Source organism: Zingiber officinale, chromosome 5B, assembly GCF_018446385.1.
Source record: "Zingiber officinale cultivar Zhangliang chromosome 5B, Zo_v1.1, whole genome shotgun sequence".
Taxonomy (NCBI): Eukaryota; Viridiplantae; Streptophyta; class Magnoliopsida; order Zingiberales; family Zingiberaceae; genus Zingiber; species Zingiber officinale.
The window spans coordinates 28097701-28161919 of record NC_055995.1 but is presented as its reverse complement, the minus strand read 5'-3'; the positions used below and the strand labels follow the sequence as shown (position 1 = coordinate 28161919).

Sequence of the window (64219 nt, the reverse complement as noted above, 5' to 3'; positions counted from 1 at the left end):
ATATTGATGCTGCAGCGGAATCTATTCTTGTAGAAATTCTACCCTCAATTGCCACTTCTCATGAATCATCATTCGCTCTACAAGATGCAAATGAAGTGGTTCGTGTCTCAACTTCAGGTAATGCTTCTTTTGTTCTCTGGTTGATGTCCAAAAATTTTGTGCTATAAGTTCTAATTCTTTTCTTGCTATACATCTGTTGCAGGAAAAAACACAGATTTCCAAATCATTTTATTGTTTTCATGTATTTATACTCTTTTTTTTTTTTAATTTTGCAGATGGAAAGGGTAAGCAGCCTATGTTTTATGAACATCAAGAAGAGGAACGAACATCAAATCATCTATCTGGGAATGAGCTTGTAGTTTGGGAAAATATAGTTTCTAGTCATGGTCCAACCTCTGCCTCTGCCAATACAGGCTCATCTTATTCGAAACGATATCTATTAGTGTTAATCGAATGAGCTTGTATTTGAGCTTGTAGTTTGTGCAACTTAATCGATGTTCTACCTTGATGTGTACAATATCTATTAGCTTTTGATGTAAAAAGAATATTTGTGTATTTTATGGATACTGTTGTAAGAAGAATATTTATGTAATTTATAAATATTTGTGTATTTTATGGATACTGTTGGAAGAAAAATATTTGTGTAATTTGTGAATATTTGTGTTTTCTTGGATACTGTCGGTTTTTCACTATTTCGGAAATCGAATTTGTGTTGTTAAACAATACTGATATTACATCGGTTTTCCATCGCTGTAAAACCGGTGTCATTAATTAATATTACATCGGTTGTATACCGCTGCCAAAACTGGTGTTATTAACATATAATATTACATCGGTTTTACACTCGATGTCGTTAAGTGATACTACACCGGTTTTAACCCGATGTCTAAAATGACAGACCTTTTACATCGGCTTCATAGACATCGGTCGAAAATGTAATAGACACCGGTGGAAAACCGATGTCTATGAGGGTTTTTGTTGTAGTGTAATGAACATCTTTCTTACCAGGTCACTAGGTGTTCTTCATCTTCTGAGTCTGGTCAGACACATTTTCTTGTTCTTGTTTAGGTCTGGATTTTTCTTTTGACAATCCTACAACAAGAGCAATACCTTTTCAGTTTTGGCCTTAGTCTGTTCATGCAACTCTAATTCATAAAAAAGTTCATCTAATTTTAATTTAGAATAATTCCTCGAGATTTTGTAGGCATCTACGATGGATGCCCACAGTGCATTTCGAGAAAATGCGTTTAGAGCATACCTTATTAGATTTCGGTTCTCCATCTAATGGTCGATTGTGTGGAGCCCATTGAGGAGTCCTTAATCCTAGTGTACAATTGACTCGTAGACTCTCCTTCCTACATTTTGATGTTAATAATCTATTTAAGAACAAGTCCCTTTTAGTTATCTTTGCATTGTTGATTCCCTCGTGTAGTTCTATGAGCTTGCCCCATAGTTCCTTTGTGTTTTTGTATGGGTCGACATTGTTTAGTTTCTCCTTCGTTAGTCCACATTGGATTGTATTGAGGGCCTTGAAGTTGATCTAGGCCTTCTTCTTCATCTCTGGATTCTAATTTTCGGTGTCCATTGGAATTCTGATGTTGTGGTCGACTGGTGCCTTGTATCCTTTGGTGACGCTGAACCACTAGTCGAAGTCGGTCTTCAGATATACTTCCATCCGCTTCTTCCAATATGGGAAACCATCCCCGTTGAATAGCAGCAAACGAACGGTGTTGTGTTGGTCCCTTGCGGTCGGCTAGAGGGAGTGAATAGCCTGAAATCAAAAACTAGAAATACCTTTCTCGATCTTTATCAGCTTTATTAACATAAACAAACACTTGTACAGAAACATAATTAAGAATCTAATTAAATGAAAGAGGCATAAATATTTTACTTGATTTACAATTAAAAGATTGCTAATCCAAGACGTTGAAAAATCCTACTAAAGTCTCCTTCAAGCAGAGAAGCCTCTAATAACAATTAATACACTCAATTACAAAGCTAAACTCAAATAGAATTATTTACAAGTGTTGTTTTAACTTCTGGAATCAGAGCTGTATTTATAGCCTTGATCGGGGCACCTGGAACCCTTCCAGGCGTTTGGACATGGATAAAATTTTATCCAGGTCGCAACAGATCGTGATACGTTGAGTTTCAATAAACTTTCTGGTCTGGGCACCTAGGTGTTGATATAGCCCCTGCTGGACGAGGCGCCCTGGAGACGCCCAAGTGATCTAGGCTCCCGGACTGAAGTCAACTTTCCTGTTGACTTTTCAGTCCGGGCTCTCGCTCCCGCTCCCGCTCCGCTCGCTTGGGTGATTTCGACCATCCAAAATAGGGCTCACCTGAACCCATTTTCTAGCCTTCTCGATCAGTCTTCCGCTCCATCTTCTCATCCCTCAGAACTGTCGAACGCTTCTTTCTCGTTCGCCAGTATACTCTTTCATAGCATCCCGTCCCTCGGATGCACCGAACCCATTGACTCTTTTCTGTGTCGTCCTTCTCGCTAGTTGCTTCTTTTGCTCGACTTCCTGTGCTCCTAAGTTCCTGTACACTTAGACACATGACATCAAAATATAATAGGATCTAACTTGACTAGGTTGATCACATCAAAACTTCCATGGGGTACTTACAATCTTCCCTTTTTGATGTGAGTAATCCCAAATTAAGTCAGGGTAAGCCAAAAACAAATAGTATTTTGCATTTAATAAAAAAATGTGTAAAAATTAAAAATTAATGTACCCTCCCCCTAGACATAACCTCTAGTTTTTTCTCTTTGATCACATTAAAAAAGAGGTATTCCATGAAAATAGTTTTAAAATAAATTTAAATCAGAGTGTAAGGGATAAAAATAAGGTAATTATTATCCAAAAAATCATAAACTTTTAAATTTTAAAAATCTAGATTTTTATAAACCATTTATAAAAAATAATTTTAAAATTATTTTTAATTATTCAAAAATTCTAAGAATTTTTATAACTATCAAATTTAAATATACAAAGCTGAAATAAAATTTCAAAAAAAAATTGAATTAAATTTAAACAGTAATGATTTTTTTTCTATTTAAAGATTCATTTTCACTAAAATTTTCTTACAAATAGTTTTTGAGCTAAAAAAATCATAAGAAATTTTTTGATAATGGAATAGAGGAAGTATTTTTTTTAAAAAAAAATGAACTTTCAAAAATTTAATTTTCAAAAATTTTTAATATTAAAAATTTACATTTGAATAAATAATTCATAGAAAATTCACTAACTATCAAAAAATTTATAAAAATATTTTATTAGATGGAGAAAATGATTAAGTTTCATATAAAAATAAATTTTATAAAAATATCACTATAAGATATTTTTAAATTTAAAAATATGAATTTTGTTAAAAAATTTATAGAAAAATAATACAACTGTCAAAAAATTCAAATTTTTTTCCATAGATGAGTAATAAAAGTTTCTTTCTCCAAAAATTAAATTATAATTAATTTCTAAAAGAAATCATACAAAGAAATTTATTTGATAATTCTAAGCAAATAAAAAGTACAATATATAAAAAAAATAACTTATGCATGATTTTGGAATCTAAAATAGGTTCCTTCCAACCGGGTTAATTAAAATTTTTTAGGATTATACTTTGGTGATAATTTTCTAATTTGACCATGATAATATCTAAATACCAATTTAATCTATTATAAATTCGAGCTTGTTGAATATGTGAGCATGAAAGATTTTTTATTTTTATTTTAAATTTTTTATTTTCCATTTTTTTCTTATCGAAATCCTCTAATCGACAAGACGTTGTTAAAGTTCCTTTTAACTTATTAATTTCTTTTAATAATTTTTTATTTTCTATTTCTAATTTGCAAGAACTTTTTGACAATATTTTTATAAATTTAAATAATTTATCCGGAGGTATAGATCGTACCTGACTTACCTTATCGATCTCAGATGCTATCCTAAAGAGCTACTTTCCTCTGACGTTGCTCCCCTTTCATTGATACTCTCGATGCTCATTTATGATAAGCTTGCTTCATCACCTTCTTCATGACTTGCCATCAGTGTAAGTTTGACATAGGCTTCGATTTATGATTCTGATGAAGTTTCATCCCTGCCACTTTTAGGTTCTTGTGCCTTTTCTAGGTCACCTTTTTGTCTTTTCCCTTGTCCTTGTTCTTCAGTTTTGGACAACTATCCTTGACGTGCCCTTATTCATTACAGTAGTAGTATCTTACCTTTCTTTTCCTTCTATTACCCTGCACTTGATTAAACTTATTAGTTTTAATAATTTTTTTGAATTTTCTTACCATAAAGACCGTTTCATAATCATCGAGAGTCATTTCGAATTCTGATTCGTCCATTTTTTTCCCTTAAGGCAATGTTGTGCTTGACTCCTTCTTTATATCTACACATCTAGTTTCATGCATTTCAAGTGTAGAAAATAATTTTTCTAATGTACTTACTTCTAGATCCTTAGAGATGTAATAAGCATCTACTAAGGTTGACCATTCAGGATTCTCAGAAATGCATTAACTGCATACCTTAGTGAATCTCGGTTGGTGTAGCACTCGAAAATTCTCAAAGTTATTTTAGAAATATTCTATGATTTTCTTGGAATTTTAGAATATTTTTATGGAATTTTTAGAGTAGCAGAAGTGGCAAAAACAAATAGAAGAGAAAATAGCCTACACGGGAATTAAACCCGAGACCTATGAGGCCCTATGTCTTATAGATAGCTTTAGAAACCAAGTGAACCCAGTAGGGCCGTGCTGAAAGAAGAGGGAACCAAGTATATTTATATTTAAGTTGGCCGAATTAAGCACTTAATATAAATAGGAGATTTAAGTGGGGATTGATAAAATTTAGTCGTTAAAATCTTTTTCCCTAAACCCTCACCCCCGCCCCTTCTCCTTTCTCTTCCTCTTCTCGGCGCCAACCACAAGCACACCTAGGGCTCCATCCCTAGGGTCCCAAGGGCTTCTCCCGGCGACATCTTGGATACGGGGACGCTCCCCTCCGCGAGAGGAACGCATAGACGCGAGAAGATTGTCGAAAGGATCATCTTCTCCGGAAATCTAGCGAGTAGAATCGTAAGAAAATTAGAGCAGAAGGTAAGAAACCCCTCACCTGCAGTATAAGTAGCTCTCGTGTGAATTTCTGTTTTGTTTAGTAGCATATGAATTTTTGACACATAGGTTGTGCAATAGTGCACACTAGGTGTTCGATAATAAGTGTAGCACAGGAAAAGAATGCAACTTAGGCATTTCAATAGCTTAGTAAATGCAATAGAGGCATTTATTCAGTATGCATAGTTTTACTATAATCGTATGGGACTACGGTCCAATGGGTGGGCTCCCATAGATGCCTCTAGGTTCAGATAACCTAGCTCTAGGTTCAGATAACCTAGAAATAGCAATATAAAAAAAGAACTCAGCTATAATCAGTATTTTATTTTAGCAGAGGCACTGTACTAGATTAGATATCCATTGGGTTGGACTCCCACAGTCGTCCCTAGGTTTAGATAATCTAGTAACCCTACTAAATTCGGGACTTGCAAACCCGAGTCTAGTTAGGGATGCGCACATAGCAAGTACAGTTGCCGGGCCCAAACAGCAGCATGATTATTATTTTAATCTATTTATGAAAATAGTTTTCAAAACTTCACAAGTAGTTATGTGGATTCAATACAGCTTTAGCATTAATTTAGAATCAGCTCAGCTTAGTTTTGTATCGGTTTAGTTTACTATTGATACATATGATAGCTTATGTTAGCACTTGTTGCCATGACTAGTTTGTTGGTATGTCATGCTATGCTTTTACATGTTCTGTATTCATACATTTCAAATAGCATGCTTTAAAAACATAAATTGCATCGTATGCATGTTTTAGTGAGGTAGATGGTTTCTTACTAAGCTCTCAAGCTTACAGATACTCTTTTCCTTATACTGCAGATAAGGGTAAAGGAAAGATGGACTAGTGGAGGCTGGAGGACAATGCGATGAAGATGTGTGTGTGAAAAGGAGTTTGGAATGAAGATCTTAGGGATTTAGCAAGTCTAACTATTTGAACCTTGTTACTTTTAGTTTTCGCATTTCAGTTTGCTTAAAAATCATGAACTAGTTAAATATGCACCATGTCATGTTTAGAATGCTAGTTAATTGTTGTTAGAATGCATTTCAGTTAGTTTAGAGTTAATATACGAGATTTCTGCTCGAACCAGGGTTGAAATCAGGTTCTGATATGAAATCAGAAACCTCGATCGATCAGCCGATCGATTGGAGGCTTCTCGATCGATCAGCTGATCGATTGGGCAGCTTATCCCGTGAACAGAATGCGTCTGGATCGATCAGTCGATCGATCCAGCCGAGTTTCATCGTGAACAGAAGGTTTGTGGATCGATCTGTCGATCGATTCGAGTTGAACCCGCGTACAGCGCGTCGTCGAATCGATCACTGGATCGATTGGACATACTGGATCGATCAGCCGATCGATCCAGACGCTAGTTCCCGCGTACAGTAGGGTCCTGAATCGATCACTGGATCGATTGCCTAACCTAGATCGATCAGCAGATCGATTCAAAGCAGTCTCCGTTCACAGTAACAGGCTGGATCGATCCATGGATCGATCAGAGGCCTAGTACTAGCTGAAACCACTTCAGTTCCACTCCAGATGACAACAAAGACCTAGAACACCCCTTCTAGCATAGCCCCAGCAATTCAAGGGGTATTTTAAACGTTAAGTTCAGATAGTATAGCGAGTAACAGAAGCATATTCATTAGTTCAGCAAAATTTTCATCAGATCAGTTTTCCGCACATGAATTAGTTAGCCTAATGTAACGATCCGGCCTTACAGCTTAGCCAGTAGAAGGCGGGTCGTTACAGTTGGTTACCTTTTCTTCAAGATTTGTGAGTCCCGTGATGAGTTCCTTGATCCTTGAGTGAAGGTGTGCGATAGTTTCACCTTCTTCTAGCTGAAGGTTACTGATCTGGTTCCGAAGCAAGTCTTGTCTCACGAGTTTGGCTTCGGACGTACCTTCATGTAGCTCCAGGAACTTCTCCCAAAGATCCTTTGCTAATTTGTAAGCGATGATTCTATTGACTTCTTGCGGAGGTAGCACACTTAGTAGATGGAATTCGGCTCGTCCATTTGCTACGAAATCTGCTTACTTCTTCTTAGTCCATTGACATTCTTCTTTATCTTTTGAAGCTACAAAGCCATATTTTAATATTAGTAATAAATCAAAATCCATTTTGAAGAATACCTCTATCTTTCCTTTCCAAATCGTGAACTCCCTCTTGAACTTCAGCGGATAGATACTTGGTTCGACCATCTCTTGTGGTTCGGTTGGCTATTAGTCCTTCTGAAACGTCCTCACTCTGATACTACTTATTAGTCCCTTACGGTCGGCTAGAGGCGAGTGAATAGCCTGAAATCAAAAACTAGAAATACTTTCTCGATCTTTATAAGCTTTATTAACATAAACAAACACTTGTACAGAAACATAATTAAGAATCTAATTAAAAGAAAGAGGCACAGAGATTTTACTTGGTTTGCAATCATAAGATTTCTAATCCAAGATGTTGAAAAAGTCCACTAAAGTCTCCTTCAGGCGAAGAAGCCTCTTACAATAGTTAATACACTCAATTACAAAGCTAAACTCAAATAGAATTATTTACAAGTGTTATTTTTAGCTTCTATGAAGGGCTATATTTATAGCCCTGATCGGGGTGTCTGGAAAGGTTCTAGGCGCCTAGACATGGATAAAATTTTATCCAAATCACAATGGATCGTGACACATTGAATTTCAATAAACTTTTTGGTCCAAGCGCCCAGAAGGATTCTAGGCGCCCAGATAGTGTCAATATGGCCCCCGTTGGGTGAGGCGCCCTGGGGGCGCTAAGGTGATTCAGGCACCCGGACCAGGTTTGAGCGTCCGGAGTGTTCGGGCACTTGGACCAAGTCTGGGCGTTCAGACTATTCAAGCACTTGGACTTGGTCCAGGCACCCAGACTGAAGTCAACTTCCCTGTTGACTTTTCAGTTCGGGCTCTCACTTCAACTCTGCTTGCTTGGGTGATTTCGGTCATCCTGAATAGGGCTCACCCGAACATATTTTTTGGTCTTCTCGAGTAGTCTTCCACTTCGGCTTCTCGTACCTCGGAATCGCCACGCGTTTCCTTCTTGTCCTCCATCATACTCTTCAACAATATCTCGTCCCTCGAATGCACCGAGCCCGTCAACTCTCTCCTATGCCATCCTTCTCATTAAATGCGTCTTTCGTTCGACTTCCTATGCTCCTAAGTTTCTGTACACTTAGACACAGGGCATCAAAATATAATAGGACCTAACTTAACTTGGTTGATCACATCAAAACTACCACAGGATACTTACATGTTGTATCCTTTGTTTTGGGCCATTTATAACTGAATAGAGAACTAAAAGGAGGTACCAAGACTTGGTCTTGAATTAGCAGAGTTTGAGGAGAAAAATAATATTGAAGAACTCAAGTAGTGTTGCACCAATTTGAGTTGAAATTGAACGATAAATAATTATCTAAAAAGATAATTTTTACCAATTCAGATAAGATACAAAAAGACCGAAAGAAAAAAAAATAATTCCCTTGCCTTGATTAGTGGTTGCACAAATCCAGAGCAGAACCTGCTTTAATACCATTTGTTGGATCGAGACTCATGTGAGAGGGGGGTGAATCATGTGGTTTTAAAAACTTTTATTTTCATTTTGAAAATCAAAGTATACGCAATGGAACAACACGAAAATTAAAAGCAAGTAAGAAGATAGATTTGATTTTACTTCGTTCGGAGCCTTCGGCGACTCCTACTCCAAGACCCAGGTCCCACAGACTTATCGATGGATAATCTACTAAAAATCTCCTCTAAGACCATCGGAAGAGAGAATCGAGTACACGAGAATTGGAAGAATGTAACAAGCTACACTTTCCATTTGCAGAATTAAGTACCGTAATTAAATTGTCGTTACCAAACACTCTTATAGATGGTTAGCTCAAGCTCAATATTTGGATGACTTCTCAATGGCAGTCAGGTGTAGCAGAGTCATAGCAGAGCAGTAGCAGCAAGTTGGAGCAGTCAAAAAGCTGGACAAATGTGTAGAAGCTCATATGAAAGTTATTCTTGGAGTTTTGCTCGACATGCCCTTATAAAGGGTGTGGAAGGCACCTTCCATGGCCTTGAAGGTGCCTCTAACATGAGAAATCTGATCCCGAATAGCCCAATTCTTATTTGCGACGAAGTCTAAATTTTATCTTATAAAAGGTGTCGCCTATAGCCTTGAAGGTGCCTTCTATGAATAGTGTGAAGACGCCTTCAAATACTTGAAAGTGCCTCGGGTACTGTTCACCCGAGACATTTTTTACTTCTTTTGCTCTGCAAGTTAGGTTAGTCCAACACGACAATATCTAACCTACAAAATAAGTTTTAGTACAATCATAATAAGGAGTATTAATTAATTCTTATCCTTCCGGGATTAAGAACTAGTCAAGGTCTCATTTTAGGGATCCAAAATAGACCTAGACTGTGTTAGTAACCCAGGGTAGTTTTGATGTGGTCAACCAAGTTTAGTTAGATCCTGTTGTGTTTGATCCTTGTGTCTAAGTGTGCAGGAGCTTAGTGTTGGGGTTTAATCAAAGTCCCACATTGGAAGATTTGGTGAAGATCATGAGTTTAAAAGGATGTAGGATATCTCCATTGGCATGAGACCTTTTGGGGAGAGCCCAAGAGCAAAGTCATGAGGGCCTAGGCCCAAAATAGACAATATCATGCCATTGTGGAGATATGTGAACATCCTTCGGTCCCAATAAGTGATATCAAAGCCTAACAACTTCAGGAGGACTAACCGTCGAACGAAGCATACAAGATGGCCGGACTGAGCATCTACCCACTAAAGTTTGAGGGGAAGTTCGCAAGTTGGAAAAAGAGAATGGAGGTATTTTTCAAAACAGACTTTGATTTATAATTGATAATGGAATTTGGTTTTGAAGCACCCAAGGGCAAGGAAAAGTTTCAATGGACGAAGAAGGAACAAGCCGACTTTGTGACAAATGGCAAAGCAGAGTTTCATCTACTAAGTGTTTTACGGCACAAGAAGTCAACCGGATCGGAGCCTACGAGTCTGCAAAAGAACTCTGGGAGAAATTCCTGGAACTACACGAAGGAACCTTGGAGGTGAAACTTGCGAGACGGGACTTACTTCGCAACCAGCTCACCAACCTTTGATTTGAAGAAGACGAAATCATTACACACCTTCACTCGAGGATTAAGGAGCTCATCACCGGACTTTCAAATCTCATAGAAAAGGTAAGCAACCGAGATTCGCTAAGGTACGCTCTTAATGCATTCCTTAGAAATACGAAATGGGCATTATTAGTAGATGTCTACTATATCTCTAAGGATTTAGAATCTGTTACCTTAGAAGAGTTATTTTCAACTTTTGAAGCCCATGAATCGAGATGTGCAGATACAAAGAAGGAGCTGAAGCACAACATTGCCCTTAAGGTAAAGATGGACGAACAAGATTCAGAATCTTCTCTCGACGACGATGAAACGGTAATGATGGTAAGACGATTTAAAAAATTCTTAAATCTAGAAAATTTAACCATCCGCAGGGTAGAAAGAAAAGAACAATCAGATACTACCACTGCAATGAAGAAGGGCACGTTAAAGACAACTGCCCTAAGTTAAAGATCAACGAGAAGAACAAAGGCAAGAACAAGAAGTCCATCCAAAAGAACAAATACAAGACCCTAAAGGCGACGTGGGACGAAACATCATCCGAATCAGAGGTCGAAGCTTTCTCCGGACTTGTGTTATTGGCAAGTCATCAAGAAGAAGAACACGAACCAAGCTCATTTGAAATGAGCCTCGAGAATATTGATGAAGGGGGAGCGTCAACAGAAGAAAGCAGCAGTTCAGGGGGAGCTACGGATAACGAGATCGACAAGGTAAGTCAGGTATGATCTTTTCCATCTGATAAGTTGTTTAAATTTGTTAAATTATTAACTAAAGACTGTTGTAAACTTGAAAAAGAAAACAAATAATTAAAAATAATTTTAGCCAAATTTTGTTTGTTAGAAGATTTTAAAAAATTAAAAATTAAAAATTGAGGATACAAGTAGAAAACTTAGAAAACCATACATGTTTAACTGTTCAAGCTCAAAATTTTAAAAGACTAAACTGGTATCTTAGATTTCACAGGGGTCAAATTAGAAAAAATTTCAAAAGTTATGTGCCTCAAAATTCTTGATTAATCCTATAGGAAGGAACCTATACTGGGTTCCAAACACTTGTATAAATTAAAGTAAAATTGGACTTAGGGCTTTCAGAGAGTAGATTAAATGTTTGATTCTTTAAGAGGTTTTGTCTAGAAGTGGTTGATGATCCAATAACTAAGAAGGCCTAGTGCCTCACCACAGCTTGGAAGCCAATTACTGAATTGAATATTTAATTGACAAACTGATAAGCTTGTGAAATTAAGATAATGCTTTCAATTTTTGTCAATTGTTTGAAAATTTCATTACTTAGAAAATTATTTTTGCAAAACTTAAAGTTTCTAAAAATATTGACGTTGCAAAATTTTTTTAACAAAATTATTTTCAAAGTTTGTCAAAAACTTCAAAATTATTTTCAAAATTTTGTCAAAAACTTGATAATTTTTTTTTGAATTTTCAAAATTGTTACCCTTAGATTTTTTTTGGTACCCCAATTTTTTATGTGATCAAAGGGGGAGAAGGGAAGATTAAGTCTAGGGGGAGGTAGTAGTTCAATTCAAATTTTAAATTAAATTTAAATTTGAAAATCTTTTTACACTTTATTGCATAATTGTAATTTTATTATCTTTACTTTATGGTTAGTTTACCTTAACTTAACTTGTGTTGCTCATATAAAAAAAAGGGAGATTGTTAGAACCCCAAGGTTATTTTTGGTGTGATCAACTAAGTTAGGTTAGGTCCTATCATGTTTTGATACCTGTGTCTAACTGTGTAGGAGCTTAGGAGCACAGGAACTCGAGCGGAAGACACAACTATCGAGAAGGACGATACAGGAGAGAACCGACAGGCTCGGTGTGTCTGAGGGACGAGGTGCTGCGGAAGAGTACACCGGTAGATGAGAAAGACGCGTGCGACGGTCCGAGGGACGAGAATCCGAGGAGGAAGGCTACTTGAGGAGGAGGCCAAAATTGGGTTTGGGTGAGCCTTATTGGTTGACCAAATCATCCAAGTGGAAGAGCGAGAGGAATAGAAAAAGATGCTAAAGCCTTTTGCTGGAAGGCGCCTTCACTGTGCATGGAAGGAGCCTTCAAGCCTTCATAGAAGGCGCCTTCCATGGCTATGGAAGACACCTTCGACCAGGTTGGTTCGAGCCGTTGCAATGGATAAAACTTTATCCACCGACGTCTCGTTGGAGGCGCCTTACAGCCCTATGGAAGGTGCCTTCAGCCTGTGGATAAGTTTTTCTAGGGGTTATAAAAAGACTCCTGGACCTAGAAAAATGTAACAACTTGAGTATTCATTTCCTAGCAATAGTATGAGCTATTAGTGTGTGTAAGAGGCTTCTCTTCTTTCACCAAAGGAGATTCTTAGTGAGCTTTCATTTGCCTTGGATTAACAACCACCCCGGTTGTAATCAAGTAAATTCTGAGTCTCTTTATTTTAGTTTCGTATTGTTTATTTTTATGCTATTATTGCTAATCTAAGTTGAAAGATGAGAAAGGTGTTTTGTTTTTCTACTTCAGGCAACTCAACCCTCTCCAGCCGACCTACGTGGTCCAACACTTAGGAACACAAAAAGTCATGTAAGAAGTAACTAGCGAGAAGAATGGCACGAGAAGGGCGTCAACGGGCTCAGTGTATCCGAAGACCAAGATACTGCAGAAGAGTACATCGGCGGACGAGAAGGACATGTATGACATTCAAGGGATGAGAAGCTGGGAAGGAAGCCTACTTGAGGAGAAGGTTGAAGTTGGGTTCGGGTGAGCTTAACTCCAGTTAGCCGGAGAATCACCTACGTGAAGATATCAGCATTGAGCTGAGTTGCCCTGTGGAAGGCGCCTTTCATGACTAGAAGGAGCCTTCGATGAATAGTATGAAGGTGACTTCCAGCCTTTGAAGACGCCTTCGCTAGCCGTTAGTTGAGGATAAAGTTTTATCCTTGGCGGATAAACTCTATCCGATGGAAGGGGCCTTGGACCTCTTTAGAGGTGCCTTCAAGCCGCGGATAACTTTTTCCACGGGGTATAAAAAGACCTCTAGACCTAGGAAATTAACATCAACTCTAGTATTCATTTCCTAGCAACTTTCTAAGCATTCAACAAGTGTAAGAGGCTTCTCCGCTTTCACCGAAGGGGACTTTTTTTAGTGCTTTTATTTGCCTTAGATTAACATCCACCTAGGTTGTAACTAAGTAACTCTTTTGTCTCTTTTCTTTTAAAGTTGTTCATTTATTTTTATTATAATTGTGCTACTGCTACTAATCCGAGTTGAAAGATTGGGAATGACTTGTTTGATTTTCACATAGGTAATTCACTCCCTCTTGTCGTCCCCGTTGCGCCAACAATTGGTATCAAAGCCAGGATGCCTCAGAAGGACTAACTGCCGACTGAAGCACTGAGACGATAGTCGGATCGAGCATCTACCTGCCAAAGTTTGAGGGAGAATTTGCGTTATAGAAAAAATACATGGAGGTATTTTATAAAGTGATTTTGAAGTTTTATTACTAATTAAATATAGTTTTGAAGCTCCAAAAAATCAAAAAGATGAAAAAAAAGAAGAGTACTTTTGGACATAGAAGAGCAAGCAGACTTTGTGGTGAATGGACGAGCCGAATTCTACCTACTAAGTGTACTGCCACCTCAAGAAATCAACAGGATCGACACCTACGCATCAGCAAAGGAACTTTGGGAAAAGTTCCTAGAACTACATGAAGGAACGTCTGAAGCAAAGCTCGCTAGACGAGATCTTTTCCGAAACCAACTGATGAACCTCTGGCTAAAATATAAAAATAAGGAGAATCAGTAGCACATCTGCACGCTAAATTGAAGGAGACGATCATCGGACTTATGAATCTCGGAGAAAATGTAACAAATCAAGATTCTCTAAGATACACATTAAATGCTTTTCCAAGGACACCCGAATGGTCCTCAATTGTCAACTCCTATTATATTTCTAAAGATCTAGAGGTAAGCACATTAGAAAGTTTATTTTCTACTTTAGAACTTCACGAATCTAGATGTGCATAATCAAAGGAGCCAAGTCAGACAATTGCCCTAAAAGCAAGAACAGATGATCCAGACTTCGAAGCATCAATCGACGAAGATGAAGTAGCATTGTTGATAAGAAAATTTAGTAAGTTTATTAAATCTAATAAATTTAATAAGTCATAGGCGAAAAAAATACTTTCAGATCAAAAGGAAGGTACAATGCTACAACTGCCAAGGAGAAGGGCACATCAAGGATAACTATCCCGAACTAAAGAAGAAGGAGAAGGACAAGGGCAAAAGACCAACAAGATTGAAGCACAAGAATCTGAAGGCAACATGGAATGAATCATCACCCTCTGAATACGAGGTCGAGGCCTATGCCAGACTAGTCCTGATGGCAGACCACTAGAGAGATGTTGAAAGTTCCTCAGAGATGAGCATTGACGAAAGGGGAGGATCCTCTGAAGAAAACAGCGATGAAGGGGGAGCATCACAACACGAGGTAAGTGAGGTACGTGCGCTATCTCCCAAGCAATCTTTTGAATTTATCAAAATGCTTTCTAAAAATATGTGCAAATTAGAAAAAGAAAATATTGATTTGAAAAGACAATTAGCCAATGCATGCCCACTAGAATTATTTGATAATTTAACATTAGAAAATGAAAAATTGAAAACACAAATAGAGAAATTGAAAGATTACCATGTATGTTCTGACTACATTCAATCAAAGTTTAAAAATTATGGTAGAATCAACTGATAATTAGAAATCACCATGGATAAATTAAGAAAATTCTTAAAAATTATGTACCTCCCAAATTTTTGGTAAATCCAATAGGTAAAAACTTATATTGGGTTCCAAAATTTTTTTAGATTAAACTCCAATTTTTTTAATTATTAGGTAGAAATTGTCTCAATTAGAAAAATATTTTTTTAATTTTTTTGTTTGTATTTCGAGTTAAATTTTTTTTCTATGCTATCTGATGATTTAATCTACAAACAGAAAGTTTTTCATATTTTGTTCACTGTTGAGCTATATTTTTATAAAATTAATAACAAAAATCATACTTTGAAATTTAAATTTATTTCTTTTCAAATACAAAGTATTTCATCATGTGAATTTTTATACTGATCTAACAATGTCTGGTCGAGGTTGATAAAACTTTTTAGGATTTTTTCAAAATCGATAAGTAATTTTTAACATTATTTTTGTCAAAATAGGAGATTAATTAGTAAAAATAAAATATTTTTTTAAAATTATTTCTGAAATATATTAGCTTACTGGTAATCGTTGTAATGTACCCCTCGAAAGGGTTTTCAAATTTTTCTAACAGTTTAATTTATTTTTCTAAATTCTTTTCCTGATTTTTTTATATGATAAAAGAAGGGGGGGGGGGATAAGTAAAAGTTAAGGGGAATTATGGGAGAGTTAGGATAATTCCCATAATTTTTATCCTTGTATTTATATTTACAATTAACTTGTTTAATTCATTACTTTACTATATTATTTCATTGCATTTTTAACTCTAACTTGAACTTGGGTTGATGCACATCAAAAAAGAGGAGATTGTTAATACCCCGGGTAGTTTTGATGTGGTCAACCAAGTTCAGTTAGGTCTTGTTGTGTTTGATCCTTGTGTCTAAGTGTGAAGGAGCTTAGGAACACAAGAAGTCGAGCGGAAGACATTGCTAGCGAAAAGGATGGCACGGGAAGGGAGTCAACGAGCTCGATGCATCCAAAGGCCAAGATACTGTGGAAGAGTACACCAGCAGACGAGAAAGATGTGCATAGCATTCGAGGGACGAGAAGCTAGGAAGGAAGCCTGTTCGAGGAGAAGGTCGGAGTTGGGTTCTGGTGAGCTCAACTTCGGTTAGCCGGAGAATCACCTACGTGAAGAACTACATGAAGAGATTAGCATTGAGCTAAGTTGCCCTATGGAAGGCACCTTCTATAACTAGAAGGCGCCTTCGATGAACAGTAGGACGACACCTTCCAGCCTTTAAAGGCACCTTCGCTAGCCGTTAGCTGAGGATAAAGTTTTATCCTTGGTAGATAATCTCTATCTAATGGAAGGCGCCTTGGACCTCTTAGGAGGTGTCTTCAAGCTACGGATAACTTTTTCTAGGGGTTATAAAAAGACCTCTGGACCTAGAAAATTAATATCAACTCTAGTATTCATTTCTTAGCAACTTTCTGAGCGTTCAACGAGTGTAAGAGGTTTCTCCGCCTTCACCGAAGGAGACTTTTTTTAGTGCTTTTATTTACCTTGGATTAACAACCACCTAAGTTATAACCAAATAACTCATTTACCTCTTTTCTTTTAAAGTTATTCATTTATTTTTATTATAATTATGCTACTGCTACTAATCTGAGTTAAAAGAATGGGAAAGGCTTGTTTGATTTTCACATAGGCAATTCACCCCCTTCTTGCCAGCCCCGCTGCGCCAACATACTGGACCGATGCCTACTGTCCTCAACCGGGACGCGTCCTCACCGAGTCATTCTCCTCCAGTGACTTACCTTCACTTACCAACTTGTAGTCGGTTGACTAGCCTCTCGACCCACCAGGTTTTCATGCCAATTATCAAGTCCGCACACCCAACTAAACTTTAGCTAGTTGTCAAGCCTTGCGGACTCATTTGGACTTTCTACCAAATATTAGGTCGACCCTTTGACTTATCTGGGTTTCTACCAACTATCGGGTCCTCAGACCTAGTTGGGTTTCATTCTGGTGTCAGGTCCTTTAGACCTGTTAACTCTTGCACACTTGGTAAAGTAATTAGACCATAATAATACTTAACTTAACTCACTGGTCATTCATCAAAACCTAAGATAGATCGTTGTGCAAATTGCACCAATATATACATGTTACAAACAACATTCAAAACTAAACCCATGGTCTGTCAATGGATATTTATGTACCTTTAATAAAAAAATGGACAACCACACTTCTTTGTTCTTGTTAGTCTCTCCTTGCTCACTTTTCGGATCACATTATTTTCATCTTTCATATTCTCACATCTTTCTTCAGACAATTTCTCTTTAGGCTAACGATATTAGCCAGTTCGTTCACATGACAAAAATAACTGATCTCGCCATCCACTATCTCCATTGTCTAACTCTTTCACTACTACAACCATCCTGTTCCTCTTTGTCACCTTATGTGGCCAAGCAATTAGTGCATCATGAGATTCAAAACATTCATTTGTAGTGAACATTATTGTATACTCCATCGCTATCTCATTATTTATAGGATCAATGATACTACCCTCTATAGAGCATGTAGTTGATTCCTAATAAAAATAAAAAAAATCATAACATTACAAATATACTTTACAAAATGGTTATGTAAAAATACACATTAAAATATATTGTAAACTCAGTGTTTGACCAGACATAGCTAAACATTGCCTTAATAGTTCAGATATAAGTGGACGAGCATGACTGCACACATTTGACACTAAGATGGCAAAAGTATTTAGCTATGCTCGGCAATAATCAGCCAAATTAGGGCAAACATTCAACATTTATACCCTAAACATATTTCGTTACGTTCAATTTCTAATAGTCGAATGTTGCTCAAAGTGTTCGGCATGGTATGGCCAAACACTGCACGTTTGAATCACTTTCATACTGCTATAGTTTAAATCGTGAGAATACAAATATACAATCGTACTGCTTGGAAAAAAAAACTTACATTGTTTGTGGGAATTGAATCTTCATGGCCAATTATTGATTTATCTTTATATTTTGGAAGATATTGTAGGTGCAGCGGAGGCCGGCAAGAGGAGGGTGAATTGCTTCTGAAAAAATTAAAACTGTACCCTCCTCGGATCTTTCAACTCAAAAGTAAAGCAACTATAATAAAATTAATAGCAGAAATAAAAGGAGACAGAAATTAACCTGGTTACAACCAAGAGGATTGTTAATCCAGGGCAGTAAGAAAAGCGCAGTAAGAAAACTCCTTTGCTGAAGGCGGAGAAGCCTTTACACACTTAAAATGCTCACTAGTTGCTAGGAAGTACTACAGAATTGATTGCTTGAGTTGTTGTGAATTCCTAGTTCCAGGGGCCTTTAAATAGTCTCTGGAAATCTGATCTCGAGGGTCCAGGGCACCTCCAACAGGGGTCCAAGGCGCCTCCATCGAGTGGGTGGATAAAACTTTATCCAAAAGTTTAACATTCAAATATGTCGGGTCCGAGGCGCCTTCAACAGGGGTTGAAGGCGCCCTCAAGATGGAGGCACCTCCAAGCCTGATGGTGGCGCCTCCAAGCTGGCTGGCAGCATTTCCAGCTTGGTTACTTCTTTGCTTCGTCTTCCGAAGTCTCGTTCTTTTGGGTGATTCCGGCCAACCGAAATAGGGCTCACCTGAACCCAATCTCCACCGAGCCTGTCGGCTCCCTTCCCGTGCCGTCCTTCTCGCTAGCTGCGTCTTCCGCTCGACTTCCTGCGCTCCTAAGCTCTTGCACACTCAGACACAGGGATCAAACAAAGCAGGACCTAACCAACTTGGTTGATCACATCAAAATACCTACAGGGACCAACAGATATTAGGTTGTAGAGATAAAATAGATAGAGAGAAAGAGAAAGAGAAAGAGAAAGAGAAGGTGGGAGGAGGGAGAAAGATGGAAGGGATATATTTTATAAATTTTATAAAAGGGCATTTTAGATTTTTCATCTAAGGGTATTTTTAGAAAAAAAAATTAGGATTTGTTTAGTAATGGGTGGAGTGTACATAGCCCCTCCCATAAATTATTTTTGGATGAAATGTAGGATGATTGGTGTTTTTATATATATTTTAAAAAAGGGCCTTCTTGGTTTTTGGCTAAAAATATCAAAATATAGCGCAAAATTCAAAAGAGATTTTCTCTTTTCAATTAGGATGATTGTAGTATTAATGTTGATGAAGAAGCAGTTTTATGTAATTTTAGATTAGTAAAATTAGTCTAAATTGTAATATTTTATATCTAAACTATTTCATATTATATAGTATTTTTAATTAATATAATTCTATATCAAAATAATTTTAACTAAAACTATCTAAAATGGTCACAACTTATAATATCAGATAAAAAAAGTATAATTTAAGAAGAAAATTTATATTGAAACACTTTTTGAAAAAATATTGTTTTATATAACATATATATATTAATTAGGTGGTAAGATGGGGATAATATAAAAAATATAATAATAAAAATCCAAAACCCTCGTACTCTCTCCCAAGTCCCAATTCCATCCGATCTCGCTTCTGTTCGTCTCATTTCCGCCCACCTTCTCACACAGAACGAAAGTCTCGCCGGCCGTTTCGTCCTCACACAGATCGGAAACCAATCTGGTCGCTGCGAGACTGCGATCGACTCAGTCGGGTGTCGAACCCTTCTTCTCCAACATACTCGATTGCCACCGCTCCTTTGCAGGCACCTCGAGCAAAGACATACCCTTCATCTTCTCGAAAAGCTGTCTTCTCCGATGACCGTGAAAGGGTGTTAATATCCTCGGTAAGGCCTTCGATTATGTCAATGCTCTGTATGGAGTTTACCTATAGGTTGAAATTCATTGTCAAATGTTCTTCCTAGTTCTCATCCTATTGCAACTTGAAGTTAGCTAAGTTCTAATACTTCTTGGTCTCTTTCATCCAACATCCCCAACAGAAGGTCATTCCTGTAGTATTACCGGGATTAATGTTTCGATTACCCCAAATCAAACTTCCAATGACCAACACTATAAGAAGTTATTTCTCGTTGCTCAACAAGGGCTGAGAGAGAGAGAGAGGGTTAGGTTAAAATTGGGAAACTTGTGCAAACAATAATTTCTGAAAACATGGCTCTATTCAGTTTAGTCAGTTTTTTCATTTTCTCTATTGAAATGGATTTGAGCAATTCTCCACATTTCTGGCTTTTTGGGCGAATCACATTTGTGTCTGATTCCAGGTTGAACCTTCTAGTCTAATCCAAACTTTAAGACGTTGAAAGCATGCTACTGCCAGTTTTTACTAATTCTTAATCTGATTAACTACTAACATCTATTTGTGGGATGACAACAACTCAGTTATATGGATCCTACTACGCCTTTTGGCTCGATCCCCTACTATATCCTCATCTATTTGTGGGACAAGAATTGGAATTTTATGGTTCTCTGGCTGATTAAAGTAGAGCTCATTGATCTTGTTAACAAAATTCAGTGATATTCTTAACTTAGACAAGGATAAATGAGATTATATTTTAGATTTTTGTTTGTTTTTATCGTATTATAATTGATGCAAGGTCTAGCTATGGTGGGCATTTTGCCTTCACATTAATCCAGGACTATCTTGATCATGTTAATTTGAATTGATAGAGCTGCAGATAGGATGAAGCTGAAGGTGGTCAGTCGAAAATTGTATGATTATGTAAGGTATGATCTGAAAGAAATTGCTTTCCCTTCCTCTCTTCCTGATCCTCCGCATATCAAGAAGCGTAGGAAGCTCAGATGGATAGAGCGCTGGTATATTTTGAAGGAAGCATCAAGGATTTATGCTGCCAGCTGGGTGCGGGACATCGGCCCTGATCTTAGGCCGAATGACTACAAAAAGAACACAGATGACGACGGCAATCTCCGCCGAGATGCTACTTCAGCTGACAAGAAAGAGCCTTCAATGTTGGAAGACCTTGCTATTGCAGCTAGAGGTGGAATGGAGACTTTAAGGCCTGCTCTGCAGCGCATATATATGACCCGTGCATCGGCATACAGAGATGCACTAACAGGATTTATACAAGGGTATCAAGAAGAATTAAAGAGAGTCATGGAAGGGGACAAAGTTGACAAGGTCCACAGTCAAGATGATGATGCAAAGAAACCAAACTGATGTCTATTTGGAAGAACAAGGTATGCTTATCAGTTTTTGTTTTTCTCCGTTTTTTTTTTCAAGGACAACAAAAGTTACCCATATAAACTCTAGTCTTCTTTCTTTCTTATTTTTGTCAATGACTCTTGTCCAAGTGCTTGATTTTATCATGTTTTTTTTGGCTGAAATGAAAAACTTACAATGACATTCATAAATATTTGCTTAAACTTGTAATGTAGCTTAGATTTGTGTTGGTGCTTTTGTGCTTCCTCATGGTTCTTATTATGTTATTGTAACTTTCTATTCCATATATAAGATTCAATTGCGACCTTAATTACATCCAAGTCAATTTTATATGAAGAAGATTCTACTCTCTTGATTAATAATAACTTGGTGCCATCAACAGCGAGCGAGCGAGAGAGATGAATAAGAAACTTTGGTGTAGCTACTGGAAAATGGTTATTTTAATAATGGAAACAAAAGATGTTGCATAAGAGATGAGGAGGTTATGTAGACAAGGAAAAGAATGGAATAGGAGGGGAGTTCCTGCAGCCTCATCGAAATTGCAGTCTCCTCAAATGGAAGAGGAAGAAATCTCAACACCAAGACTCGACTTACTCTAAACCAAACTAAAGACATGTTATTAGGAGAACCAACAATGCATTTTTGGTAGGCAGACGCTTAAGACATTGGAGCATCTATTCTTCCAATTCCCCGTATTGTAGAGCTATGGTGGAGGATCTGAGGCTGGCTCGACATGTGTTCGGAGATGTCGACCTATCATCGGATGCTTTGAGTTTTTGGCCAACACTACTGTGGTAGCATGACGTTGACAAGGGCCCATCACTTGGCCTTATCATCAATGATACACTACACTATGTATGGAGGGCACGAAATTATAATTTTTTAGATGAGGGATAGTTAGATGTAGAAAGAATATATTGGAGCATGCAACTTCATATACACAAGCCTTTAGGCGTCTACTCATACTTCATTATTAGATGGGCATGTATGGTTTTTCAAGTTTTCTACTTGAATTTTTAAATTTTGAATTTCTAACTTCAATTTTTCATTTTCTAGGTTTGATTTGTCTAACATTTCTAACGGGCAGGATTCAGCTAATATTCTTTTTAAATTTTTAATTTCTTTTTCTAACTTGCAGCAGTCTTTAGTTAGTAATTTAACAAATTTAAAAAGTTTATCGGGAGAAAGTGAACGTACTTGACCTACCTTGTCGATATCGTTGTCTGTGTCTCCCCCTGAACTGCTGCTTTCTTCCGACGAAGCTCCCCTTTCATCGATGCTTTCGATGCTCATCTCAGAAGAACTTGAATCGCAGTCGTCGTCTTGATGACTCGCCATCAGTGCGAGTCCGGAGAATGTTTCGACTTCCGATTCGGACGATGTATCGTCCCACGTCGCTTTTAGAGCCTTGCGCTTTTGAACAGACTTTTTACCTTTATCTTTATACTTGTTCTTTAGCTTCGGGCAGTTGTCCTTGACGTGCCCTTCTTCGTCGCAATGGTAGCAGCGGATCGTTCTTTTCTTTCTACCCTGTGGATGGTTAGTTTTTCTAGAATTGTATAACTTCTTAAATCGTCTTACCATCATTACCATTTCCTCGTCGTCGAGAGAAGATTCCGACTCAAGTTTGTCTCTCGATGCTTTGAGGGCGATGTTGTTCTTGGGCTCCTTCGAACCTGCGTATCTTGATTCGTGCACTTCAAATGTCGAGAAAAATTCTTCTAAAGAAATTTTTTCTAGGTCTTTTGAAATATAAAAGGCATCTACTAGTGATGCCCATTTTGGATTTCTCGGAAAGGAATTTAAAGCGTACCTTAGCGAATCTAGGTTACTTACCTCTTCTCCGAGATTCGAAAGTCCGGTGATGAGCTCTTGTATCCTCGAGTGTAGATGTGCAATTGTTTCACCTTCTTCAAGACGGAGGTTGGTGAGCTGGTTGCGAAGTCCCGTCTCGCAAACTTGGCTTCGGATGTTCCTTCGTGTAGTTCAAGGAACTTCTCCCAAAGCTCCTTTGCCGAGTTGTAGGTGCCGACACGGTTGACTTCTTGTGGCGGAAGTACGCTTAGCAGATGGAATTCTGCTTTCTTGTTTGCCACGTCGTCGATCTGCTCTTTCTTCGCCCATTGATATTTTACTTTGCCTTCGGGAGCTTCAAAACTGAGTTCCATTGTTAATAATAAATCGAAATCAGTACCGAAAAATACCTCCATACGCTTCTTCTAGCTTGCGAAGTCCCCCTCGAATTTTGGCGGGTAGATGTTGGATCCGGCCATCTCGTTGCTTTGTTCGGCGGTTAGTCCTCCTGAAGCGTCTCGACTCTGAGACCACTTGTAAGACCGTTGGGTCGACTAGAAGGGGGGTTGAATAACCCTGAAAAAAATAAACAAAGACCCTTCCCGACTTTTCAAACTAACACTTGTGAAATAATCAAAACAGTAAATAAAAAATAGAAAAGAAAGAGGCACAGTTGTTTACTTGATTATAACCGGGGAGATTGTTAATCCAAGGAAAGGATGAAGCACACTATCAATCTCCTTCAGACGGAGAAGCCTCTTACAGCATTGAAGTACAAAAAGAAAAAAGCTAATCTAAACAGTGGAAAGCGCACAAGTGTTTTTATAATTTCTTAACTGATGCTAAGCTTCTGGACCAAGACTATATTTATAGCCTTGGTCGGGGCGCCTAGAAGGGGTTCGAGGCGCCCTGGGAGGATAAAACTTTATCCCCAACGTTCAGATCGCGTTTAACGCGATCTGGTCAACAAATCAGGTCCAGGCGCCCCGGGCTGCTCCGGGCGTCCCGGAGCAAAAAGTCAATAACTGTTGACTTTTTCGTCCTGGACCTCTGCTCCGGTTCGGTTCGGCTCGGTCCGAGTCTTCTATTCCGGATCCGTTCGCTTGGATGATCTCTACCATCCGGTAAATGGCTCACCCGAACCCAACTTACGGTCTTCTCGAGCGGACTTCCCTTCGACTTCTCGTCCCTCGGAATCGCCGCGTGTTTCCTTCTCTTCCGTCGGCGTACTCATCCGCAGTCTTCGTCCCTCGGACGCACCGCGTGTCGTCCTTCTCGCTAGCTGCGTCTCTTGCTCCCCGAGCAATCTTCCGCTCCGGCTTCATCCCTCGGAATCACCGCACGCTTCCTTCTCGTCCGCCGGTGTACTCTTCCGCAGCACCTCGTCCCTCGGACTGCCGTCCTTCTCGCTAGCTGCGTCTTCCGCTCGACTACCTGTGCTCCTAAGCTCCTGCACACTTAGCCACAAGGTTAGTAACAAACAGGACCTAACTTAACTTGTTGATCACACCAAAACAACCTTGGGGTTCCAACACTGCTGTCGGTCTCCTGCTGCCGTCGGCAGCCGCTGCCGGCTCCTAACGGCCGCTGCTGGGCTCGACAGCCGTTGGTGGCCTTGGTGACCACTGTCGGCCGCCTGGCGACATTGCCTTGCTGGTCGTCACCCCCCTGTGATGCCTAGGGGGGCTGCTGTCAGTCTCGTGCTGCCGTTGGCAGCTGCTGCCGGCCCTAGTGGTCGCTGCCGGTTCCTGTCGACTGCTGCTCTCCGTGGGTGTCAGAGGATATAATTTTTTTTAATCTTATATACAATTGTAAACATTGTATTGTTGCTTGTGTAGGTTTGTACACCGATGTGATTTGGAGAGACACTCGTCATTGTTCTCCTTTATCAGGTATATGTATCTAGACTTGTTTATTAATAATGATAGTAATAATGATACCGTGTTTGTCTATTATACTATCTCTTGTTTTTATTTTGGTTATATAGTATTTTCATATGTATGTTCACTTGATACATATTTACCATTAGTTTGTTGTCTAGAAGTTTTTGTTAATGTAATTTATTGTAAACAGACAAAATGTAAAATGAAAGAAGTTGGATGTATAACAAGAATTTGCCTAACTGTCGGATTTTAACTGATGAATTTATCACTGGCTTGAGGTAATTTTTGAATTTTGCATGTAGTCAAGTTGAGTATATGGATGACAATAAGATAAGTAGAAAGTGCCACAATGGTAAATTTTTACCCTCTGATAAAGTTGAAGAATATCTTTGTAGATTTGGATTTACCTTGAATTACTATAATTGGACATCTCACGGTGAGTTGTTCATATCTGATGATGATTATGAATGAAACTTACAAATCTCAGTTAGTGGTGATCAGAGTTATTATAATCAACTAAATTCATATCAGAGGATGATAATTGATGCAGCAGGTCAGAATTTCAATCCCGACATGCATGGTACAAGTTCTAGTTATCCTCCACCAGTTGAACAAATGTTTAATATTTATACATCATCATTGGAGGAGGTAGAAGTATCAGGTGTTGATGAAACATATATTAAATTTCAAGTAGTGTTGAGTGCTGCTGATGAATCATTATGGGCTAGTTGTGGCACTCACACTAAATTATCTCTCACCGCAAGACTGTTGAATGTCAAGTCAGAGTGTAATATGTCGGAAGATTGTTTTAATAAGTTTGTTCAAACTTTTGAAGAGGTATTGCCGCATGATAATATATTGCCTAATGATTTTTATAGTATGAAAAAACTTATTAAAGAATTAGGTCTTCCGGTGGAAAGAATTGATGTATACAGAGATGGTTGTATGTTACATTGGGGAGATAATGTAGATGCAGATGTTTGTAAATTATGTAATCAAGATCGGTACAAGAGCACCAAAAGGAATCAACAACGGCGTAAATCATACAGTCAGATGTTTTATTTGCCTTTAACTCCTAGGTTACAAAGGCTTTATGCATCAAAGGCAACTACTGAACACATGACTTAGCATGCAAATCATCAAACATAAGAGGGGTTAATGTGTCATCCATCAGATGCAGAGGCATGGAAAAATTTTGATAGAACATATACAGAATTTGCAAAGGAGATTTGAAACATTAGATTAGGTCTGTATGCTAATGGTTTTGCTCCGTTTGGTAAATCAGGAAGAAATTATTCATGTTGACTAGTTATCGTAACTCCATATAATCTTCCACCTGGGATGTGCATGAAAACACCCTATATGTTTTTAACTTTGGTTGTCCCTGACCCAAAAAATCCAAAAAAGTTAATAGATATTTATATTCAACCATTGATTGCAGAACTGAAACAATTATGGGATGAAGGTTTTCCTACATACGATGTTCAAACTAATCAGATGTTTATAATGAAGGATGCTCTTCTTTGGACCATAAATGACTTTCTGGCTTATAGTATGCTATCGGGTTGGAGTACCGCTAGGAGATTAGGATGCCCAATATGTATGGAGAGATCGAAGTCAATCCGATTGAAACATGGAAAAAAGCCCAGTTATTTTGATTGTCATAGATAATTTTTACCACTAAATCATATTTTCAGAAGAAATAAAGATGAATTCACTATGAATAAAATTTAAAGAACCCCTCCACTATTAAGATTAACTGGTGAACATATTTGGTGGCGAGTAGTTAACTTTTCATCTGTTATTGAAGAGTCACATGATACAACATATGAATATGGAAGTACACATAAATGGATTAAACGGAGTATATTTTGGGATTTGTCATATTGGTTTATTCATTTGATTCATCATAATCTCGATGTAATGCATATTGAGAAGAATATTTTTGATAATCTCACAAATACAGTGATAGATATTAACGGAAAAACTAAAGACAACCTAAATGCAAGAAAAAATATGTGACTCATTTGTAAAAGGCCCACTCTTGATGTCGATGAAAATAGTAAGGGACCAAAGCCAAAGGTAGTTTATACATTGAATAAGAATCAAAGACGTGTTGTGTGTGAATGTTTTAAATCATTAAAATTTCCAGATGGGTATGTCTCTAATCTTGGAAGATGTGTCGATATGAAAGAATGCAAATTGATTGGTTTGAAAAGTCATGATTGTCATATAATCATGCAAAGACTCATTCCTATTGCCTTTAGGGAACTCTTACCAAATTTTGTATGGGGTGCTATTATAGAGTTAAGCATTTTTCTATATGATATTTGCTTCACAGTTTTGAGACAATCACACATGGAGAAATTAGAAAAAGACATTCCAATCATTTTGTGTAACTTGGAAAAGATATTTCCATCCTCATTTTTTTATTCCATGGAACATCTTTTGATTCACTTGCCATATGAGGCCAAAGTTGGAGGGCATATTCATTTTCGATGGATGTATCCTTTTGAAAGGTAAATTTTTCATCTTCTATACTTCCATACTCTGAATGCATAAAAATTTACTAATTTAATTATATATTAATATCTAATACAATTTGTTTTTATCATATTCAGATTCTTATATCATTTTAAGAAAAAAAAAATAAAAAATAAGGCACATATTGAAGCATCTATTGTTAATGCATACATTGTCGAGGAAGTGACAACTTTTGCATCATATTATTTTGAGCCTCACGTTCAGAGCAAAAGGCAAAGGCCATGAAGAAATGATGAGGGCCATATTGATCCGAATTTAAACTCATTCTCAATTTTTAACTATCTTGGTCGATCAAGTGAATCATGTAAGCAGAGATATTTAACTGGTCAAGAATGGCGGGCAGCCCATACATATATTTTACTGAATTGTCTAGAAGTATCATCATTTTATGAGTTAATATATATATATTATATTTTTTATGTCATAACATTTAGAGTTATAATTTTTTTTATCTTAGGATTTTTGAAAACTTATATTCTGATTTGTCGACACAAGAGTTTGATTGCTTATGTCAAGAAGAATTTGCACCGTGGTTCAAATCATATGTAAGTAGTCAATTTAAATTTGGTTTTCGCTTAAGAATTTTGTAATAATTGTCGTATTTGAATTTAGGTTCTTGATAATCAAACTAACATTGAGTAAGAATTGCTAATCTATCTGGCATGGGGTCCAAAAGTAATGGTACGCACTTGGCCAGCTTATTTCATAAATGGATATAATTTTCATACTAAAAATTATGGAATGGGAAAAACTACAATGAATAGTGGAGTTTGTGTTAAGTCATCCAATGACGGAGATGCAAATGATGATTTTTATGGTTTGCTGGATGAAATTTTAGAGATAGAATATTCTGGCCCAGAAATACGAGTAATTCTATTCATGTGTCGTTGGTTTGACCCTATCAGAGGGATGAAGGTGCATCCACAATATAATTTGATTGAAATAAATCATAAGAGATTGTACAAGAAATATGAACCATTTGTGTTGGCACAGCAGACAATTCAAGTTTTCTATACTTCATTTCCTAGTCTGAAACATGACAAAGTTGATTGGTGGGTCGTTTGTAAAACGAAAGCACGGAAAAAAAATTGAGGAACATTGGGAGGACACTACTTATCAACAAGAGAAAGTTACAAATACATTTCATACTAAGGAATATATTATTCCAACGTTACGAGATCCCAGCGGAGTAGTCATAAACGTGGATGCAACTGAAATTGATGATGATGATGAGGAGGAGGAGGAGGATGACGACAAGGATGATAATGATAATGACAATGAGGACTTTGATTTTTTTGTAATGGGTAAGTTTTGTTATCTTAATAAATAAACTTTATGATATTTATTTTTCATATATGATATTGAATTTTTAAGAATAAATTTAGTTTTAATCTGTAAATTACAAAACTCATAGCTCAATTAGTTAATCTGTCTCAATTAGTATAAAACTATTTTATTTTTTAATTTATATATTTTATATGTTAATACTTTGTATTTTTTCTATAGGTGATTAGAAGTTATATCTCATCGTCGTCTCAGGGGTTTGTACACTCTCTTATTTTTAGGAATTATGGTGAGTTTTTTTTTTCAAATTAGTCATTATACATAATATTTGTATTTACTTTATCATATTTTTGAATTTTCAGAATATGTTTCGACAGGATGGTCGTAGACGGAGATCTCAAGTTACAGCACCTGCAGACACTATTGCTACGCCCTTAGTAGAGGATGCAGCACCGTCGCATACACCTATGCCAGTACTATCGCATACACCTATGTCAGTCCCATCACATATAGCTATGCTAGTACCTTCCTCTATAAGATCACCTTCTCCTTCGGCAGTGCCTTCTCCTTCCACAGTACCTTCACCGATTGAGTCGCCAGTACCATTTTTCGTTCCTTCCCGACACTCGGTTGTTGAGAGGCCAGACACTCGAGAGTCTATATTCCCTTATGGAGATTCGTAAATAGAATCAAACTATTTCATTTTTTTAACTATTTTAATTATTTAATAATTTTTTATAATTTATAATAGATTTGATAATTCTGTCCGTGTTATTCACGAGATTAATAGAATCATGAATAACCATTGGAGAGGAGACTCGATAAGTTATACAAGCACTCCAGCACCGACAAGAGAGCTATGGTTGAGTGAATTTAAGGTATATCTCAATCATTTCATATCTTAAATAAAAGAGAATATATAAATATTTATTTTTCTTCTATTGCAGCAATCATTCACTTGGGACATGATTGATGAGATGAAAATAACGAGGATTTTTATGAAAAAAATGTGGCAATCACATTTGCCATGTACTCAATCATGTAAAGTCGAGGGGGGAAAAACCACCATTCATCACCAAGGAAAATTGGATAAGGATTTCAAATTTTTGACAAAGTGAGGAGTTTAAAAAAAGAAGTCAACAGAATAAAATAAATCAATCTTTTAATTCTGAAGAAATGTCTGCGACATATACAGGAGGCTCTATCAATGTGGATAAGCATAAACGTAGATTGGTAATTTTTTAACTCTCCTAATATTTTCTTAATCTATTTTACACTATTTAATTATTTCTAATTATCTTTTTTAAACCAAAGAATTGGGAAAGGAGCCTAATTGTATAGATACTTTCACTCGCACATTTCAGAAAAAAGATAAGACTTGGAGCGAGGACAGAGCTAAAGCAATTAAGGTTTGAATAAACTTTGGATTTTAATTTATAACTTAGATTCTATTATTAATGTATCTGCTCTAACTTTATACTCTTGCATTCCTAAAATTTTATTATTATAAATTTATTTTATTTTTTTTACAATACAGGAAAAATATGTTGAGCTAGATGTATCACAGAGATGTTCAGCTTCTGCTAGTTCTGATATTAAGGGGTCTGAACCGTCTGTTGGTACTGATTTCAATTTATGGCTACAGGCGAGTGGGGGGGGGGGGGATAGAAAAGATATTCGGAATGAGTTCATTGAGCAGAACCCATAGAGTTGGCCGTATATCTTCTTCCTCCTCTTCACATACCCAGCAGATGCATAACTTGATTGAAGATATTTCCAGTTGAAGGGCATTATAAAGGACAGGGATGAAGAAATGAGAGAAATGCACCGACAACAAGATTTTATTATGCGGCATTTTCAGTTAAGTTTTGTTCAAGTCAAATTCCTCCCGGTGACAGTGATGATGGTGATGATGATAATGACGGTGGTGGTGATTCTTCATAAATTTATGATAAATTTTATGTTTGGGTTTTTTTTCATGTCATGTTATAGTTGATTATATATTTTTATTTTACCTTGATACATTGCATCTTATGTCATGTTTGGTATATTTTTACAAGTACATCATTTGCGTTAATTGTACAAAAAAACATTCAAAACAATATTATGAGTTTGACATTGGTAGGTATTACAACAATCTACAAGAAATGTGAAACAAAAGATTAACTAGAAACATGAGTCTTAAACAAAGGATATGAATTGCAAACAACTTTAATTTCACGTTGATACTTTGCATTTTATGTCATGATGATACTTTGCCTGTTATGACAAATAATTTTAGTAACAAATTGTTAGAGTGTATACTAAAAGCCTAGTTTTTGTAAACATTTATTTATGAAATAAAAGAATCACATTGATCAAATATTTATATTTTATTTGTTAAGTGTAGTTGTTCAATTAATTTATAATGTAGATAACATGATCAGTGGTGTCACAGACAGAAGATCATGTTATCAGTTTTTTATAAATTATAAACAGTTGCTCACGACTAAAAAGAAAAGGAACAAACCATTGGAATAGTCGTAGTGTAATTAGGTATTAGTTTATCTTGACTAATAAATTATACTAGTACACTCTAAGTGTATTGAGTATGATCATTTTAGGTAAGTTCTTTTTATACTGACTTAATAAAAGAACTAGACTTTAGTTATTATGGAAGTGTGTACTCTTAATCCTAAGAGATCCGGTGGTAAGGCCGGGGGACCTTCATGAGGGAAAGGTCAACGACGCGTGGAGGTCAACAGTCAAAGGGGGGGCAACCCCATGGGCTCGACGAGCGGGCGGGATAGGCCGATCACTAGGCAATGATTTTCACCCGAGAGAACAACCATCTGGCCGTGAGCTCAAATTTCCAAGGGAAAAAAATCATATGGCCGAGCGGATAGTCCGCTCGGATCATATGGTCGAGCGGATAGTCCGCTCGGATCATATGACCGAGCGGATAGTCCGATCGGCCGCATTGCAAATCGAGAGTGAAGGCCGAGCGGTTGTCCGCTCGGCCAGGACGTCGGGCTATGAGAGCCGAGCAGGCGACGACTCTGAACCTTCCCGGACGGACAACCACCTACGTCGGTCCAAAGGCGAATATTCTGGCCGAGCGGCTTGATGGTCGATCCGGGAAGAGGAAGTCAAAAAGTATGGGACAACGGGTACGTCATCTCAGTAACCCCTGTTGCTGACAACTGACATGTTTGAAAATCGGACCACACTCAGTATCGTACGACAAAAGGTTCTGCTGTCCCATCAAGGAGACGCTCAGACTGTAGCAGTATGGTGGCAGACATGCTCTTTTGACAATCCCATGCTGCGGTATGGTGTAGGACACGTGTACATCTTGTTTTGTGTGCACCAAGTTCCCGTGGCTCTATATAAAGGCCATTAGACTTCACCGGAGGTATGCAATCAAGGATCCCTGGAGCCACTTTCTTATTGTTCATCTTTCTGACTTGAGCGTCGGAGGGTCGTCGTCGGGAACACTTTCCCGGCCCGACTTCTTTGCAGGTTCGCCTGAGCTCCACACGATCAGTCGAAGATCTGCGTCAGCAACCGGAGAGCGCCACGTGCCCAGCGTCCGTTGATTCAGCTTTCGGACATGATCAATTTGGCGCCATCTGTGGGAACGCTCCTGTATTCGATCGGAAGCAATGGACGAAGCTGGACGACCGCACTCGGTGATGCTCTCCACAGAGGAGCTCGACGTTTTGATTGAGACAAGAGCCGCTAAGCTGGTGGAACAAAGACAGAAGTCGCAAGCCGAGCGGATTGAACACCAAGCAACATCAGCATCAGGTGGTCGAGCGGAAGCACCGCAGGCCACAGTTCCATTCCATCGGGCTCTATTCCGCATTCCTGAAGCCGCAGCAGTTAATCGTGATCGAGGATCTTCTTCATATGAAGTACCAAAATGAGATAGCAGAAAAGGCAAAGCCCTCCGAGCGGATTCCTCGCCCGAACGGATCAACTGTCAATTCTCAGAAGCTATTCTACAAGATCCTCTGCCGAAGCACTATGTGCCCCCGGCGATCGACGAATACAATGGAACTACCGACCCAGATGATCATTTGGGTAAGTTCGACAATACCGCTACCCTTCATCAATACACAGACGGGGTGAAGTGTCGAGTTTTTCTTACCACCCTCTCGGGATCGGCTCAACGGTGGTTTTGGAGGTTGCCGGACGGATCTATCTCAAGTTTCAAGGACTTCCGAACGGCCTTCCTTCACCACTTTGCTAGCAGTCAGCGCTATTAGAAGACTAGTGTCAGTCTGTTCGCCATCAAACAAGAAGCTCGCGAATCGCTCCGAGCCTATATCCATCGGTTCAACAAAGTGGCCATGGATATCCCTACGGCCACCTCGGAGACTATGATGAATGCCTTCACATAAGGCCTCGTGGACGGGGATTTCTTCCGCTCACTCATTCGGAAGCCGCCCCGGGACTACGACCATATGCTACACCGAGCCAACGAGTACATCAACGTGGAGGAAGCCCAAGCGGCCCGAAGAAAGGAAACTCCAACCGAGCGGGCTCCCCCTGCCGAGCGGAAGCCGCACACCGCTCATCAGCCGCCAAGAGGACCGAGGGCCGAAGCGATCCGCTCCCCCCATGCTATGTCCCATGTACAAGAAGTGGCTGCAGAGCGGCCCAGACCGAAGAAAAAGGTATGGACCCCTATGTTTTGCTCATTCCACCGGACGGACACGCACAACACAAGGGATTGCCGGAGTCTTCCCTTGATCGCTCATCCCGTGCCCCGGAGTGGCCACCGCCGATCACCATCATCCGATAGGCGACAGAGGCCTCGTGAAGCCGATCGGACGCTAGCCGACAACAACGAACTCGAGCGACATCACACTCCGAGTCATGAGAATCCCGGATGTCTAGGGAGCGGTCCCGATCTCGGAAGAAGAGAATAAGTAACACTTCCAAGGTGAAATCAACATTATAGCGTGCACCGGAGGTGATTCTAACCGAGCAAAAAGGCGACGTCCGCAGCTCCCGCATCCATGCGTCGCGTTGCCCGTGAAACGGTGAGCGGACCGAAATCGCCGGGCCCAAGTACTTGAGAGAGTCGGCGCGCACGATGACGCTCTCATCAAAGCGGTAATAGCCAACTACACTATTCACCGCGTTTATTTTATTGAACAGAAGCTCGGTTAATATCATATTCAAGAATACCTTCGATCAACTACAAATTGATCGAGCCAGTCAGCCGCCCTGCCATGACAACCCCCTTACGGGTTTACTGCAACGAAGTCCCTGCTTCGACAGATCCGACTGGCTATCTCGCTGGGAGAGGAGCCACTCAAGAGGACGCGGACAGCAAATTTCGTTGTGGTGGACTCTCCGTCAGCATATAATGTCATCCTGGGACGACTGGCTCTCAGTGAATTCCGAGCGGCCGTCTCCACCTTCCACCAGAAAATCAAGTTCCCGGTTGAAGACAAAGTGGGGGAAGTACGAGGAGACCAACTAGCGGCTCGGCGATGTTACGTTGAGATGGTCCGAGCAGAAGCCAATTCCGTCCGGAAGACGCCACGGATCGAGGTGAACGCTATAACTGAAAAACCTTCCTCTTTGATTTATGAAGAAAAAGAGGAAGTGCAGATTCACCCGACCCGATCGGAGGCCACAACATTCATTGCGTCCGATCTGGAGGCGAGCCAGAAGGAGGAAGTGATTCAATGCCTCCAGAGAAACCATGATGTCTTCGTCTGATCGACGCATGAGTTGCCCGGAATTTCACCGAGTATAGCGCAGCACGAGCTCCATGTCCGACTGGACGCTCGGCCTGTGAAGCAGAGAAAGAGGGACTTCAGCGCCGAACAAAATGCCATCATCCGAGCGGAGGTCGAGAAACTCCTGGAGGCCGGTCACATACGCGAGGTCCAGTTCCCGAGCTGGTTGGCGAACGTGGTGCTAGTCTCCAAGCCGGGCAACAAGTGGAGAATGTGCATCGATTTCCGGGACCTTAACAAGGCATGCCCAAAGGATTTTTATCCCCTGCCCCGGATCGATCAACTGGTGGACTCCACGGCCGGCTGCGAGTTGATATGCATGCTCGACGCTTATCAAGGCTATCATCAAGTGCCGCTCGCCCGAGAAGATCAAGAAAAAGTCAGCTTCGTTACAGCCGACGGCACCTATTGCTATAATGTGATGCCGTTCGGACTGAAGAACGCGGGAGCCACTTATCAGCGCTTAATGAACAAAGTGTTCAAAGAGCAGATCGGACGAAATCTGGAAGTATACGTGGACGACATTCTCATCAAGTCCGTCCGAGCGACCGATCTCTTTAAAGATATGGAGGAGACTTTCCGAACGCTGAGGAGGTATGGAGTTAAACTAAATCCCCAGAAGTGTCTGTTCGGAGCAAAAGGAGGGTGTTTCTTGGGTTACATAGTGACCGAGCGGGGTATCGAAGCAAATCCCAGCAAGGTGAAAGCATTACAAGATATGTCGCCCCCAAGAAATCTGAGGGAAGTGCAGTGTTTGACCGGTCGGATAACTGCTCTGTCTAGATTCATCTCCAAGACCACCGACCGGAGCCTGCCTTTTTTCAAAGTCTTGCGCAAAGCTACTAAGTTTCACTGGGACGAAGAATGCGATCGGGCGTTCGAAGATCTGAAGGCATACTTGAACTCTCTACCTGTGCTAGCCAAGCCAACTATGGGTGAGCCACTTTGTATCTATTTATCTTCAACTGAGCAAGCAGTCGGCTCAGCACTAGTGAGGGCGAGCGGAGAAGAGCATGTATATTTTCTGAGCCATATTTTAAAAGATGCTGAATCTCGCTACACTGGTCCTCGTCGCTCGGCGCCTCCGTCCCTATTTCTTGGCTCATACCATTATCGTCTGGACGAATAGTCCATTGGGAAGAGTGCTATTGAACCCAGAAGCGTCCGGACGGCTCATCAAATGGACAACGGAGTTGAGCGAATTCGACATCCAGTACCAACCCCGTTCGGCTATAAAGGCTCAATCCTTGACAGATTTTATCACCGAAGTACAAAAGCCCGAGCCCGAAGCTATGTGGAAGATATTTATGGACGGATCGTCCACTAGGCTCGGGAGCGGGATAGGAGTACTGCTGCTCTCTCCCCCACGAAGAAAAGATGCACCTATCCGTCCGGCTGGATTATAGAGCTACAAACAATGAAGTGGAGTATGAAGCCCTCATAGCCGGCTTGCAAGCAGCCCGGCATGTTGGGGCCGGTCGGGTGACGCTTCACTTGGATTCTCAGCTGGCCACTCAGCAGCTCTCTGGCACCTTTGGAATTAATAACGCGCGGCTCAAACTCTATGCGGAAGCCTTCGAAAAGATCAGGGCTGACTTTAGAGAGGTCATTATCCAAAAGATACCCCGGGCGAAAAATCAAGCGGCCGATGAGTTAGCCAAACTCGCAAGTTCAATAACGTCGGTCGCCATCCAGCAGCCAATTGAACAAGTATCTTTGGTGGCGCACGTCGACCGGATGGAGGGCCTCACGTTTCCGAACGACTGGAGGACACCCATCATGGAGTTTCTTCGCTCGGGCGCTACACCGTCCGATCGGGATGAAGTCCAGCTGCTAAGGAGGAGAGCCGGCCGGTTCACACTCATCGGAGATCAACTTTACAAGAAGGCTTTCTCCTGCCCGCTTTTGAAATGCGTGAGCTTGGAAGATGCAGCGAACATCCTCCAAGAAGTGCATCAAGGGTCGTGCGGAGGACATCCGGACGGACGATCGCTGGCTAAGAAGATCCTGCTGGCCGGATACTTTTGGCCAACCCTGCAACCAGACGCCACTCGGACAGTCGCGACGTGCCTTTCTTGCCAAAAGTATCATAACTTCTCTCACCGACAGGCGGAGGAAATGAATGCAGCTACCGTGTCCTGTCCGTTCGACCAATGGGGAATGGATATCGTGGGTCCGTTTCCTATGGCGACCGGGCAGCGGAAATTTCTACTATTGGCGGTCGATTATTTTTCCAAGTGGGTGGAGGCCGAGCCGCTAGCCAAGATCACCGAGCAGATGGTCAAGAAGTTTATTTTTCAACATATTATTTGTCGGTTCGGCATCCCCCGTCGGCTCGTTTCCGATAATGGGCGGCAGTTCGCGGGGAAGTTGCTCGAAGATTGGTGCAAAAGCTATGGCATCGAGCAACACTTCACGTCCGTGGCGTACCCCCAAAGCAATGGTCAAGCTGAAGTAGCCAATCGGGAAATTCTTCGCATTCTGCGCGCTCGGCTCGACCATTTGGGAGGAAGCTAGGTAGATGAAGTGCCGGGCGTCCTATGGGCCATCCGAACAACCCCAAAGGAAGGAACGAGTGTCACGCCTTTCCACCTAGTGTATGGCGGCGAAGCGGTTATCCCTGTCGAAGTCGGCGTCGAGTCCGTCCGGATCCGGAACTATGATGATGACAACGCCGAGCGGAGGAACATGGAGCTTGATTTGGTCGACGAAGAGCGAGTCAAGGCGTCCGTCCGGCTGATGGCGTACCGGCAAAGAATGAAGCAAAATTACAACCGACGTGTAATCCCTAGAGCATTCCAAGTTGGTGATCTTGTCTGGAAGAAAGTAAAGTCGGTCGGCGACGTCGGCAAGCTGGAAGCTTCATGGGCGGGCCCCTTCAAAATCATCGAAAAGCTTCGTTCAGGTGCTTATTATCTGGAGGCTGAAGACGGACGGCAGCTGGACCGACCATGGAGCGCAAATCATCTCCAGCCGTATCGAGCTGGATAAGAGGTGCGATAATGTAATTTTACATATACTGGGGTCGCCTATGTACTTGTAATGCAGGGAGCAAAAGTGATTAAAGGATGACCAATAGCTTCGTCGAACGGCCGTATTAAAGGATGGCAAATGACTTCGCCGAACGGCAGTGTTAAAGTTAGCCTTAACGGCCGTCGAGCTCCGACGTTAAAAATCGAGAGACGAGCCGGCGCCTATAAACCCTCCGAGCGGAAGACCGTCGAGCTCCGACGTTAAAAATCGAGAGACGAGCCGGCGTCTATAAACCCTCCGAGTGGAAGACCGTCGAGCTCTGACGTTAAAATTCGAGACCGTCGAGCGCCGATGGTAAAAATCGACGTTAAGAAGTGAGCAACCGGAGTCTATAAAGCCTCCGGACGTATAGCTTTCTGCGTGGTCCTACTCGGTTGTAGAGGCCGACCCATGATCGGGCCTGCCGTTAAGGCAAGAATAAAGACAACGAACGGCCGATCGACGCCCTTATAAAGAATACTTAGCTCGAAAAAATTATTATGACTGAAACAAAGGCTAAGGATGAATATTATGCCAGCAAGCAAATAACAAGCAAAAGCAGATTTCATTTACGCCAAATGACGGACAAGTAAAAGCATGAATAACAAGGGTGTTAGCGCCGAACTACGGGCGTACAAAAAGTGATTCAAATACTCCTCACTCATCGAAGTTAAAAAGGGCGTCCGGGATAGAACCCATCATGACTGCCAAATCTTCGGGGGGGACAGACAGCTCGGCTGGTAGGTGACCCTTAGTCTTCAGATAATTAACCGACACCTTGATGGCCTCCTCAAAAGTTAGGGACAGCTTGTCGCTGAACTTTTCACCAAATTCGTCCGAGCGGACGAAAGCTTTGCACACTTCTGCCGACCGACCGGGCTCTCCATCTTGATATTCTTTAAGCGTGGCTTTGAAAGCGTCAAAGGCAGCCTGGAGATCTTTCAAAGCCCCTTCCGATTTAGCCTGATCAGCCGAGCGGCCCTCCCGTTCAGTTTTCAGCAAGGCGTCCAAGTCTTTCACGCGCTGTTCCAGCCCCCGGTTTTCCACCTTCATCATGTCCATATCGTCGATAGCCTTGCGTTTCCGGGTGGTCGCGGTCTTTATCTCCTTGTCACGTTGCTTGACCAAAGCCTCGAGTCGAGCCACCTCACTCGACAAGTCGGAGGACTTATTCCGTTCGGCTTCCAATAGCTTTTTGGCTTTCTCCAGAGCGGCCGTGGATTGTCCCCTGCTCTCCCCCGAAGCTTTGAGCTTTTTCATCTCATCCTCCAGCTCAGCTAAGCGGTTGCTGATAGCAATCTGCTCCACCCAGTTCTGCGAATGGATGTGATCAAGTTAGAAGTTAAATCAAAGTAACCAGCAAGGCAAAGGATATACCCCAGTCGCCTGCTGCAAATTGTTGTCGCCTAGTTGACCAGGAGTCATAAGCGCGATACGGAGCCGAGCATCCTCCCAAGCTTTGGCGAGGGGACCCGTGAGAGTGATCTGCTGCTCGGGAACCGTTGGCCGATCAGCAGCCGCTAAGTATTCTTCCGAAGGAAGTCGCTGAACAGTTGTTATCAACCGCGGGTCGCTCGGGTCACCTTGAGGCGCAGTTGCTTTACCAGACGGCTCGCCGCTTGAGGAAGGAAGGTCGCCCAATCGTCTAAGGCGACGCATAGTCCGGGGAGGACTAGAGGGTGGCACCTCGGCTGTGGCCATAGGAGAGCCGAGCGGCGTGGGGGTACTCTCTATGGAGGCTGTCCCGGAGATTACCGGAGCTTCATCACCCAGCTCGGAGCGATGTACATCAAATGGAGTTGGCTGAGAGACTTGCTCTGGCCGTCTGCGCTTCCGAGTGGCTAGGGGAGCTTCATCGGCAGAGCGGCTCTCTACCCCGACTTGAGCAGACGCTATATCGCCCGCAGCCTCGTTGAGAGAGGCGGAGGCGGCTAAGGCCTCAGGGACAATCTGAGTCCCCTCACCCTCTCCGGTGGCTGGGCCAGCTAAGACCAAGCCCTGTTCGGCGATCTCCCTATTCTTTGCCGCCTAAATCTCAGGCGCGCCACATGACTTCGGCTGCAGAAGCAAAGAATAAATCAGTTAGAATAAAAGAAAGAGGACGATAAGAGCACTTACTCATGTTGCAAGGCAAGTCGGCTGGGACGGGGGACAAGCCGAATATATACAGCACTCCCGAAAGGAGCAGCTTGTCGATGTGGTAGCGCTGGCTGACCAGCCAGTCGGCTGCATGAAGATATACTGGATCGCCCCTAAACTTGCCGAGCTCCGGTTGTGTCGGCATCGCCGTCTGCCATTTGATACGGAAAGCCGGTGGCTCGGGGAAATGCATATAGAAAAAATGCTCCTTCCAGTGTTTGTTGGAGGTCGGCATATTATCGAAAAGAACAAAACCTATCCTAGATTGGAAAACGAAGGTACCCCACTCGACTTGCTTAGGATAGTAGAAGTAGTGGAAAACTTTGGGGTCCAAGGGGATGCCGTTCAGTTTAAAGAGAATTACCACCCCGCTCAGCAACCTAATGGAGTTCGGAACTAGCTGGCCAAGCGGGATGCGAAAGTAGTTGCACACTTGTAAGAAGAATCGATGTGGAGGAAATCGCAGCCCAGCCAAAAATTGGTCTCGGAAAAAGAGAACGGTGTCGGACGGCGGGTCATGAGGCCGGTCGGTGGGTGTGGCTAATACTATGTGGTGGTCGGCAGGTAGGTTATATGCCCGAGTGAGGCGCAGGGCGTCCTCCTCATCAAACCGGCTCTCCATGGTCGTGTACCAAAGATCAGGAGCGCCGACGGTCGGCTGGGAAGTGCTAGTCATGGTCGAAAGTAAAAAAGAAATGCGGGACAAAAAGAAAGAGAAATCAAGCAGGGAAGAAAGGTGGCAGAACGACAAGGGCAGCTAACAGAAAGTGTAAAGGAATGAGGAAGTGAAGAAAAGAAGGGCTTACGAGTAAAAGGATGATCGAAAGGGGTTGCGAGGTCGTCGGAGAGCTGAGAAACGGAGTCGCCGGAGCAGAAAGAAGCCGCAGGGCGTCGAAGTGCGATAGAGCAGAAATGCGGCGGAAAGGAGATATCGGGAGCTTTATAACGTTGGCCTCGAATAGCCTCAGCCGTCCGATTCAGGTCGTAAAGAACGAGGCTATCATCTAGCCGCTCATTTCAAACGGCGGCTGTCCCATCGGAGGTGAGGCCGGCGCCGTACGCTGACGACAGGGGTAGCGCCACGTGTCAGCAGGACACAGGGCGCATTTAATTAACGCCCCTTACTGCGCACAGCGCGCGTGCTTGGCGTTAATGGAGGAGATTCGGCGTAAATTCCGAGGGGATACTGAAGGCGTCAGCATGGTAGCGCCGAACGGGCATGAAGAAGAAGGTAAGCCAAGCGGACGAACCTTCCCGGGCCCAGCATAGTGGTGATCACTCAGTCAGGCCGGCAGTCCAGTCAGTCGGACTCCGCCTCCCTCGACTATACTTGAGGGGAAGGCAAGTGATCTGGTGGTAAGGTCAGGGGACCTTCATGAGGGAAAGATCAACGACGCGTGGAGGTCAACAGTCAAAGGGGGGTCAACCCCATGGGCTCGACGAGCGGGCAGGACAGGCCGATCACTAGGCAATGATTTTCACCCGAGAGAACAACCATTTGGCCGTGAGCTCAAATTTCCAAGGGAAAAAGATCATATGGCCGAGCGGATAGTTCGCTCGGCCGCGTTGCAAATCGAGAGTGAAGGCCGAGCGGTTGTCCGCTCGGCCAGGACGTCGGGCTATGAGAGCCGAGCAGGCGACGACTCTGAACCTTCTCGGACGGGCAACCACCTACGCTGGACCAAAGGCGAATATTCTGGCCGAGCGGCTTGATGGCCGATCCGGGAAGAGGAAGTCAAAAAGTATGAGACAGCGGGTACGTCATCTCAGTAACCCCTGTTGCTGACAACTGGCATTTTTTAAAATCGGACCACACTCAGTATCGTACGACAAAAGCTTCTGTTGTCCCATCAAGGAGACGCTCAGATTGTAGCAGTATGGCGGTAGACATGCTCTTCTGACAATCCCATGCTGCGGTATGATGTAGGACACATGTACATCTTGTTTTATGTGCACCAAGTTCCCATGGCTCTATATAAAGGCCATTAGACTTCACCGGAGGTATGCAATCAAGGATCCCTGGAGCCACTTTCTTATTGTTCATCTTTCTGACTTGAGTGTCGGAGGGTCGTCGCCGGGAACACTTTCCCGGCCCGACTTCTTTGCAGGTTCGCCGGAGCTCCACACGATCAGTCGAAGATCTGCGTCAGCAACCGGAGAGCGCCACGTGCCCAGCGTCCGTTGATTCAGCTTTCGGACAAGATTACTAATATAATAACAAACATATATATTTAGTATTTATTTCTTTAACTTATCAAAGGGTGAGATTTAGCTTGATAAATCAATAGGCCCGATAAGTTGGGAAATGATATTACTTATAGTCTGTGTTGTTGATTATAAAAAAAACTATGTCCTAGTAATTTAGGTTGAGAATGTCCCCAAGAGGAGCTCATAAGGATTGTCATGTTAAACCCTGCAGGTGGATTTAGTCCGACATGACAATGAGGTTGAGTGGTACTACTCTTGGAGCTAGATATTAATTAAATGAGTTGTCAGTAACTTACTTAATTAGTGGACATTTGTTATCTTAAACACAGGGAGACTAACACACTCATGATAAGAAGGAGCCCATAATGTAATTTGGGATTGGTGCGGTAGTGCAATAATAACTCTCTAGTGGAATGAGCTATTATTGATGAACTTGAGTTGTGTCTTCGGGGCGAACACGGGATACTCAAGTTCATCGGAAGGTCAAAATCAATTTCTCCTCTAGGTCCCTATCGTAGCCTCATTAAAGCCTCAAGTCCATCCAAATAAAAGCCCTTCTTGGTGTCCAAGAGAGGGCCGGCCCAAGGCTTGGTGACCAAGCCAAGGGCCGGCCACCATCTTCTCTTAAGGGGCCGACCACCATCTTCTCTTAAGGGGTCGGCCCCTTGCTTGGTGCCCAAGCAAGAAGGGGTCGGCCATATTAATTCAAAAGTGAATGGTGTTTTGAATTTTTAAAATCTTCTCTTTGTAGAAAACTATAAGTTTTAAAAGAGAAATTTTAAAATGAAAAACTTTCCTTATTTGAATTAGGCAACATGGTTTAATAGAGAGTTTTAAAAGTTTTAAAACTTTCCTTTTTTTAATCATCCTCATGGTTTTAGAAAAAGGAAGAGAAGTTTAAAAATTAAAATTTTCTATTTTTGTAACCATGTTAAAAAAGGAAATTTTTAGAAGAGAAATTTTAAATTTTAAAACATGGTTTTAATTTTTAAAACTTTTCTTTTTTAACATCCACTTTAAGAAAGAGAGCTTGTAAAATTTTATAAGAGGATTTTTTCTTTTATAAAATTTTATAAAAATTATTTTTCCTTCTTGATGATGTGGTCGGCCACCCTTGCTTGGGCACCAAGCAAGGGGCCGGCCAATCAAGTTAAATCAATCCATGTTTGATGATTGAATCAATCAAGAGGAAAGAAAAGGAAAAATTAAAAGGGAAAAGGAAAAACAAGAGGAAGATTTTAATTTTTGTAAAAATTCTTTCCTTATTTACCTTAGGCAAGTAATATAAAAGAAGGGGAGAGGAGGCCTCATGAGATAACAATTCTTATTCTCTTGTTGGTGATCCTCTTGTGGCCAACTCTCTCTCTCTCTTTTCCCTTTGCTCTCTTTTGCTCCTTGGTGGTGGTGGTGGCCGAAACATAGAGAAGAGGGAGAAGCTCTTTGGGTGGTGTTCATCTTAGAGGCTTGTCACCCACACGAAGTCCAAGGCGAGGCGAGGAATACGGTAGAAAATCTCAAGATCATTAGCATACAAAGAGAAGGTATAACTAGTAATCTTCTTCCGCATCATGCTAGTTATTTTTCTTTGTATGAATTCTAAACACAAGAGGCATTAGATTCTAGTTTTTCGAATTTGTTATTCGAGTTTGTGTTTTTTTTTGTTTTTCGAATTTGTGATTCGATTGTTCCTTTTGGTTAAACCTAGAGTTATATAAGGAAATTAAATATTAGCTTTCCTTAAAAGGCTTTGTCTAGGAAGTGGTGGTTGCTCCCATATCCAAGAAGGCCTAGTGCCTCGTCATGTCTAACCTGGAAGCCAATTTTGGAAATTAATATTTAATTGAATTTATAACATAGGTGGATTTGGATCAATAGTGTTAAGTTCCGCTTGCGATCCAAGTCTAAACCATTAAGAACAGACAAGTTAAATTTGAAATCAATAATGTTAAGTTCCGTTTATGATTCCTAATTTAACTTCTAAAAAACACAATAGGTTATTTAGGAAAGGTTTGACACTTGTACAAAATTTTATTCAGTGGAACCGGTACGATCTTCCTAGGACTAACCAACAATTGGTATTAGAACTAGGATTTGCCTCTGTGTGATTTGGTTTTCAAATTAATTATGCACATGTCATACATAATTTAGGCAGAATAATAGTAGGATATGCTAACTTTGTGGTTGCAGGCTCCAACTATTATGGCATATAGATATTGTGTGTGATTGGACCCTTGGACATGTCAAGGGTATTATTTTATATGTGCATGATTGTATTTAACTAATATAGCAGGAGCTATATTAGCCCTAGGTTTTTAGAATTTTATTTTTCGATCTAGATTACATGTACATTCCTTTGTGAAATATAGGATCGATATATGTAAAATTCTATATTTGTCGCGGATCGTATTCTTGCAAGGCGTGGTGCGATTGGAGGACCAGAGGCGCAGCGGAAATAAGAAGCAAGATAGATGCGATGACTGGACCCGATGGCGGTGGCTAAAGATGGCAGCAGCTAGGGTTGGAGCATACTAAAGACAGTGATGGAGAAGGCCATAATAGTTGAAAAATTAATTTTCAAATTTATTGCTTTTATTTACTGTGATGTATGTGTGCATGATATGCTAAGATAGGTTAAAATCCTCAATTTTAAATAACTAAGTAGGAGAAGAATTTTAATAAATTCCACGGTCTCCATTACTGGTTTGTAAGTGATGCAAATAAACTTGCGCGTTGGCTCTGAGTGCATTCCTCCATATCGGATGAGTTTGTTTGTGGATCACTAAATCAAACTTTCATTTTGGATGACTATAGGAAATTAATCAAGAGCGTGTGAGCTTTCCATCGGAAGGGACACAATCTTATTAATGAACTAAGGGTCAAGTAATGGTATACACTTAGACACGTCTAATAGTATTCTCCCTATCGAAGTCACTGCTATTATTTATGTGACCGAAGGAAAACCAACTATTAATTTTATTTGTCATAAAGTTAGGTTGACAAGAATAAAATTAATGGGTAAAACCTCCTCTTACAAATGTTTGATTTTGTATACGTCCACACTATCGTGGCATGTAAAATTCACGGTGATTTGAGGTGTTGGTTAATTTAAAATAGTATTGTTTGAGGAATCAATATTATTCTAAATTTAGAGTCTTGACTAAAGTTTATTTGTTTTGTGATTTTTAGGATGACTTTCAACCACCATTATTCGAAAAGAAAATAGACTACTGGTCCCAACTATATAGATTGAAAAACCTTGATATTGTCTTATAACTGAAAGCTATAAGTTCAGAGGTATGCCAGATACACACCTAATGGTGATTCTACCGAGGAGATTGAGTATTATAAGAAATGGGTAAAAGATGAGGCATGGTGTTATATTTTAGCTTCAATGTCAAATGTATTACATCGAAGATTTTATATATGATGATAATGAACCTTCTCAATTAGGTCTTGAATCACTAACAGAAGGCAAGAGGCAAATGAAAGTATGGGCATAAAAGAAGTATATCCATGTTTATGCTACCTTTACTTAACTTCAACTGAAGCCAAATAGTTCTTGGGTGAAACAATAATGATGCTGATTGCAGTTAACTATCCACCTCCATAAGAACACAGCAACCATTGAAATTTCAAGTTCCCTTGTAACAAATATTGGTTTCTGGAACAAAGGATTTGTGTTAATTTCACACATCATTCACAGAAAAAGTCGGCAAGAAGAAGAAGAAGAGCTTTTCAAGAAAGAAGGTGAATAAACCTCATGGTACAGGACAAAAGGCTGGAATGAAGAAGTCAAGGGCAGTGCTTCATCCAAGGTCAGAAGGACATTGAAGGACTGCCTCGTAGGAATCGTAAAGGTATATCTCATTCTCTAGTAGTTGAAACATGTTTAGCGGTGTTATCTACAGACGGTGTGTAGATACGGAGTCACTGATCATGTGCAACTCTTGCAATGGTTCAATAAACCCACGACTATTTGAAGGAGAGATAACCGCCTACACGAGCAATGCTACTAAGGTACTGCTGCAGGAGACGCGTCTACTTATTTTGATAGGAATAGAAGTTTGATTTTAAGAAATTGTCTTTACGCACCAATTTTAGAAAGAATTTAATTTTAGTTTTAAACTGTTTGGATGAATATTCTATTTCTTTCAAGAATGATGTAGTTATAAAGAGAAATAGAGTTATTATATGTTTTGGTTTGGTTGGCAATTTATATATATTAAATCCAATTTCTCCTATAAAGTAACAAATGGAAATTAATAACACATCTTCTAACTCTAATAAGATAAAGAACCTTCGGAGATGAACCAAACATATCTTCGACATCTAAGGCTTGGTCATATTAACTTAAGTATGATTCAAAAGCTTATAGCCGATGGACTCTTGGTATATTAAAGTTGGAAAACTTTCCAACTTGTGAATCTTAAGGTAAATTGACCAAGAGACCTTTTAAGGCCAAGGGATAGAGCCAAAATGTATTAGAACTGGTTCATTCCGATTTGTGTGGTCCTATGTCTATCCAGGCAAGAGGTGGTTTCGAATACTTTATCTCTTTATGACGATTATTATTCGATATACGGATACATTTACTTGATGTACATGAAGTCCGAGTGTTTTGATAAGTTCAATAGACAAGGTCATGTGGAGAAACGTCTTGGTAAAAGTATCAAAACACTACGGTCCGATCGTGGTAATGAATACCTCTTAGGAGAGTTTAGGAATTACTTATCGAGGCGGATTCAATCTCGGTTGTTGCACTGTACACTCCAGATGGAATGGTGTGCGAATGAAGGAAGGAGACTTATGGAGATGGTTAGATGATGAGTTATTCAATTACAAATTTGTTTTAGGGATACGCCTGAAATAGCAACATTCTCCGAACTTAGTACCTTCTAAATCAAGAAGATTTCATGTGAATGCGAAGGCGAAGTCTAAGACATATTCGGTTGGGGTAGTCCAACATATCGAAAGCGAGAATAAGTTAGAATATCGTATGAGTTCACATGTTTGTGGGTTATCCTAGAGGAACGAAGGTGATTTATTTTATAGTCCTAAAGACCGGAAGGTCATTGTTAGCACCAATAGAAGAAGATTATATAATGGATCACAAGTCCAAAAGTAAAATTGTTCTAGAAGAAATGAGAGAGGACATCTACTGACCAACAAGACAAGATGAAGTACGAGACGCAACACGTGTTACACAATGATACACTGCATTTGCATCGTCGTAGTGGGAGGGGGAGGTAACCCCGAGAGATTCATGTTTTGGGAGTCTTGGACTTGATCCCGTAAACATGAACCGATCCCGGACATATGATAAGCATTCCAAGATATAGATCAGATCTTGATAAAAGGCAATGATTACTAATAGAGTCTATGTATTCTAATAAGGTCTAGGAGCTTGTAGAACCACCGGTGTAAAATCCGTTGGATGCAAGTGGATCTACAAAAGGAAAAGAGGACGGAAGGTAGAAACCTTCAAGGCAAGGCTTGTTTCGAAAGATAGAATCGATTATGAGGAGACTTTTTCGCCAGTAGCTATGCTATAGTCTATCCAAATACGCTTATCCATTCGCTCATATGGATTATGAGATTTGACAAATGGATGTCAAGACAGTATTCCTTAACGAAGTCTTGAAGAAAACATCCATATGAAGCAACCAGAAGGTTCATTGAAAAGGCAAAGAGCATCTAGTGTGTATAGATCCATTTATGGACTCAAGCAAGCTTCAAGATCTTAGAACATCCGGTTTAATGAAGTAATCCAGTTATATGGATTTATTTAGTGTCCGGATGAGTCTTGTGTATAGAAATGTATGTAAACGTGGTGGTATTTCTTGTACTATACGTAGATGATATTTTGTTAATTGGCAACAATATCAAGGTGTTATCGAAAGGGTATGGTTGTCCAAATAATTCGATATGGAGGACTTAGGAGAATGTGCACACATCTTGGGATCAAAGTCATAAGGGATCGCAAGAAAAGGATGTTGTGTCTATCTCAAGCTTCATATAGATACAATCCTTGCTCGCTTTAGCATGTAACTCCAAGAAAGGTTTCTTACCTTTTAGGCATGAAGCGCTTTATCTAAAGAGATGTCTCGAATACATCAAAGGAGAAGATAGGACAATGGCGTTCCCTCGGCTTGTGGAAGCCTAATATATGCACGCAATAGACGACCGATATCCGTCGGCATGGTTAGCAGATATCAAAGTAACCCCGGACAGGACATCGATGCAGAAGCATATATTCAAGTACCTTAGAAGGACTAGAGATTATATGCTAGTTTACCAGCATGATTTGCTCGATTCTGCATCTCCAATCGATAGGGACATGAAGTCTATATCGCTATGTGTACTTTAGGAGGTGGAGCTATTGCATGGAGTGTTGCGAAACGCTTGCGACTCAACCACGGAGTAGCATGCACGACGCCAAAGAAGTTGGATGGCTCGGAACTTCCTAATGGACTTAGATGTGATTCCGGTTTGCCAAAATCATCACAATTTATTTTGATAATAGTTGAACTCGAAGAACCACGATCCCATAAGGCGAGTAAATATATAGAGCGCAAGTACCACCTGATACGAGACATCGTCAAGCGAGGAGAAGTTATCATCGCCAAGATTGCATCAACAGATAACCTGGCAGATCCTTTCACTAAGGCCCTTCCGGTGAAAGCTTTTGATCGGCATGTGGAGGGGATAGGAATCAAATGTATGGCAGCAGATATGACAGCTTAGTCTTTTAGTATAAGTGGGAGATTGTTAAAGTGTATACTAAAAGCCTAGATTTTGTAAACATTTATTTATGAAATAAAAGAATCACAATGGTCAAATGTCTACATTTTATTTGTTAAATATAGTTGTTCAATTAATTTATAATGTAGATAACATAGTGAGTGGTGTCACACACAGAAGATCATGTTATCAGTTCTTTATAAATTATAAACAGTTGCTCACGACTAAGATGGAAAGGAACAAACCATTGGAATAGTCATAGTGTAATTAGGTATTAGTTTATCTTGACTAATAAATTATACTAGTACACTCTAAGTGTATTGAGTAGGATCATTTTAGGTAAGTTCTTTTTATACTGACTTAATAAAAGAACTAGATCTTTGTTATTATGGAAGTGTGTGCTCTTAATCCTAATATAATAACAAGCATATATATTTAGTATTTATTTCTTTAACTTATCAAAGGGTGAGATTTAGTTTGATAAATCAATAGACCCGATAAGTTGGGAAATGATATTACTTATAGTGTGTGTTATTGATTATAGAAGGAAACTATGTCCTAGTAATCTAGGTTGAGAATGTCCCCAAGAGGAGCTCATAAGGATTGTCATGTTAAACCATGCAGGTGGACTTAGTCCGACATGACAATGAGGTTGAGTGGTACTACTCTTGTAGCTAGATATTAATTAAGTGAGTTGTCAGTAACTTACTTAATTAGTGGACATTTGTTATCTTAAACACAAGGAGACTAACACACTCATGATAAGAAGGAGCCCATAATGTAATTTGGGATTAGGCCAGTGTGTGCATAACTCTAGTGGAATGAGCTATTATTGATGAACTTGAGTTGTGTGTTCGGGGCGAACACGGGATAATCAAGCTCATCGGAAGGTCAAAATCAATTTCTGCACTAGATCCTTGTCGTAGTCTCATTAAAGCATCAAGTTCATCCAAATAAAAGTCCTTCTTAGTGTCCAAGAGAGGGTCGGCCTAAGGCTTGATGACCAAGTCAAGGGTCGGCCACCATCTTCTCTTAAGGGGTCGGCCCCTTGCTTGGTGCCCAAGCAAGAAGGGGTCGGCCATATTAATTCAAAAGTGAAGGGGTGTTTTGAATTTTTAAAATCTTCTTTTTGTAGAAAACTATAAGTTTTAAAAGAGAAATTTTAAAATGAAAAATTTTCCTTATTTGAATTAGGTCACATGGTTTAATAGAGAGTTTTAAAAGTTTTAAAACTTTCATTTTTTAACCATCCTCATGATTTTAGAAAAAGGAAAAGAAGTTTTAAAATTAAAATTTTCTATTTTTGTAACCATGTTAAAAAAGGAAATTTTTAGAAGAGAAGTTTTAAATTTTAAAACATGGTTTTAATTTTTAAAACTTTCCTTTTTTTAACATCCACTTTAAGAAAGAGAGCTTGTAAAATTTTATAAGAGGATTTCTTCTTTTATAAAAATTATTTTTCCTTCTTGGTGATGTGGTCGGCCACCCTTGCTTGGTGCTCAAGCAAGGGGCCGGCCAATCAAGTTAAATCAATCCATGTTTGATGATTGAATCAATCAAGAGGAAAGAAAAAGGAAAAAGGAAAAACAAGAGGAAGATTTTAATTTTTGTAAAAAGTTTTTCCTTATTTGTCTTGGGCAAGTAATATAAAAGAAGGGGAAAGAAGGCCTCATGAGATAACAATTCTTATTCTCTTGTTGGTGATCCTCTTGTGGTCGGCCCTCTCTCTCCTTTGCTTGCTCCTGTGGTGGTGGTGGTCACAACATAGAGAAGAAGGAGAAGCTTGGGTGGTGTTCATCTTGAGGTTCACGCCCACACGACGTCCAAGGCGCGGAAAGGAATACGGTAGAAGATCTCGAGGTCATTAGCAGAGAAGGTATAACTAGTAATCTTCTTCCGCATCATGCTAGTTATTTTCTTTGTGATCCAGCAGTAAGAATGGGAGTCCCCATTTAGCAGAGTGGAGGTCGAAGGTAAAAGGCCAACCGAGCTTGGCCGAGCGGATAATGAGGGTGACGACCATGAAGCTTGAGGAAGCAATACACCCCCGGAAGTCGGTTCGACGCCATGATGAAACAGTATAGAAGTGCTGGATGGCCTACTCGAAGGAATAAAGTATCAACATGCGGCGAAGCACCCGAGACACACAGAATATCCGAACGGACGTATACCTTAGTCCGGCGACGGACGGGGATAGATGAGTGCGCCGATGCACGGAAACAAAAGCTAGAATGACAAGATGAAGATTATGCTATCTCATCGAAGATTATGTCTTCCCCATCGAGACGTGCTTCGGATCGTAGCAAGGAGGTCGCAAGAGCTCGACAAAACCATGGCAGGACAATGTGTGCAGCTCTATATAAGAGTCCGCAGACTCAGGAGATATATAAAACTCGATCTTCTTGAGCTATTTCATCGTCTTTCGACTTGAGGCGCCGACTGCCGTTGCCCGAGTGGCCGGCGAGGTCGTGACAAATGGGTCCGAGATGCCAGCTACCGCCACGATCTCAATCGATGACTCTACTGGATCGATGAATGAATTCCAAGAGGCATTAGATTCTAGTTTCGAGTTTGGTTTTTTTTTTTTTGTTTTTCGAATTTGTGATTCGATTGTTCCTTTTGGTTAAACCTAGAGTTATATAAGGAAATTAAATATTAGCTTTCCTTAAAAGGCTTTGTCTAGGAAGTGGTGGTTGCTCCCATATCCAAGAAGGCCTAGTGTCTCGCCATGTTTAACCTGGAAGCCAATTTTGAAAATTAATATTTAATTGAATTTATAACATAGGTGGATTTGGATCAATAGTGTTAAATTCCGCTTGCGATCCAAGTCTAAACCATTAAGAACAGATAAGTTAAATTTGAAATCAATAATATTAAGTTCCGTTTGCGATTCTTAATTTAATTTCTAAAGAACACAATAGGTTATTTAGGAAAGGTTTGACACTTGTATAAAAAAATTTTATTCAGTGGAACCGGTACGATCTTCCTAGGGCTAACCAACACAAATTTCATTCATGTATATAAATGTTAGATACAGATATCATTAATAAGTTTGATACATTTTTTTTAATTATAAATGTTACTTATTGTTTGTTTGTAATTTGACGCAGGAAAAGAAGCACAGAAGGCAATCGAAGCTCCTGAGACATGACGATATGTATTTTATTTTCCTTTGGATGTCTTGTTACATTTGTTGTTTGGATTATGATAGAACTTTCATGTTTGGACATTATGAGTTGTTGAACTTGTTGTTTGGATTTTGGTTATTTGTATATATGAATATGATGTGTTTAGTTTTGGAACTTGTTTGGATTTTGGTTATTTGTATATATGAATATGATGTGTTTAGTTTTGGGATGATTTGTTGAACTTGTTGTTTGGATTTTGGTTATTTGTATATATGAATATGATGTGTTTAGTTTTGGGACGATTTGTTTGGATATAAGATATATGGATGTGTTGGACATGATGTGTTTAGTTTTGAGATGACTTGTTTGGATGTTGGATATGACTTTATTGGATATAATTTGTTGAAGATGTTGTAAGTGTAATATGTAAACAGGATAATAGAAAAATCAAGAAAGATTCTGGAATTTTTTTTTTGTTTTTAGGATAAATTTTGCGACAAATCTTTTTGTCCCAAATTTATCGTAAATTTGCGACAAATGATTCTTTGCAAATTTATGATAAATATGAATTCGTCCCAAACTTAATCGCAGATTTGTGACGAAAATTAGTTTTTCGTCACAAATTAAAGAAACAACTTTTGCGATAAATAAAAATTCGTCCCAAAATTCATTGCAGATTTGGGACAAAATTTAGTTTTTCGTCGCAAATTAGGAACAATTTTTAGGACGAATCCAGATTAGTCCCAAAATTCGTCACAAATTTGTAAAGGTTTTTTCTGCTGGATGTGGTTAAAGTGACATTTTTGGGGACAAATCTAAATTTGTTGCAGATTTGCGATAAAAATATGTTTTTGTCGCAAATTTGCGACGAAAATAAGATTTTTGTTTGTCTGTAGTTATTTGTAATTATGCAACGTTTTTTGCCACGAAAAATTTTCGTTACAAATTTGGGACAAAAATATATGTTTGTCGCATATATAAAATTATGAAATTTGCAACGAATTAATATTCGTTGCAAATTTACAATGAATTTTGCGATGAAAATTGAAATTTGTCGTAAAAATTTCCAACGAAAATTATGTATTCGTCGCCAACATGTTACAACGCCATTTTTGGGACGAATATAATTTCGTCCCAAAATTCGTCGCAAAATATTTTACGACGAATTTTTTTAACAAATTCATCTCAAATTTTGTCCCTAAAAAATAATTTTTTTATAGTGACCACTGGCATATAACTAGTAGAAGTCTATTATATTTTATTTTTGTGAATTAGGATTGGGACCTGAACCATCACTAAAAGGCATCCAAGATTTTGATATCTGATTTTCCTCCCTCATCTAGTACACAGTAAAGATGGATTTTATAAGAGAGGAAATTATTACACAAGAAGTATAAATATGCCAATTGAAATATGAAATAAAGATGGTGCAAGAGACACAAGTCCAACGAAAAGTCGAGGCACAAGATAAATTGTAGCAGCTCCTCATGCGACATCAGCCTAATAGATCACTTCAATAATTTGAGCTGACTCACATCCATGAAGAGAAGATGGTTAAATAATTTTCAGTATGTACCCTATTTAGATCTTTTATTTCATTGTAGCACCCTTTTATTAACTATTTGATGTTTGCTTTAATATAACATGATATATCTTTTGTCATTTTTGATAATTCACTATGTTTAAAATTTATTTTTTTTATCAGTTATTTAAATAGTTTTTGAAAATTTATCAACTAATATTTTATAAAAAATAACTAATAAATTGATAAAAAAAAATAGTTTGATATTTTAAAAAAAAAAATAGCATCCAAATGTATTTTGATCAGAAACTAAATTAAAGAATTATTTGATATTTTTTTAAAATTTATCTTATCATTTTTTTTTCGACAGTCTCTGTGTAGTAGATGAAAGAACCCAAATAGTCTCCATGTTTACCATATTTATTAGAGTAAATCAGATTCTCTAAAATGTTAACTGAAATTGTCTTTAATTTTTTTTTGTTCTATTAATATATTTTATCGATGGGAAAAAAAATTATTACAGTTATTTCCTTGCACAAATATCAGATGGTCCAATATTACAAAACTACACAAATATACTTAAGCGAGATTTGAATCCTCATTACTCATTACTCATTACTTAAGTAGTCATCCCATCGTTTACCATCACACCATAATTCTAAGGGCTATAGTGCTAAAGTTTAGGTACGATGGAAGTAAGTAATCTTAAATTTCTCTATCAAAATGTACAATTCAATTTCACACATGAACTGATGCCTAGAGATAAAACCACCACCATCAAAAGAATGATGATGCTTAGAGTTCCACTTTTGTTCGATGGTCTTGTTGATCTTCTAGAGCAAACACAGTATACCAGCTGCACTCTGTGTCTGTGATGACAGGGGAGATAGCTGCACACCGACCAAATTCAGGTGAACCTCGACATGAGAGGGAATCCAGCAAGCGCAAAGAACACGGAGAACAGAACTTTTATCTGGGACATTCATTCATTGTTGATTCCCCCCAAAATTCTTGTATTCGTCTTTGAGCTCATGTGTTCCTTGCTTTGGTCCTCTCTTGTTGTACACACAAATCTCGTTCAACATCTCTTTCAGAAATTGCTACTCAAAGTAAAATAAAAATAATTAAACCTGAGAAAAACATATCACTGAGAACAGCAAAATTCAGGGTATCTAGCTAACATACTAAATATCTTTGAGCGAGGTATAAGGCAAAAGATAGACATTAGCTATATATCGATTCATATGTAGATCTAGACATTTTGAAGTAGTAGTTAGTACCCGAGGTTGGTCAGTCTCTAGGACCAGTTGCTTCAGCCCCCAATTGGGTTGCCTTTCGAAGAGTTTAAATAGAATGTTCAACATTTCTCTTTTGTCCTTTCGTACCCGTTTGACATCCGGCCGCTTAGACTGGGTTAGTTTTCTCTTCTCCTGTCAAAACAATAGTTTTGAAGATAAAAATTAGAGGAACTAACAATTGCAGTGCAAATGTGTGGCAATGCAATAAAGGAATAAGAGAATGCTACCTTCGAACTAGATGGAAGTTGGCCAACAACTATGCCGGGCATTGGCCTCATGAACATGCCATGATCATTCTCGAAAGTCTAAAATTGTCTAAGGAAAAAAAGAACGAACGAACAAACAAACAAACAAGGGTTTAGCTTTTCAGGCTAAAAAAAAGGAATAATAGAATGAGTCGACAGAGTAAAAAATAAAATAAAATGTATCAACCTTGACTTTTCTGGTCTCGACCGCAGCCTTGTTCGTTCTGTCGCGACATAAATTACTATAAGCCATTAAATTTTGAGGTTCCATGTCAAATTTACACTCTACCTTCCCCTCCACCGAGATCTTTCCTACATTAGCAATTACTTTTGCGATCAGACTTAACCCCATTGAAAAGCAAGCAATGATTTTATATGGGACAATAATAAATATAATGAGTTTAGGATTTACGATTTAAGGTTTGTTCGAAAGTAAATGCTTACCTTGGTTAGATTTGGAAAAAACACACATTGGTGGAAAATCTTTGGACATGTTCAGCTTGTAACTCCTGGGTGTATTAGGATTACTTTGAATCATTTCCAGTGTAAACTGCAAATCAAGAAACATAATGTTATTAATTAAAACACATTGAAAATATGTTAATTAATTTTAAATTTCTTTGATAAACTAATTCCGAATCCTAATTTCAAACGGTGAGCTGAGTAATTGCACCAAGATGAAAAATAAAAATAAAAATAAAAATAAAAAGAAGGGATACATAAAGAGAAAATTATACTTACTTGTTCGGAGGAGGGATCGTCAAGGTGGAGGAGATCAACAGTATGGGTGATCTTGGCGACGACCGGACTAGTTGTGGCGGAGGAATTGGAGGCGACCGATTGAAACGCCCTCGACAAGGCCGGCGGGCACTTCAATAGCCACACCGGTAGTTCCGCTCTAGTTGTATCTAGAAAAATTCTGTCATCCTCCATTGATCTGTCACCCCCAATTGATAGGAACATGCTTCAACGAAAAAGATAACAAAGATGAAATTGTATCTCATCGTATTAATTTATAGCATAAACGTCAGGGGAAAATTAAACAGATTAGTAAGTTAGAAAAATTATGATAAATTTGGTAACAAATTCGAAAAGTTATACAGAATATGAATGGGCCTATCCGAAAATCATATCAACTGCAATTAATATTATCTCAACATATTAAAATCTATGCTTTTATAGAATAAAAAATATATCACAGTTATATTAAAAAATTGATATGGAATTAAAATATTATCTTAACATATTAATTTATGCTTTTATAGCATATGCAAACAATATGATTTTAACCAACATACGGATATTATTTTCCTTTTTAAACATTATTACCCGTTTTATTATGTTTTACATGTTTGAGTGTTCCGTAGTTGGAAATTTCATTTTAAAAATATAATTTATTTATTTATGGAAAAAAGGTCCTTCGTTGAATTTGGAATGATATATTTTTTTTCCTATGATTTTTATTTTACTCATCGGACTGTTTGATAAGTTCAACGATCCAGATTTCATCGGAGAGCTTCTCACGTGACATCTAAGGGTGCTGATGAATGGAGTTTTGTCTGCTATTTTCGAGTCGATTCCAAAATTATTTAATTCGTATTATAAATTTTTTAGTCGAATTTAAATTTATAATATTTTATTTAATTATTCACGGATAAGCAAAACTTAGTGGAACCGAACTCTATTTATTTTTCATAATTTTATATAAATATATTCAAATTAAAATTTAAATAACACAAATTTAAATTATTTCATATTATAATTCAATTCTGAATCTGTCGAACTCAAATTTCATTCGAACTAAGTTATAGTCATAATCATAAATTCTAAGATTATATATATTTTTCCAACTCAAAATCAAATATTAATATTTTTGCAAGGCAGCTTCCTCGCACACAACGCTGATGCTTCCGCCGGTGACGGCCGTTGCCGAGCGCTGGAAGAAGTCGATGCAGTCCTCCACGGCCTCGCTCCAGACAGAGTCAAAAGCCGGACTATGGAGCTGACGAGCAGGCACCTCCTCTGCGGCTCCCGCCATCGGCCACCTCGGCTCGCGCGGCGTCGCACTTGAGACAGCAAACAACATTATCGAGTTGGATCACTTTTGTTTTTAAATTTTTTATTTTTATTTATTTATTTTTTTTTTGCCACAGAGCATGGTGGTACTATGGTCAAATCATCCGGTGATAAATTAGACATTCAGAATTTGAAATTCAAACGGATCTGAAAATATTGATTGCCAGGACTAGTCTTCATTTATATTTTTTTCGATTTATTTAAATGATTGATGAAAAACCTTTATGAGTCAGACTTGCCTAGAAGAGAAATTACTAGATTGAAATTGCTACTAAGAAGACTAGATTGCCTTATATGCTAAGTGATGAGTCAATCGAGTGTCGACTAAGTTAGCCGAGTGTTGAGTTGACAGGTCAGCTGAATGCCAAGTTAGTTGAGTCCACCAACAATCGAGTCAACCAAGTACTTTGATTAAAAGTCGAATGCTCCCAAGTGAAAATCGAGTTGAGTATTCCCATCGAGAGACCTGAATTCCCGAGTCAACTGCACTGTCGAGTCGGGAAGATAATGTCGAGTGCCAAGTCGGGAAGTTGTTGATTGCTTAGGAAAGTAGAATGTCAAGGCTTGTATTTGATGTAATTTCCTTAAAATAGATTTGACCCCATCCAGCAGTGCTTCGAGGTTACGAGGAACGTCTATTTTCTATGATACAATGAGAAGACCAAGTTAACAACCAAGCATTGATTGTTTATGATAAACAAAGTGTGTACCCAATTGCTATCATGAAGATTCTATCAAACGAAATGCACAATAGTGAATAATTTTGTGGACAAACGTAGAAAAATTTCCTTGCTATTGTTTTTCCACTTGCTCAGGTCATGGACACTTTATATAAAAAAAATGATAATCTCAGTTAGTCTCATTGACTATCCCTGAGAGTGATCGACTCAACCCTACGAAAATTTTCTAACGATCATCAGAGTAAATCGAAAAGTACATGCAGTGGACAACCCAGAAGCCCAGCATCATTTGGTTGCGCCCTACATTTAGAGGAAAAGTTTTTACAAATATGTCATAGTTGAAGATCGAACTGCAGATACCTAAGTAATAATTTAGATGTCCTACTACGATACCATAACCCCGGAAGCATGGACTCTTTATATAAGAGTTTCATACCTATATTGCATTCAATGGTCATTCATTGACCCTAGACGTTCAATAATCAATTGATGACTATTCCAATCGGCAATTACAGGTTGTGCATTAATCACATATTAATACTAAAGGATGATCCAGGTGGTAAAATATTAATTCATTCGTTTATATAAATTTTACCCCGATCGATCTAGTATTTGACACGCGCAAGTCGTGCTCACACATGAATCAACTTAATTAAATACAATTTGAGTTAGGATTTGCACCCTGGAGTCCAGGTATGAAAGGGAGTCTCTCCCCATACATATATTCACAACATCAATATTTGTGATATATTATAAACCAACTATAAAACCTTGAAACTTTCAATGTGGCATCCAAATCCTTGAAGGCCGCAAATGATATTTGATTATTCTACAAGGTCACACAAGTAGAAGAAGTTTTAGTGTTTAGGTATGTCTACCCCATATTCATTTGAAGGTGACGATGTCACATAAGTTTACCACCAATCACTCAAGTAGAAGAACTTTCAGTGTTTAGGTATGTCTACCCCATATTCATTTGAAGGTGACGAAGTCACATAAGTTTACCACCAATCACTGGTTAAATTTAGGAATTACGGATTGGCCACAGGGACAACTAGTATCCCAAGACATCAAGCGTCATAGACATTTATTTATACTATGTAGAGATCAAACTTTCAATGATTGATAAACTCATCCATCCGCTTATCATTACATCAAACCCCAAGGCTCTACAAGGTTAAAAAAAAAGCAACACAAGGTATTATTATTATTATTATTATTATTATTAATTTTTTTAATTGACACTAAATATTCAATTTACACCGACTAATTTTGAAATTGACTAACCCAATCCCATGAAAATTTATCACTTGCCAACGGAATAAATCCGGAAGCACTCGCAACGAACAACTCATCAATCCATCGTTCTTAGATAAACCACCTATTAAGAAAAATTCATCCGTTAATTTATCAAAGCTAAAACTTGATCCTTAGATAAGATGTCTTCCCACTAAAAAAACACTTGCATTAAGAGTGATTTATTAGGAGTGGTTTTAATACTGCTTTTGAAAATTTAATAACAGAAATGTTTTGAACTAAATCGTTTCTACTTCATTACATTTTTAGAATAGTTTTACAATAGCTCTTATTAAATATCTTTAGCACCAATTTGGGTAAACCACTACTATAAACCACACTTAATGATACAACCATTAAAAACAATACTACTAATAGTTTTTATTACTCTAACTTCTAAGAACAGTTAATAAATTATTTCTATTGAATACTTTTAACATTGTTTTGTATAAAGTGCTACTCTAAATCACTTCTATTAATCTAATGTTTTAGAATTAGTTTTTAAATTGCACCTATTGCATAATTTTAACGCCAATTTATATAAACTGCTACTGTAAACTTGAAAAAGCCCTTACTCCATTCCCATGCCTAAAACTTATGGTACCACAGTTACTTTTAATTTAAGAGAGAAAAAGAAACTTTGAATTACGTATAAACCTCAAAATTGGAAGTACATTTCTCAACGAACCAATATGACCACCCACCAAATGCAAGCAAACAAACAAACTCCAACTTATAGCAACATAACAAAATCACAGGAAAAAGATAGGGACCCCTGGACAGTGTGGCATCCTCCTCACCTGCACCCATGATATGGTGTCCCCAGACGCAACCAGTATAATCCACTAGCCAGTATACAACATAAATAGCAAAGTAGAGCAAAAAGTATGAAGCATGGATTAGGAAATTTTCTCACATTTTAAAAGAAAACTCAAGATTAACTTAGCAAAAGTAAAGCTAAAGAACATGGAGCATGATCTTATTTACACATGAAAGAAACCACCGGTACAACCTAATAAGCATATACATAGGAGAAATTTGTGGTAACCATCATTCGAGCATATTTGTTTGATCCATGATCACGAACTCTAGAGGTACCTCTTAGGAGACTTGTATTCATATGGTTTAAGCCAGCATATTTCGCATTATCATTTTTGTATGGAGGAGCCATCTCCGGAGCTCATCCTGGGACACCCATACCATACTGTTACCACACATACCCCTAATCATCCAATTATCATAAATATACAGAAAAACAAACAAACATGACTCAATGCATATCATACATTACAAGTAAACATGCATTCCTATAATGTCTTTCATAAAGAACCCAACTCAAAACTTCAAACGGTGCATATACTATCTAAATATCATAAGGAATCAATGAAAGCATCTAAGTACCATAGGGGAACAATGAAAACCTCTAAGTATCATAAGGGAACAATGAAAACATCTACCTAAACCACACCCATTCCTATTCCTTCGAATCTGTCCAGAATTTTCACAGTCCACACAAGACGTAAAAGCACAATGAAAAACCATCTTTAAACACTTCGAATCTGTCTGGAAATTCCACTGCCAACACAAGAAATAAAAGCACAATGAAAAGCCACTTTAACCGCTTCAAATCTGTCCGGGAATACCACAACAAACACAAGAGATCAAAGCACAATGAATAGCCATCCTAAACGTTCCAAATCTGTCTGGAAATACCACAGCCAACACAAGAGATCAAAGCACAATGAAAAGCCATTTAACCGCTTCAAATCTATTCGGAAATCCAAAGTTAACCCAGAAAATCAAGAACCACCACGAAATTGTTTCACCACCTCCAAATCTGTCAGAAATTTACAGCTGCCTCGAAAAAGCAAGAACCATAAATGAAAAGGTTACAATCTATCCCAGAAATTTAGCTTAACATGAAGCAGGACACACAACACCACGGATCAATTCCCCATTTCCCCAAATCTGTCCCGAAATCCAGCATCATCACAAAGAGCAAAATCACAATAAAGAAACAAATCCCCCACCATCAAAACTATTCAAAACCAAACTATCCAGTAGGAGCAATGCAAAGAAGACAAATCAGGTTCCAAAACTTCTCAAATCTATCCCATGGAATAAAAATCGCTACAACGAAGCAAAGCCACACCGGAAATCCATCACGAACCTCCAATCACGGAGCATAAAACCGAACTCAGAAACTCAATCAAGAAATAGGGACACCCTTCGGAATCATTATGCATCCAACTCCCCATCTACATCCCGAAATCAACACCTACAGAATGGATTACACTTGCCTTCCTTACGATTCGGAGAAGCGGTTTCGGCTCCGGAATGATTCAAACCCTCCACACCACTAGCCCCCGTCAATAGCCCTAGACCGCAGAGGTTGTGCCACCAATCGCGCTCTCGTCCAAGTCAGAAGACGCGCCGGCGGGGAAAAGAGGAGAGGTGGACGTTGATCCAGTGAGAGGAAGAGATGGCGGCACCGAAGAGACGGGTCGAGGGTGAGGGTTAAGAGAGAAAGCCAAGAGATTTAGGTTTTCTTTTCTTTTGATATAACCATAGGTCCATTAATTAAAACTTAGGACTAACCCATTCCATCTATCCCCATCTTTAATTTAATATTCCATTCCGGTTGCTCCCAATGCCTGATGGGTTTCATTCCGATCCTTTTACTAGAAATTTTGATAAGTCCAAAATTGTTATAAGGTATATATATATATATATACTTACAAAACTACTCTTAATAATATAATTATTAGAAATAAATTGTTGATATCAGATAATTTTAATAGTTGTTTTGTGTAAAATGCTATTTTAAAATTTTTTATTGTTTTAACTTCTAGGAGTAGTTTACATATTGCTATTAAACACTTTAAACAATGATTTATGTAAATTGCTATCATAAATTGACTCTATTGCTCTAATTTTTAAGATTGATTTTGAAACTACACTTGTTGCATAATTTTAGCTTAATGAATTAAGATGATTCGCTCGTCTGTCTTCGATCATTTTCTAAGCTTTAAGTTTACTCTTCATATAAATAACCCGTCTCCTTACTCGTTCATTCCCGACCATCACTTCGGTTGCGATTCTTTATCCCGATGCAAATAATTATGACATCTATGCATATAAGTACTATGGTGGTTTTCCTACCATTAGTTTTAATAAAGGGGGAAGAGATACTATTGCATTTTTTTAAATTGATATTAATAAGGGTAGAACTTAATTTAGCATACAAAGCTCTAGAAGATTGTTTTAGTCCATAGATAGTCTCTCTTTGTCGGCAAACCTTTCCTTCATCTCTTTGATGGAGCCGAGGTAATTGCATATATATATTTTTTCTTCTAGCTCCCCCTAAATAAAGATATTTTTTGACATCCATTTGATACATTGGTCATCTCTTGTTAGTAGTCAATGATAAAAGGATGCTTATGGTGTTCATCTTAGCCATTGGAGTAAATATTTTTGTGTAATCAACACCATAAGTTTGGGTGTACCTTTTGCAACAAGCCTAGTTTTAAAGTGATATATTGAATCGTTGCTCTTGTGCTTGACTTTGTAGATTCATTTACACCCTACTACTTTCTTGCCCTTGGGTAGGGTTGTAATTTCCTAGGTCTTATTTTAAAAAAAAAATACATCTAACTCTTCTTGTATTGCCTTTTTCATTTTGGATGTTCATTAGTCTCATTAAAGTTCTTGGGTTCTTGTACTTAGTTAATGTCACTTAAGAGTACTTGATGACTTAAGGAAGTATTATTAATAGTATGATAATTAGCAATTAGATAAGATGTAACCTTAAGGTTGTGATAATCTACCTATTTAGATGGAGAAAGCCTTTGCCTTGTGGATTTTCTGAGAGAAGGCAAGGATGGTGAACCAAGTTTCATTTTTTGATTCTGAAGGAGTTGAGTTAATTTGAGATTAATCTCCCCTTGCTCAATTCTTGCTTCAGTCTCTAAGGGGTTAGGTTCACCATCTTGCAAATAAGTTTCATAATCATTTGAAATAGTAGTTTTCTTATTCTTTGCATCTTCTCAATATTATTTTTTGTAACTCATTTGCATCAGATCTTTTTAAATTAGTTTAAGGGATATTTTGTCATGTTGTTTAGTGTTGATATGATGCTCTTCAACAACTGGAACAACACTGGATGAAGGAATATTTACTGATAAGGGAATATTTATCTTAACTTCCTTTATATCCACATTTTATTGTTTGTCACTCCCACTAACTTCATCATTCTCAAGGAATTTTGCATTATCAATTTATACTATTATTGGATTATGGTTAGAATAATAAAATATATACCCTTTATATTTCTTTCAGTGACTAATAAAGTAACCACTAACTATTTGATAATCTAACTTTTTTTCATGTGGATTATAAACTCTTACTTTTGTCGGACAACCCGAAACATACAGGTGTCTTAAGCTAGGTTTCCTATTTGTCCACAACTCAAAAGGAGTTTTTGAAACTATCTTACTAGTAACCCTATTAAATAAGTACATTATTGTTTTTGAAGCATACATCCACAATGATTTGGGTAATGATGAATTACTCATCATACTCCTGATCATATCCATTAATGTGCGGTATGTCTTTCTGCTACATCATTTTGTTGTGATGTGAATAAGCATAATATATTTTGCACATATGTCATGTTTTTTCAAGAAGTTTTGCAAATGGATCTAGATGTTATCCTATTTCATCATACTTCCCATAGTATTCACCCCTTCTATTAGACCTTACAATTTTTACTTTTTTTTTAATCTAATTGTCTTTCAACCTCATTAATGTAGATTTCAAAAGCATCTACTACTTGAGATTTTTCTTTAAGTAAATAGGCATTTCCATAACTTGAAGTCAAAAGATTCACATACATTAGTGTGTATTATTTTAAGAAGTTGAGTGATTCTTGTGGCTCTTTTCTTATTATGTCTGATTTGTTTTTCCTTAATGCATCCACACATAAATCAAGATCACTCTACATTATGTAGAATTTCATTCTTTATCCATCTTTCTATTCTTTCTTTGGATATGTGATCCAAATGCTATGTCATAAGAAAGTAGAACTTTCATTAAGCATATTATACTTTGTTTCAATATTTTGATGCACAGTAAGGATTCAACAAATTTACTATCAAATTTTATTTTATATAAATCATTAGTAAAAACTCTAAAACCGTTAAGTCGTGAATTCTTATATAAATTAAGACAACATTTTCCAAAATTAAAATCAAAATCACAAACATCAAGTTTTGAAAGAGAAATAAGATTCCTAGAAATTGAAGGTATATAAAGAGTCTCTAATAGATCTAAATAATATTCAATATCTAAGACCAAATGATAAGTCTCTATGCTTTCAATTGGAGCCTTCATACAATTTCTCATATATAGAAATTCTTAGTTTGATTTGTGGTGTGGATTGTAAAGAATCCTTGTATCATATTGGATACATGAGTAGTAGCATTAGAATTAAGTCACCAAATATTATGAGGAACATTAATTAAGTTTCATTCGAAATAAACATAAGTTTTTAATATACTTTTCTTTTTGAA

At 38.8% G+C, this 64219-nt stretch overlaps 2 protein-coding genes across 6 annotated transcripts; one reads left to right on the top strand and one right to left on the bottom strand.

Annotated features, from left to right (window-relative positions):
• The first annotated feature begins 19421 nt into the window (after positions 1–19421).
• On the top strand, positions 19422–51756 carry LOC121984285. 5 transcript variants are annotated; one of them, XM_042537153.1, is made up of 3 exons: positions 19422–19712; positions 20559–20607; positions 20674–21079. In XM_042537153.1, the coding sequence occupies exons 2-3, from the start codon at positions 20564–20566 to the stop codon at positions 21056–21058; spliced, it is 429 nt and encodes a 142-aa protein (XP_042393087.1). In that variant the 5' UTR covers positions 19422–19712; positions 20559–20563; the 3' UTR covers positions 21059–21079. The 5 variants fall into 5 exon arrangements, with proteins under 5 accessions (XP_042393087.1, XP_042393086.1, XP_042393085.1 ...); XM_042537152.1 differs by having other exon boundaries at positions 20551–20607; XM_042537149.1 differs by adding an exon at positions 51515–51756 and having other exon boundaries at positions 19423–19712; positions 20551–21078.
• Positions 51757–53970: 2214 nt separating this feature from the next.
• On the bottom strand, positions 53971–55530 carry LOC121987315 (general transcription factor IIF subunit 2-like). The gene is made up of 6 exons (XM_042541174.1): positions 55339–55530; positions 55042–55147; positions 54785–54909; positions 54580–54657; positions 54335–54484; positions 53971–54154 (listed from the first exon to the last, which is right to left on the bottom strand). Exons 1-6 carry the CDS (start codon positions 55528–55530, stop codon positions 54041–54043), a joined length of 765 nt encoding a protein of 254 aa, XP_042397108.1. The 3' UTR covers positions 53971–54040.
• Between the last annotated feature and the right edge of the window lie 8689 nt (positions 55531–64219).

Excerpts from the sequence above, each read along its gene's own strand:
- LOC121984285 (XM_042537149.1), top strand. The coding sequence starts at position 20,564 with ATGAAGCTGAAGGTGGTCAGTCGAAAATTGTATGATTATGTAAGGTAT.
- LOC121987315 (XM_042541174.1), bottom strand. The coding sequence starts at position 55,530 with ATGGAGGATGACAGAATTTTTCTAGATACAACTAGAGCGGAACTACCG. Across the intron at positions 54,658-54,784 it reads TCGAGACCAGAAAAGTCAAG|ACTTTCGAGAATGATCATGG; the intron begins GTTGATACATTT and ends AGACAATTTTAG. Across the intron at positions 54,485-54,579 it reads AACTTCCATCTAGTTCGAAG|GAGAAGAGAAAACTAACCCA; the intron begins GTAGCATTCTCT and ends TTGTTTTGACAG.